Here is a 72,089-nt window from a genome sequence, read left to right as displayed (position 1 = left end):
CTGAAACTACTTTTCAAAAGTAGGCAAGTATGCTCTGCGCGTTACCTCAGTGAAGATCTGAAGTCTTCTGCCGCCTTTGAAGTCTTCTTTTCTTCTTAATACTCACCCGGCTTCTATCTTCCGGCTCTGTGAGGAGGACGGCGGCGCGGCTCCAGGATGAACGGCGAGGGTGAGACCTGCGTTCCGACCCTCTGGAGCTAATGGTGTTCAGTAGCCTAAGAAGCAGAGCCTATCATTTAAGTAGGTCTGCTTCTCTCCCCTCGGTCCCACGATGCAGGGAGCCTGTTGCCAGCAGTGCTCCCTGAAAATAAAAAACCTAACAAAAAGTCTTTTTCAGAGAAACTCAGGAGAGCTCCCCTGCAATGCACCCAGTCTCCTCTGGGCACAGGATCTAACTGAGGTCTGGAGGAGGGGCATAGAAGGAGGAGCCAGTGCACACCCATTCTAAAGTCTTTATAGTGCCCATGTCTCCTGCGGAGCCCGTCTATACCCCATGGTCCTTACGGAGTCCCCAGCATCCTCTAGGACGTAAGAGAAATGATAATAGGCCCTACACACTTGTAGATAATACTGCACGATTTGAACGATCTTGTTCATTAATGAACGAGAACTCGTTGAAATCGTGCAGTGTGTATATACCAGCGATGAACGATGCGCGGCCCCGCGCTTGTTCATCGCTGATCTATCATCGCTGATACATGCAAGTCAATTTGAACGATACCGACATATACAATGTGCGGTATCGTTCATTGTGTATGTATCAGCGATGAACGATACTCACGATACTGACGATCTTCCGCCCCGCCGCCTGCACGCCACGCTCGGCCGTCATCAGAGGAACACTCCCTGACGTCAGTGAAGAGGAGCGCAACCGCAGCACAGCCGCAGCATCGTGGAACAAGAGGAGCAGCGCGTCTTTGGTAAGTATAGCACAGTGTTCCCTCTGGCCACCAATGACACACTGTCCACCAATTAATTTACTAAAATCCACTGGCCACCAATGTATTATGTCCCCCGGCAGTGTGCATGCAGCATGTGTTCCTAGTGCACAGCATGCATATTGATATGCTGTGTACTGAGAACACATGCTGCATGCACACTGTCTCAGGACAAACCGCTGCCCACCAATGTATATAATATTCCCTGCCCACCAAAGCATTATCATACCTCCCAACTGTCCCGATTTTCGCGGGACAGTCCCGTTTTTTGGGGACTGTCCTGCTGTCCCACCCGCGGGCCGCAGTGTCCCGCGGTGAGAGGGGGGCAGTTGGGAGTCTCTGTCTCTCGTTGACGGGGGCGAATGGGGCATGATGCCCTGGCCGCCGCCGGCGCCCCCCTCTCCTGGGCCTGCCAAGGCGCCCAGGGCACGTGCCCCACTCGCCCTACCCTAGATACGCCTCTGACCACTGCCCACCAATGTATTATGTCCCCCGGCAGTGTGCATGAAGCACACCCGTGGATGCTACGTGGACAAGGGGACCGAACCTCGTGTCAACATAGGTAAGTATGTATGAATGTAAGTGTGCATGTATGTAATAAAGTTGTACTGTCACGGTGTGTGTGTACTGTTTTTATCTGGGTATTTTTTTTGTAGTAGAACTACAGGTACCAGCGCCCCCCCCCCCCCCCCGCATGCTGGTACTTGTGGTTCTCCAAGTACCAGCTTGCGGGGGAGGCTTGCTGGGACTTGTAGTTCTGCTACAAAAAACAATATTCTTTTTTCTGACACATGGCTATCAGCCCCCCCATCCGCCACCCTTGGATGGGGGGGACAGCCTCGGGCTTCACCCCTGGCCCTTGGGTGGCTGGAGGGGGGGACCCCTTGATTTAAGGGGTCCCCACTCCTCCAGGGTACCCCGGCCAGGGGTGACTAGTTAGTGATTTAATGCCAGGCCGCAGGGACCGATATAAAAGTGTCCCCCGGCTGTGGCATTATCTCTCTGACTAGTGGAGCCTGGTGCTGGTGTTAAAAATACAGGGGACCCCCACGTATTTTGTCCCCCGTATTTTTGGCACCAGGACCGGACGCAGAGCCTGGTGCTGGTTGTTAAAATACGGGGGATCCCATGTCATTTTTCCCCCCGTATTTTTACAACCAGGACCAGCTCAAAGAGCCCGAGGCTGGTTATGCTTAGGAGGGGGGACCCCACGCAATTTTTTTCAGGGGTTTTTTAACACTTTTGTGCCGCCCATGAAGTCGAATCCAGGGCGCACACTATCATCAATTGGTCCGTTTTTCGACAGCGGGACTGTCTAATCCGTTTTTTATTGAATATGGTGAATTCGGGTCCTGACCGCAATTGCATCTACCCCTTAACATTTTTAATCAAAATGTTTTTGAATTTTTGAATTTGCGTTTTTGTTTGCTGGCTTCAGATTTGTATTTGACCTTCCTCATCCAATATGTTTTTTCTTGAAGTCAATTGTACCATAATGTTGGTTTTCTACACTTCACTTGCCCCTGTAATAGAACGTTGTGAATGCTTTTATTTCATGTGCACTTTTGAAATACTGTCCTCAAATTCTTTTACTTCTTCTTCATCCCAAGTTATGTTGGCACCACTGTTTTTGCTGCACTGTATCTGGCTAATTGTTGGAATGCCTGATGCCTCTATTGGTGTAATCCCTGCTGTCATGGCACTCATTGGCTCAAAAATCGATGAATCCAGCCCAGAATGTTTCTAATTTATTATTTTTCTAAAATGTATAATTAAAAATTGTTACTAAAAATTGTGTGGAGTCTTTATTTATGGGTAGTGCTAAAAGGTTTACCAGGTATACACTGCACCAAACAAACTACAGAGCAGATATGCAGTGATTTTAAATGGATGCTGTTATTTATTGTACAAAGAAGACATGCCCACCTTCCTAAAACCATGCCCAGTATTTAAATGAAGCTGGATCTTTCAAATCTTTCATCAGACATTGGGGGTCATTCCGAGTTGTTCGCTCGCTAGCAGATTTTAGCAGCATTGCACCCGCTAGGCCGCCGCCCTCTGGGAGTGTACCTTAGCTTAGCAGAATAGCGAACGAAAGATTGGCAGAATTGCACATAGAAAATTCGGAGCAGTTTCTGAGTAGCTCCAGACCTACTCACAGATTGCGATCAGCTCAGGCCGTTTCGTTCCTGGTTTGACGTCACAAACACTCCCGCGTTTTTTCCTGGCACGCCTGCATTTTTCCGCACACTCCCAGAAAACGGTCAGTTTCCGCCCAAAAACACCCACTTCCTGTCAATCACACTCCGATCACTTCAACAATGAAAATTCTTCGTTCGGACATGAGTAAATCTACTAAGTTTTGTGCTAAAATACTTAGCGCATGCGCACTGCGTACCATGCGCATGCGCATTTTTGCCTTAATCGCTCCGTTGCGAAAATCGTCAGCGAGCGAACAACTCGGAATGACCCCCATTGTTCAGTGTGTATGCACATAATCGTTGATGGGAAATCTTTCATCTATCATATCTTTCATCTTTTAAATGTTTCGAATCTACAAGTGTGTAGGGCCCTTAGGCATGAAAATGGTGGTAAAGCGGGCACAGACACCAGATTTCATCATTTTGAATAAAGGGCCCTAAACACTGGCCGACATGACTGCACGATATGAACGATCTCGTAAATTAATGAACGAGATAACGTTCATATCGTGCAGTGTGGAGGCTCCAGCGATAAACGATGCGCGGCCCCGCGCTCGTTCATCGCTGGTCCCCCGTCGGCTGTACATGCAGGTCAATATGGATGATCTCGTCCATATTTGACTGCACTTCAATGCAGCCGGGTGACGGGGGGAGTGAAGAAACTTCACTCCCCCCGTCACTGCCCCCCTGCCGCCGGGTCGCCGGTCGGCCGTAACTGCCGTCGGGCAGCTCGGCGGCGGATCGGCCAGTGTGAAGGGCCTATAAGAATCTGTAGTTGTGCAAGGGTTAAACAGCTTTGGTCAACAGATTTGACACTTGAAACCCACACAGGGTGGTCACTTACATATCACCCACTTGCAAGTTGCCTTGACCAACAAGCATTTGGGCATGAAAATGGTGGTAAAGCGGGCACAGACACCAGATTTCATCATTTTGAATATGAAGCTGTAGTTGTGCAAGGGTTAAACAGCGTTGGTCAAAAGATTTGACACTTGAAACTCACACAGGGTGGTCACTTACATATCACCCACCTGCAATTTGCCTTGACCAACAAGCATTTGGGCATGAAAATGGTGGTAAAGCGGGCATAGACACCAGATTTCATCATTTTGAATAAGAAGCTGTAGTTCTGCAAGGGTTAAACAGCGTTGGTCAAAAGATTTGACAATTGAAACTCACAAAGGGTGGTCACTTACATATCACCCACTTGCAAGTTGCCTTGACCAACAAGCATTTGGGCATGAAAATGGTAGCAAAGCGGGCACAGACACCAGATTTCATCATTTTGAAAAAGAAGCTGCAGTTGTGCAAGGGTTAAACAGCGTTGGTCAACAGATCTGACATTTGAAACTCACACAGGGTGGTCACTTACATATCACCCACTTGCAAGTTGCCTTGACCAACAAGCATTTGGGCATGAAAATGGTCGTAAAGCGGGCACAGACACCAGATTTCATCATTTTGAATAAGAAGCTGCAGTTGTGCAAGGGTTAAACAGCGTTGGTCAAAAGATTTGACACTTGAAACTCACACAGGGTGGTCACTTACATATCACCCACCTGCAATTTGCCTTGACCAACAAGCATTTGGGCATGAAAATGGTGGTAAAGCGGGTACAGACACCAGATTTCATCATTTTGAATAAGAAGCTGTACTTCTGCAAGGGTTAAACAGCGTTGGTCAAAAGATTTGACACTTGAAACTCACACAGGGTGGTCACTTACATATCACTCACCTGCAATTTGCCTTGACCAACAAGTATTTGGGCATGAAAATGGTGGTAAAGCGGGCACAGACACCAGATTTCATCATTTTGAATAAGAAGCTGTAGTTGTGCAAGGGTTAAACAGCGTTGGTCAAAAGATTTGACACTTGAAACTCACAAAGGGTGGTCACTTACATATCACCCACTTGCAAGTTGCCTTGACCAACAAGCATTTGGGCATGAAAATGGTATCAAAGCGGGCACAGACACCAGATTTCATCATTTTGAATAAGAAGCTGTAGTTGTGCAAGGGTTAAACAGCGTTGGTCAAAAGATTTGACACTTGAAACTCACACAGGGTGGTCACTTACATATCACCCACTTGCAATTTGCCTTGACCAACAAGCATTTGGGCATGAAAATGGTGGCAAAGCGGGCACAGACACCAGATTTAATCATTTTGAATAAGAAGCTGTACTTCTGCAAGGGTTAAACAGCGTTGGTCAAAAGATTTGACACTTGAAACTCACACAGGGTGGTCACTTACATATCACCCACTTGCAATTTGCCTTGACCAACAAGCATTTGGGCATGAAAATGGTGGTAAAGCGGGCACAGACACCAGATTTCATCATTTTGAATAAGAAGCTGTAGTTGTGCAAGGGTTAAACAGCGTTGGTCAAAAGATTTGATACTTGAAACTCACACAGGGTGGTCACTTACATATCACCCACCTGCAATTTGCCTTGACCAACAAGCATTTGGGCATGAAAATGGTGGTAACGCGGGCACAGACACCAGATTTCATCATTTTGAATAAGAAGCTGTACTTCTGCAAGGGTTAAACAGCGTTGGTCAAAAGATTTGACACTTGAAACTCACACAGGGTGGTCACTTACATATCACCCACTTGCAATTTGCCTTGACCAACAAGCATTTGGGCATGAAAATGGTGGTAAAGCGGTCACAGACACCAGATTTCATCATTTTGAATAAGAAGCCGTAGTTGTGCAAGGGTTAAACAGCTTTGGTCAAAAGATTTGACACTTGAAACTCACAAAGGGTGGTCACTTACATATCACCCACTTGCAAGTTGCCTTGACCAACAAGCATTTGGGCATAAAAATGGTGGTAAAGCGGACACCAGATTTCATCATTTTGAATAAGAAGCTGTAGTTGTGCAAGGGTTAAACAGCTTTGGTCAAAAGATTTGACACTTGAAACTCACACAGGGTGGTCACTTACATATCACCCACTTGCAATTTGCCTTGACCAACAAGCATTTAGGCATGAAAATGGTGGTAAAGCGGGCACAGACACCAGATTTCATAATTTTAAATAAGAAGCTGTAGTTGTGCAAGGGTTAAACAGTGTTGGTCAAAAGATTTGACACTTGAAACTCACACAGGGTGGTCACTTACATATCACCCACTTGAAATTTGCCTTGACCAACAAGCATTTGGGCATGAAAATGGTGGTAAAGTGGGCACAGACACCAGATTTCATCATTTCTCTAACGTCCTAGTGGATGCTGGGGACTCCGTAAGGACCATGGGGAATAGACGGGCTCCTCAGGAGACTGGGCACTCTAAAGAAAGATTAGGTACTATCTGGTGTGCACTGGCTCCTCCCTCTATGCCCCTCCTCCAGACCTCAGTTAGAATCTGTGCCCGGCCAGAGCTGGGTGCTCCTAGCGGGCTCTCCTGAGCTTACTAGTAAAGAAAGTATTTATTAGGTTTTTTATTTTCAGTGAGCTTCTGCTGGCAACAGACTCACTGCTACGAGGGACTGAGGGGAGAGAAGCAAACCTACCTGTCTACAGCTAGGTTGCGCTTCTTAGGCTACTGGACACCATTAGCTCCAGAGGGTTCGAACACAGGCATCTGTCCTCGATCGTCCGTTCCCGGAGCCGCGCCGCCGTCCCCCTCGCAGAGCCAGAAGAACAGAAGCTTGAAGACGGCGAAAACGGCGGCTGAAGACTCCTGTCTTCATTTAAGGTAGCGCACAGCACCGCAGCTGTGCGCCATTGCTCCCAGCACACTTTCACACTCCGGTCACTGTAGGGTGCAGGGCGCTGGGGGGGCGCCCTGGGCAGCAATTGAAGTACCTTTTTGGCATAACATACATATATACAGTCAGGCACTGTATATATGTAAAAACCCCCGCCATTTTTATCACACAGAAGAGGGACAGAAGCCCGCCGCTGAGGGGGCGGGGCCTTCTTCCTCAGCACACCAGCGCCATTTTCTCTTCACAGCTCCGCTGGAAGGACGCTCCCCAGGCTCTCCCCTGCAGTATCCAGGTACAAGAAGGGTAAAAAAGAGAGAGAGGGCACATAAATGTAGGCGCAAAAGACATAAAATCAGCAGCTATTGGGTAATCACTTATTATAGTGAATATCCCTGGGTTATATAGCGCTGTGGTGTGTGCTGGCATACTCTCTCTCTGTCTCCCCAAAGGCCTTTGTGGGGTCCTGTCCTCAGTCAGAGCATTCCCTGTGTGTCTGCTGTGTGTCGGTACGGCTGTGTCGACATGTTTGATGAGGAGGGTTACGTGGAGGCGGAGCAAGTGCGGATAAATGTGGTGTCGCCGCCGTCGGGGCCGACACCTGATTGGATGGATATGTGGAAGGTCTTAAATGATAATGTAAGCTCCTTGCATAAAAGGTTTGATGACGCTGCAGCCTTGGGACAGCCGGGGTCTCAACCCGGGCCTGCCCAGGCGACTCAGAGGCCGTCAGGGTCTCATAAACGCCCACTATCTCAGATGGTTGACACAGATGCCGACATGGAGGCACAATTACAGCCTAAGATGACCAAGGCCATCCGCTACATGATTATTGCAATGAAAGATGTATTGCACATTTCAGAGGTTAACCCTGTCCCTGACAAGAGGGTGTATATGTTTGGGGAGAAAAAGCAGGCAGTGACTTTTCCCCCGTCACATGAATTTAATGAGTTATGTGAAGAAGCGTGGAGTTCCCCTTATAAGAAAGTGGTGATTTCCAAAAAATGACTGCTGGCGTACCCTTTCCCGCCAACGGACAGGTTACGTTGGGAATCCTCCCCTAGGGTAGACAAGGCGCTGACACGCTTATCTAAGAAGGTGGCCCTGCCGTCTCAGGATACGGCCGCCCTAAAGGATCATGCGGATAGGAAGCAGGAAGCTATCTTGAAGTCAGTGTATACACACTCTGGTACTCTACTGAGACCAGCTATTGCTTCAGCCTGGATGTGTAGCGCTGTAGCAGCATGGACAGATACTCTGTCAGAGGACATAGATGCCCTGGACAGGGATACTGTCTTGCTAACCCTGGGCCATATAAAAGACGCCGTCTTTTATATGCGGGATGCCCAGAGGGACATTTGCCTGCTGGGCTCTAGAATTAATGCAATGTCCATTTCTGCCAGGAGGGTCTTATGGACTCGGCAATGGACAGGGGATGCCGATTCTAAAAAACACATGGAGGTTTTACCTTATAAGGGTGAGGAATTGTTTGGGGACGGCCTCTCGGACCTTGTGTCCACAGCGACAGCTGGAAAGTCGACTTTCTTGCCTCAGGTTTCCTCACAGCCTAAGAAAGCACCGTATTATCAAATGCAGTCCTTTCGTTCTCAGAGAAGCAAGAAGGTCAGAGGTGCATCCTTTCTTGCCAGAGGCAGGGGTAGAGGAAAGAAGCTGCACCATGCAGCTAGTTCCCAGGAACAAAAGTCCTCCCCGGCTTCCACTAAGTCCACCGCATGACGCTGGGACTCCACAGGCGGAGCCAGGAGCGGTGGGGGCGCGTCTCCGAAAATTCAGCAACCAGTGGGTTCGCTCACAGGTGGATCCTTGGGCTATACAAATTGTATCTCAGGGATGCAAGCTGGAGTTCGAAGTGACTCCCCCTCACCGTTACCTAAAATCAGCCTTGCCAGCTTCCCCCATGGAAAGGGAGGTAGTACTGGCGGCAATTCACAAGCTGTACCTCCAGCAAGTGATAATAATGGTCCCCCTCCTTCAACAGGGAAGGGGTTACTATTCCACACTGTTTGTGGTACCGAAACCGGACGGTTCGGTAAGACCCATTCTGAATTTAAAATCCTTGAACATTTATATGAAAAAATTCAAGTTCAAAATGGAATCGCTCAGAGCGATCATTGCAAGCCTGGAAGAGGGGGATTTTATGGTATCTCTGGACATCAAGGATGCTTACTTGCATGTCCCCATTTATCCACCTCACCAGGAATACCTCAGGTTTGTGGTACAGGACTGTCATTACCAATTCCAGACGTTGCCGTTTGGTCTGTCCACGGCACCGAGAGTATTTACCAAGGTAATGGCCGAAATGATGGTACTCCTTCGGAAGCAAGGAGTTACGGTTATCCCGTACTTGGACGATCTCCTCATAAGGGCGAGGTCCAGGGAGCAGTGTCACGATCCGGGTATCTGGACGCCATTTCTTACCCATCAGATGCCTCCTAAGGCTGGCTCAGCGCTCCAGGACCGGATCCCATCTGTTATCCTAATGTTCACATTCCTGCATCCTCTCCTGTCTCTCTGAGACGCTGTCACAGTAACGCCTTATTACATCTGGCATGGCGTCTCCCGCGGCCTCCGCCGCCGTCCCTGAGTTTCTGCATGTAGAGTGTCAGAGTGGCGATTACGTCAGCCGCGGCCTCCGCTGTGTCCGCGTGGTTGGATGTGCACTTGTCAGCCTGGCGTCTCCTGTCTCCAGTGGCCGGTGCCGCCATTACTGTTTTCATTACCACATGGATTACAAACCAAACTTCCCTCCAAGTGTCTGCATGGGCGCAGCCATCTTGGATTCTGTCAGCTGATCATTTCCTCCAATCTGTTGTCAGTATTGTTAATCTGCATAATTGCCTAGCCAATCCCTTCCTTGCTGCAGGTATAAATACACTGTGCCTGAGCAAGGAAGGCGTCAGTGCTTTGGTTGTCAAACCTAGTTCCTGTTTGTCTCTCTCCTGTGATTGTCTTCCAGGTTCCAGCTCCTGTCTCAAGACTTCCACCATAGAGACCCGCACCAGCATTCCACCTGCGGTGTAGCCTGACTCTCCAATCCATTGTGGATTCATCTGTTTCCAGCTACAACATTACCTGCTTCCAGCTCAGCTTCCAGCAGAGTACAGCTTCCCTTAAAGGGCCGGTGTCCTTTCTACACTTTACCACTCTCCACCGGTATTATTATTTCTCCGCTCTCAAGTTCTACATTTCAGTTCATATTTCATCGCTCCCAAGTTCATTTATTATTTAACTGGTTCCAGCCAGTATCCACTCCGTGCTAACAACAGTCTGGTTCCAACCAGTATCCACAGCAGCTGTTTTACCTTCAGCAACCCAGCTTTTCCTGGAACACCAGCTGGCACAATCCTGGGTTATCTCCATTGCTACAGTCGGGCCTGGTAAGGACTTTCCATCTAGAAGATCATAAGAACTATCTCACACTACCAGTGCCCTGTGGCTCCTGCCATCCTGTAGTACCCAGGAACTGTATTTATTATTTGCTGACTTTTACGTTTTCTTTTACTGCTGCTGTGTTGCGGAGTTGTCATAATAAACATCATTGACTTTTATCTAAGTTGTCGTGGTCACGCCTTCGGGCAGTTATTATTCATGTTACTTACATGTCCAGGGGTCTGATACAACCTCCCAGGTTCCGGTACATCTCAGCCCCTACAACTGAGGCTGCCTCCCGTCAGCTCAGGCCCTCAGTTGTGACAGTAAGCACTGACCTAATGAATCCAGCCGGAGACCAGGATCAAGCGGCCAGGCCGATGCAAGAACTGGCAGCCCGACTAGAACATCAGGAGGCTGCACAGGGCCACATCATCCGCTGTCTCCAGGATCTCTCTACTCGGCTGGATGGGATTCAGACAACTCTCCGTGGATCAGGCGCATCTGGTGCGTCAACCACAGTGACTCCAGCTATAACCCCACCCACCTTACCCATTTCTGCTCCACGTCTTCATCTTCCAACGCCAGCAAAATTTGACGGATCTCCAAGATTCTGCAGGGGATTTCTCAACCAGTGTGAGATTCAGTTTGAGCTACAACCTGGCAATTTTCCCAGTGACCGTACAAAAATTGCCTACATCATCTCTCTTGTCAGTGGCTCCGCCCTTGACTGGGCATCACCGTTATGGGAGAGGTCCGACACCCTGCTATCTTCTTACACTGCATTCGTGTCAACATTCAGGCGCATCTTCGACGAGCCAGGCCGGGTAACCTCAGCTTCATCCGAGATTCTCCGTTTACGCCAGGGGTCACGTACTGTAGGACAATATCTGATACAGTTCCAGATCCTGGCATCCGAACTGGCATGGAACGACGAGGCCCTGTATGCTGCATTCTGGCATGGCTTATCTGAGCTTATTAAAGATGAGTTAGCTACCAGAGACTTACCTTCTAAGTTAGATGAGCTAATCTCACTCTGCACGAAAGTTGATTTACGTTTCAGAGAGAGAGCAACTGAGCGTGGAAGATCATCTGCTCCAAAATCTTCTGCTCCTCCTCCTCGTCAACTGTCACCATCTAAAGATGAGCCCATGCAAATTGGCCGTTCCCGTTTAACTCCTGCTGAGCGCCGAAGACGTCTCTCTGAGTCTCTTTGTCTTTACTGTGCAGCTCCGTCTCACACCATCAATGCCTGTCCCGAACGTCCGGGAAAACTCCAAACCCTAGCTCGCCCAGGAGAGGGCCGGCTAGGAGTAATGATCTCCTCTCCATCTCCTCATGATTGTAATCTCCCAGTCTCGCTTCAAGTTGCTCAACGTTATCGGAACGTCATTGCTCTCCTTGATTCCGGAGCAGCTGGGAACTTTATTACTGAAGCCTATGTTAAACGGTGGTCCCTACCCACCGAGAGACTTCCTTCCTCCTTTTCCTTAACTGCCGTGGATGGCAGTAACATTTTTGATACTGTTATTGCTCTAAGGACTCTACCAGTTCGTCTGAGAGTGGGAGTTCTTCATTCCGAACTTATTTCACTTTTAGTGATTCCAAGAGCCACACATCCTGTGGTCCTGGGCCTTCCATGGCTCCGTCTTCACAATCCTACAATTGATTGGACGACTACGCAAATCCTGGCATGGGGTTCCTCCTGTGCAGAGACATGTTTGTTTAAAGTATTGCCTGTCTGTTCTTCCTCCCCCAGGTCGTCTGATGTTCCACCTCCTCCATATCAAGATTTCACGGATGTGTTCAGTAAAGCTTCTGCTGATATCCTTCCTCCTCATAGAGAATGGGACTGCCCGATTGATCTCGTTCCAGGGAAGGTTCCACCTCGAGGCCGAACTTATCCGTTGTCTCTGCCTGAGACGCATTCTATGGAGGAATACATTAAAGAGAACCTAGCAAAGGGGTTCATTCGACCTTCTTCTTCCCCAGCCGGCGCAGGCTTCTTTTTTGTAAAAAAGAAAGATGGTGGTCTGCGGCCGTGCATCGACTACAGAGGTTTGAACGACATTACCATCAAGAACCGTTATCCTTTACCCCTGATTACTGAGCTCTTTGACAGAGTTAGCGGAGCTACCATCTTTACAAAGCTGGACTTGCGAGGTGCATACAATCTCATCCGGATCCGTGAGGGTGACGAGTGGAAGACCGCCTTTAACACCCGTGACGGACATTATGAGTACCTCGTCATGCCCTTCGGATTGAGCAATGCTCCAGCTGTCTTCCAGCATTTTGTCAATGAGATTTTCAGAGACATTCTATACCGTCATGTCGTGGTCTATCTAGACGATATCCTCATTTTTGCCAACGATTTAGAGGAACATCGTTTTTGGGTTAAAGAGGTTCTGTCCCGTCTCCGTGTCAATCATCTCTATTGCAAATTAGAAAAATGCGTCTTTGAAGTCAAGTCCATTCCGTTTCTATGGTACATTGTGTCCGGTTCCGGACTAGAGATGGATCCTGAGAAACTACAAGCAATTCAGAATTGGCCGGTACCCTTAACCCTCAAAGGGGTCCAGAGGTTCTTAGGGTTCGCCAATTATTACCGAAAGTTTATACGAGACTTTTCCACCATTGTGGCGCCTATTACTGCTTTCACCAAGAAGGGTGCTAACCCGTCCAAGTGGTCTGAAGAAGCCATGCAAGCTTTTCATCTTTTAAAACAGAGGTTCATCTCTGCGCCTGTCCTGAAACAGCCTGACATCGACTCTCCTTTCATCCTAGAGGTGGATGCCTCCTCCGTTGGAGTAGGAGCGGTGTTATCTCAGAGGGCTAAAGATGGCCATTTACATCCTTGCAGTTTCTTCTCCCGGAAGTTCTCCCCAGCTGAGCGCAACTATGCCATTGGCGACCAGGAGTTGCTAGCCATCAAGCTCGCTCTAGAAGAGTGGAGGTATCTGTTGGAGGGAGCTTCTCATTTAATCACCATACTTACAGACCACAAGAACCTTTTATACCTGAAGGGCGCACAATGTCTCAACCCTCGTCAGGCCAGATGGGCACTTTTCTTTTCCAGGTTCGACTTTAAACTCCAGTTCTGTCCGGGCTCTCAGAATCGCAAGGCCGATGCCCTTTCCCGCTCATGGGAGCAAGAAAATGAGTCAGAGTCTTCAGACAAGCATCCTATTATAAATCCGTTGGCATTCTCCACGGTAGGGATGGACTCTACGCCCCCATCAGGGAAAAGTTTTGTGAAGCCGATGCTAAGGAAGAAGCTCATGCATTGGGCCCATGCTTCCCGTTTTGCCGGACATACAGGTATCCAAAAAACCCTGGAGTTTATCTCTAGGTCCTATTGGTGGCCAACTCTGAAAAAGGACGTCTTGGAGTTTATTGCATCTTGCCCAAAGTGTGCCCAACATAAAGTATCCCGCCAGTCGCCTGCGGGGCAACTGGTTCCACTATCCGTTCCCCGTCGACCATGGACCCACTTGTCGATGGATTTCATTACAGACTTACCCATGTGCAACAAGTTCAATACCATCTGGGTGGTAGTTGACCGGTTCACCAAGATGGCACACTTCATTCCTCTCACCGGTCTTCCGTCAGCTTCCAAGTTGGCTCAAGTATTCATACAAGAGATCTTCCGACTCCACGGTCTTCCTGAAGAAATTATCTCAGATCGAGGAGTTCAATTCACAGCCAAATTCTGGCGAAGTTTATGTCAAGTCCTCCAAGTCAAGCTAAAGTTTTCCACGGCTTACCATCCTCAGACCAATGGTCAAACCGAGAGGGTGAATCAGGACTTGGAGGCCTTCCTCCGCATCTATGTGTCCTCCTCTCAAGATGACTGGGTTCAATTACTTCCCTGGGCTGAGTTCTGTCATAACAACCAGTATCATTCTTCATCTGCTTCAACACCATTCTTCACTAACTTTGGATTCCACCCTAAAGTTCCTGAGTTCCAACCGCTTCCAGCAACTTCTGTTCCCGCAGTGGATATCACCTTGCATCAGTTTGCCAATATCTGGAAGAGCGTACGATCAGCTCTGCTCAAGGCATCGTTCAGGTACAAGAAGTTTGCGGATAAGAAGCGTCGAGCAGTTCCTGCTCTCAAGGTGGGTGATCGGGTATGGTTATCCACGAAGAATTTGAGGTTAAGAGTTCCCAGTATGAAGTTTGCACCTCGCTATATCGGTCCTTTCAAGATTGAACAAGTCATCAATCCTGTTGCTTACAGACTCCAGTTGCCTCCCTTCTTAAAAATACCCAGGACATTCCATGTTTCCCTGTTGAAACCGCTGATCTTGAATCGGTTTCATTCCTCACTTCCTCCAACTCCGAAAGTCCAAACTCAACGAGGCGTTGAGTATGAAGTGGCCAAGATCCTGGACTCACGTCACCGTTACGGTCAACTACAATATCTTATTGACTGGAAGGGTTATGGCCCTGAGGAACGTTCATGGACCAATGCTTCTGATGTCCATGCTCCTGCCTTGGTCCGGAGATTCCATTCCAAGTTTCCTCAAAAGCCAAAGAAGTGTCCTGGGGCCACTCCTAAAGGGGGGGGTGCTGTCACGATCCGGGTATCTGGACGCCATTTCTTACCCATCAGATGCCTCCTAAGGCTGGCTCAGCGCTCCAGGACCGGATCCCATCTGTTATCCTAATGTTCACATTCCTGCATCCTCTCCTGTCTCTCTGAGACGCTGTCACAGTAACGCCTTATTACATCTGGCATGGCGTCTCCCGCGGCCTCCGCCGCCGTCCCTGAGTTTCTGCATGCAGAGTGTCAGAGTGGCGATTACGTCAGCCGCGGCCTCCGCTGTGTCCGCGTGGTTGGATGTGCACTTGTCAGCCTGGCGTCTCCTGTCTCCAGTGGCCGGCGCCGCCATTACTGTTTTCATTACCACATGGATTACAAACCAAACTTCCCTCCAAGTGTCTGCATGGGCGCAGCCATCTTGGATTCTGTCAGCTGATCATTTCCTCCAATCTGTTGTCAGTATTGTTAATCTGCATAATTGCCTAGCCAATCCCTTCCTTGCTGCAGGTATAAATACACTGTGCCTGAGCAAGGAAGGCGTCAGTGCTTTGGTTGTCAAACCTAGTTCCTGTTTGTCTCTCTCCTGTGATTGTCTTCCAGGTTCCAGCTCCTGTCTCAAGACTTCCACCATAGAGACCCGCACCAGCATTCCACCTGCGGTGTAGCCTGACTCTCCAATCCATTGTGGATTCATCTGTTTCCAGCTACAACATTACCTGCTTCCAGCTCAGCTTCCAGCAGAGTACAGCTTCCCTTAAAGGGCCGGTGTCCTTTCTACACTTTACCACTCTCCACCGGTATTATTATTTCTCCGCTCTCAAGTTCTACATTTCAGTTCATATTTCATCGCTCCCAAGTTCATTTATTATTTAACTGGTTCCAGCCAGTATCCACTCCGTGCTAACAACAGTCTGGTTCCAACCAGTATCCACAGCAGCTGTTTTACCTTCAGCAACCCAGCTTTTCCTGGAACACCAGCTGGCACAATCCTGGGTTATCTCCATTGCTACAGTCGGGCCTGGTAAGGACTTTCCATCTAGAAGATCATAAGAACTATCTCACACTACCAGTGCCCTGTGGCTCCTGCCATCCTGTAGTACCCAGGAACTGTATTTATTATTTGCTGACTTTTACGTTTTCTTTTACTGCTGCTGTGTTGCGGAGTTGTCATAATAAACATCATTGACTTTTATCTAAGTTGTCGTGGTCACGCCTTCGGGCAGTTATTATTCATGTTACTTACATGTCCAGGGGTCTGATACAACCTCCCAGGTTCCGGTACATCTCAGCCCCTACAACTGAGGCTGCCTCCCGTCAGCTCAGGCCCTCAGTTGTGACAAGCAGTTGTTGATCAGCGTAGCACACTCTCAGGAAGTGTTGCAACAGCACGGCTGGATTCTGAATATTCCAAAGTCGCAGCTGATTCCTATGACGCGTCTGCCCTTCCTGGGTATGATTCTGGACACAGAACAGAAGAAGGTGTTTCTCCCGGAGGAGAAGGCCCAGGAGTTAGTGACTCTGGTCAGGGACCTCCTAAAACCAAAACAGGTGTCGGTGCATCACTGCACGCGAGTCCTGGCAAAGATGGTGGCCTCATACGAAGCCATTCCCTTCAGCAGGTTCCATGCGAGGATCTTTCAGTGGGATCTGTTGGACAAGTGGTCCGGATCGCATCTTCAGATGCATCGGCTGATCACCCTGTCCCCGAGGGCCAGGGTGTCTCTTCTGTGGTGGCTGCAGAGTGCTCATCTTCTCGAGGGCCGCAGGTTCGGCATACAGGACTGGGTTCTGGTGACCACGGATGCAAGCCTCCGCGGATGGGGGGCAGTCACTCAGGGAAGAAACTTCCAAGGGCTGTGGTCAAGTCAGGAGACTTGTCTGCACATAAATATACTGGAACTGAGGGCCATATACAACGCCCTGAGTCAAGCGGAGCCCCTGCTTCGAGACCAACCAGTGCTGATTCAGTCAGACAACATCACGGCGGTCGCCCATGTAAACCGCCAGGGCGGCACAAGAAGCAGGGTGGCGATGGCAGAAGCCACAAAGATTCTTTGTTGGGCGGAGATTCACGTACAAGCACTGTCAGCAGTGTTCATTCCGGGAGTGGACAACTGGGAAGCGGACTTCCTCAGCAGACACGACCTCCACCCGGGAGAGTGGGGACTTCATCAAGAAGTCTTCACACAGATTGCAAATCGATGGGAACTGCCACAGGTGGACATGATGGCGTCCCGCCTCAACAAAAAGCTAAAAAGATATTGCGCCAGGTCAAGGGACCCTCAGGCGATAGCTGTGGACGCGCTAGTGACACCCTGGGTGTTCCAGTCGGTATATGTGTTCCCTCCTCTTCCTCTCATACCCAAGGTACTGAGAATAGTAAGAAAAAGAGGAGTGAGAACAATACTCATCGTTCCGGATTGGCCAAGAAGGACTTGGTACCCAGAACTACAAGAGATGATCACAGAGGACCCATGGCCTCTGCCTCTCAGACAGGACCTGTTGCAACAGGGGCCCTGTCTGTTCCAAGACTTACCGCGGTTGCGTTTGACAGCATGGCGGTTGAACGCCGGATCCCAACGGAAAAGGGCATCCCGGATGCAGTGATTCCTACGCTGATAAAGGCTAGGAAGGATGTAACAGCTAAGCATTATCACCGTATATGGCGAAGATATGTTGCTTGGTGTGAGGCCAGGATGGCCCCTACAGAGGAATTCCAGCTGCACTTCCTACAGTCAGGTGTGAATGTGGGCCTGAAATTAGGGTCCATAAAGGTCCAGATTTCGGCCCTATCCATTTTCTTTCAAAAAGAACTGGCTTCACTGCCTGAGGTTCAGACGTTTGTAAAGGGAGTGCTGCATATTCAGCCCCCTTTTGTGCCACCGGTGGCACCTTGGGATCTTAACGTTGTGTTGGATTTCCTGAAATCCCACTGGTTTGAACCACTTAAGACCGTGGAACTAAAGTATCTCACGTGGAAAGTGGTCATGCTGTTGGCCTTAGCATCGGCGAGGCGTGTATAAGAATTGGCGGCTTTGTCATGTAAAAGCCCTTATTTGATCTTCCATATGGACAGGGCAGAATTGCGGACTCGTCGACAATTTTTCCCAAAGGTGGTATCATCGTTTCATTTGAACCAACCTATTGTGGTCCCTGCGGCTACTCGGGACTTGGAGGACTCCAAGTTGCTGGACGTAGTCCGGGCTTTGAAAATATATGTTTCCAGAACGGCTGGAGTCAGGAAGACTGACTCGCTGTTTATTCTGTATGCACCCAATAAGCTGGGTGCTCCTGCTTCAAAGCAAACTATTGCTTGCTGGATCTGTAGCACGATTCAGCTGGCTCATTCTGCGGCTGGATTGCCGCATCCAAAATCAGTGAAAGCCCATTCCACAAGGAAGGTGGGCTCTTCTTGGGCGGCTGCCCGAGGGGTCTCGGCTTTACAGATTTGCCGAGCGGCTACTTGGTCGGGTTCAAACACTTTTGCAAAGTTCTACAAGTTTGATACCCTGGCTGCGGAGGACCTTGTGTTTGCTCATTCGGTGCTGCAGAGTCATCCGCACTCTCCCGCCCGTTTGGGAGCTTTGGTATAATCCCCATGGTCCTTACGGAGTCCCCAGCATCCACTAGGACGTTAGAGAAAATAAGAATTTACTCAGCGGTAATTCTATTTCTCGTAGTCCGTAGTGGATGCTGGGCGCCCGTCCCAAGTGCGGATTTTCTGCAATACGTGTATATAGTTATTGCTTAATAAAGGGTTATTGTTATGAGCCATCCGTTGAGTGATGCTCAGTTGTTGTTTATACTGTTAACTGGGTAAGGTTATCACGAGTTGTACGGTGTGATTGGTGTGGTTGGTATGAGTCTTACCCTGGATTCCAAAATCCTTTCCTTGTAATGTCAGCTCTTCCGGGCACAGTTTCCCTAACTGAGGTCTGGAGGAGGGGCATAGAGGGAGGAGCCAGTGCACACCAGATAGTACCTAATCTTTCTTTTAGAGTGCCCAGTCTCCTGAGGAGCCCGTCTATACCCCATGGTCCTTACGGAGTCCCCAGCATCCACTACGGACTACGAGAAATAGAATTACCGGTGAGAAAATTCTTATTTTTGAATATGAACCTGTAGTTGTGCAAGGGTTAAACAGCGTTGGTCAACAGATTTGACACTTGAAACCCACACAGGGTGGTCACTTACATATCACCCGCTTGCAAGTTGCCTTGACCAACAAGCATTTGGGCATGAAAATGGTGGTAAAGCGGGCACAGACACCAGATTTAATCATTTTGAATAAGAAGCTGTAGTTGTGCAAGGGTTAAACAGCGTTGGTCAAAAGATTTGACACTGGAAACTCACACAGGGTGGTCACTTACATATCACCCACTTGCAATTTGCCTTGACCAACAAGCATTTGGGCATGAAAATTGTGGTAAAGCGGGCACAGACATCAGATTTCATCATTTTGAATAAGAAGCTGTAGTTGTGCAAGGGTTAAACAGCGTTGGTCAAAAGATTTGACACTTGAAACTCACACAGGGTGGTCACTTACATATCACCCACTTGCAATTTGCCTTGACCAACAAGCATTTGGGCATGAAAATGGTGGTAAAGCGGGCACAGACACCAGATTTCATCATTTTGAATATGAACCTGTAGTTGTGCAAGGGTTAAACAGCGTTGGTCAAAAGATTTGACACTTGAAACTCACACAGGGTGGTCACTTACATATCAACCACCTGCAATTTGCCTTGACCAACAAGCATTTGGGCATGAAAATGGTGGTAAAACGGGCACAGACACCAGATTTCATCATTTTGAATAAGAAGCTGCAGTTGTGCAAGGGTTAAACAGCGTTGGTCAACAGATCTGACACTTGAAACTCACACAGGGTGGTCACTTACATATCATCCACTTGCAAGTTGCCTTGACCAACAAGCATTTGGGCATGAAAATGGTCGTAAAGAGGGCACAGACACCAGATTTCATCATTTTGAATAAGAAGCTGTACTTCTGCAAGGGTTAAACAGCGTTGGTCAAAAGATTTGACACTTGAAACTCACACAGGGTGGTCACTTACATATCACCCACTTGCAATTTGCCTTGACCAACAAGCATTTGGGCATGAAAATGGTGGTAAAGCGGGCACAGACACCAGATTTCATCATTTTGAATAAGAAGCTGTAGTTGTGCAAGGGTTAAACAAAGGGTGGTCACTTACATATCACCCACTTGCAAGTTGCCTTGACTAACAAGCATTTGGGCATGAAAATTGCATGTGGGTGATATGTAAGTGACCACCCTTTGTTTAACCCTTGCACAACTACAGCTTCTTATTCAAAATTATGAAATCTGGTGTCTGTGCCCTCTTTACCACCATTTTCATGCCCAAATGCTTGTTGGTCAAGGCAACTTGCTCATGGGTGATATGTAAGTGACCACCCTGTGTGAGTTTCAAGTGTCAAATCTTTTGACCAACGCTATTTAACCCTTGCACAACTGCAGCTTCTTATTCAAAATTATGTAATCTGGTGTCTGTGCCAGCTTTACCACCATTTTCATGCCCAAATGCTTGTTGGTCAAGGCAAATTGCAGGTGGTTGATATGTAAGTGACCACCCTGTGTGAGTTTCAAGTGTCAAATCTTTTGACCAACGCTGTTTAACCCTTGCAGAAGTACAGCTTCTTATTCAAAATTATGAAATCTGGTGTCTGTGCCCGCTTTACCACCATTTTCATGCCCAAATGCTTGTTGGTCAAGGCAACTTGCAAGTGGGTGATATGAAAGTGACCACCCTTTGTGAGTTTCAAGTGTCAAATCTTTTGACCAACGCTGTTTAACCCTTGCAGAAGTACAGCTTCTTATTCAAAATGATGAAATCTGGTGTCTGTGCCCGCTTTACCACAATTTTCATACCCAAATGCTTGTTGGTCAAGGCAAATTGCAGGTGGGTGATATGTAAGTGACCACCCTGTGTGAGTTTCAAGTGTCAAATCTTTTGACCAACGCTGTTTAACCCTTGCACAACTACAGCTTCTTATTCAAAATTATGAAATCTGGTGTCTGTGCCCGCTTTACCACCATTTTCATGCCCAAATGCTTGTTGGTCAAGGCAAATTGCAGGTGGCTGATATGTAAGTGACCACCCTGTGTGAGTTTCAAGTGTCAAATCTTTTAACCAACGCTGTTTAACCCTTGCAGAAGTACAGCTTCTTATTCAAAATGATGAAATCTGGTGTCTGTGCCCGCTTTACCACCATTTTCATGCCTAAATCATTTTTGTTTAATGCAAAATGTCATGTAAATTGGTGTAAGGGACACTAATTGAAGTTTATGCAATGTTAACTTAGTGATCTATCCTTATTTAATTTATTTTAATAATAGGATTTTGATAACCTACCGGTAAATCCTTTTCTCCTAGTCCGTAGAGGATGCTGGGGACGACATCAAGACCATGGGGTATAGACGGGATCTGCAGGAGATATGGGCACTCTAAAGACTTTTCATTGGGTGTGAACTGGCTCCTCCCTCTATGCCCCTCCTCCAGACCTCAGTTGTAGGATCTGTGCCCAGGGAGACTGACATTTCGAGGAAAGGAATTACTTAACTAGTGGTGAGATATCTACCAACTCACACCCTCAACCATGCCGCACACATGGCACTCAACATAACACACGCCAACAGGCATGAACTAATTGCAGCAACATGCTGAAACCAAGATAACACAACTTGTGTAACTGTAATAACTAAACTGCAGGTAAAGTACGCACTGGGACGGGCGCCCAGCATCCTCTACTCACTAAGAGAAAAGGATTAACCGGTAGGTTATCAAAATCCTATTTTCTCATACGTCCTAGAGGATGCTGGGGACAACATCAAGACCATGGGGTCTATACCAAAGCTCCAGTACGGGCGGAAGAGTGCGGATGACCCTGCAGCACCGATTGACCAAACTTGAGGTCCTCATCAGCCAAGGTGTCAAACTTGTAGAATTTTGCAAATGTGTTTGACCCTAACCAAGTAGCTGCTCAGCAAAGTTGTAATGCCGAGACCCCCCGGGCAGCCGCCCAGGAGGAGCCCACCTTCCTAGTAGAATGGGCCTTCACCGACATCGGTAACGGCAATCCAGCCGTAGAATGAGCTTGCTGAATCGTACCTCCGATCCAGCGCACAATAGTCTGGTTGGAAGCAGGACACCCAATCTTGTTGGGAGCATACAGGACAAACAAAACCTCTATTTTCCGTATTCGAGCTGTTCTAGCGACATAAATCTTCAAAGCTCTAACCACATCTAGAGACTTTGACTCAGCGAATGTGTCAGTAGCAACTGGCACCACAATGTGTTGGTTTATGTGGAAAGAGGAAAACCACCTTTGGAAGAAAATGTTGACGAGTTCTCAACTCTGCCCTATCTTCATGGAAGATCAAGTAAGGGCTCTTGTGGGACAAGGCCCCCAATTCAGACACCCGCCTTGCGGATGCCAACGCCAAAAGCATCTCCAAGTGAGAAACTTCAACTCTATTTCTTGTAGAGGCTCAAACCAACCCGGTTGAAGGAACTGCAACACCACATTAAGGTCCCATGGTGCCACTGGAGGCACAAATGGAGGCTGGATGTGCAGAACCCCTATCATGAACGTCTGAACTTCTGGAAAGGAGGCCAATTGTTTTTGAAAGAAAACTTATAAGGCCGAAATCTGGACCTTGATTGACCCCAATCTAAGGCCCGCATCCAGACCAGCCGGCAGAAAATGGAGAAAACGTCCTAACTGAAACTCTTCCGTAGGAGCCTTCTTGGATTCACACCAAGACACATATTTTCTCCAAATACGGTGGTAATGTTTAGACGTTACGCCTTTCCTGGCCTGAATAAAAGTGGGGATGACTTCCTTGGGAATACCCTTTCGGGCCAGGATCCTACGCTCAACAGCCATGCCGTCAAACGTAGCCGCGGTAAGTCTTGAGACACACGGCCCCTGCTGTAGTAGGTCCTCTCGAGGAGGAAGAGGCCCTGGATCTTCTATGAGCAACTCGTGAAGATCTGGATACCAAGCCCTCCTTGGCCAGTCTAGGGCAATGAAGATTGCTCAAACTCTTGTTCTTATTATTATTTTGAGAACTTTTGGAATCAGTGGAAGTGGAAGGAAAACATATACCGACCGAAACACCCACTGGGTCACCAGTGTATCCACTGCCATTGCTTGAGGGTCTCTCGACCTGGAACAATATCTCTGAAGCTTCTTGTTTAGACGAGATGCCATCATGTCTACTTGAGGAACTCCCCAAAGACTCGTCACCTCTGCGAAGACTTCTTGGTGGAGGCCCCACTCTCCTGGATGGAGATCGTGTCTGCTGAGGGAGTCTTCTTCCCAGTTGTCCACTCCCGGAATGAAAATTGCTGACAGAGCTCTAACATGCCTTTCTGCCCAGAGGAGAATCCTTGTCACCTCTGCCATTGCCGCTCTGCTTTTCGTTCCGCCTTGCCTGTTTATGTACGCGACTGCTGTTACATTGTCCGACTGGATCTGCACGGGATGATCTTGAAGAAGATCTTGTAGAAGGCAGTTGTAAATGGCTCTCAATTCCAGAACGTTTATGTGAAGGCAGGCTTCCTGACTTGACCATTTTCCTTGGAAGCTTTCCCCCTGTGTGACAGCTCTCCAGCCTCGGAGACTTGCATCCGTGGTTATTAGGACCCAGTCGTGAATCCCAAACCTGCGTCCCTCTAGTAGGTGAGAACTGTGTAGCCACCACAGGAGCGAAATTCTGGCTTTGGGGGACAGGATTATTTTCCGGTGTATGTGTAGGTGGCATCCGGACCACTTGTCCAACAGGTCCCACTGGAATACTCTGGCGTGAAATCGGCCAAACTGTGTGGCCTCGTAGGCCGCTACCATTTTCCCCAACAACCGAATGCATTGATGGATCAACACGCTTGTTGGTTTCAATATTTGTTTGACCATTTTCTGGATTTCCAGAGCCTTTTCCACTGGAAGAAATACTCTCCGTACTTCTGTGTCCAGAATCATCCCTAAAAAGGACAATTTTGTCATCGGTTCCAACTGCGACTTTGGAAAATTCCTGATCCAACCCTGTTGTTGGAGTATTGACAGGGAGAGTGCGATGTTCTGCACCAACTGTTCCCTGGATCTCGCTTTTATCAGGAGATCATCCAGATAAGGAATTATATTGACTCCTTTTTAACGAAGGAGGACCATTATCTCTGCCATCACCTTGGTGAATACCCTCGGTGCCGTGGAGAGTCTGAACGGCAATGTCTGAAACTGGTAATGGCAATCCTGTACTGCGAATCTCAGATAAGCTTGGTGAGGAGGATAAATGGGAACATGCAAGTAAGCATCTTTTATGTCTACTAACACCATGAAGTCCCCCTCTTCCAGACTGGAAATCACTACCCTCAGGGATTCCATCTTGAACTTGAACCTTTTCAGGTAGAGATTCAGATTTTCAGGTTTACAGTCGGTCTGACTGAGCCGTCCGGCTACGGAACTACGAAGAGGCTAGAATAAAAAAACCTTCTCCTTACTGTGCCAAGGGTATCAGGACAATGACCTGATCCTGACATAATTTTTGAATTGCCGTTGTTACTGCCTGTCTTCCCGGAAGAGAAGCTGGCAAGGTCGATTTGAAAAATCGGCATGGGGGGACATCTTGAAACTCTAATTTGTACCCATGGGACACTATTTGTAAGACCCATTGGTCCAGGCCAGATTGAATCCAGATTTGGCTGAAAAGTTTCAGACGTGCTCCCACCCGAGCGGACTCCCGCAAGGGAGCCCCAGCGTTATGCTGCAGATTTGGCAGAAGCAGGGGTGGACTTCTGCTCCTGCGATCCGGGAGACGCTGCGGATTTCTTTCCTTTTCCCCTTCCCCTAATGCAAAAAAAAAAGGGGAGACCTTTGGCCTTTTTGTATTTGTTGGGCCGAAAGGACTGTATGTGAGAGTGATGTGTCTTTTTCATCGGTGTAGGAGCATAAGGCAAGAATGTCAACTTACCTGCGGTAGCCGCAGAGACTAACGCATCCAGCCCATCACCAAACAAGGCCTCACCTTTATATGGGAGAGCCTCCATATTTTATTTTGGAATCTACATCAGCATTCCACTGGCGAATCCACAACGCTCTCCGAGCCGATACTGCCATGGTAGCGGTTCTTGTTCCCAAGAAACCAATATATTTCATGGATTCTAGTACGTACGCAGCAGACCTGAGGTGGAGAGAAAATTACATTACTTATTTACTAAAGTAAACCCTCTCCTTGTGGTAAAAGAGGGGGCTTCGTAACTTCTAACACCTCCTTTATAGCTAAAACATGTTTTGAATGCTTTTTTGCTAACTTAGGACCTATTCCCCTGGAATCACTAGTGTCGACACAGGAAACAGAGTCCGTGTCGGTATCAGTTTTTACTACTTGTGCAAATTTGTATGTGACCCAGAAAGGTCCCTGTGAATGAAAGGCAGAACTATTAAAAATCACATCTTCAACAGATTATTTTCATTTTCTGTATGAGATTCAGTCCAACCTCTTACTGATATGATTCACTCTATCATGTAACCTTTCACCTAGTCAGGCTCTTGGTGTCATATTACACCTCTGTGTCCCTAACATGTCTCCACTGAGTACCCTGCCACAGACATGTCACACACGTGCAGAACCACACCACAGACACTCCGGGATTTATTGGGGACAGACCCACAGTAAAATCTGTCAGAGGGACACATGATGGGATTTGCTAGCTCACAACCCAGCGCCAGTAACACAATGTCTGTGAACACAAAATGCCCACTGACATTCAGCGCTTTTATAATGTTAATCACACAATTATATAGCACCAAATTCACTGTGCCCCCCCCCCCCCTGTTTTGAACCCTGATATTTGTTCAGTAGTGGAGGAGGACCAGCTTTGTCTCTGCAGCCTGAGGAAAGAGAGAAAATGGCGCTGAGCAGTGTGCTGGCTGACTGAGGAGGAAGCTCCACTCTTCAATGGTGTGTTTCGACTCAGCTTTTATGAGGTCATTTTTTATACTGGTGGGGGTAGGACTGTGCCTCAGCAACTTATGCCCTTTATTTATGCCAGTTTCCATAGGTTTCATGCTGTCCAAGGCGCCCCCGCGCCCTGCAGTGCCTGTGTATGTGTGGGCAACATAGCGCGCTACGCTTCTGCCAGCCGCGCGGTACCTTTAGCCGTCACTTTCTTGATTGAAGATCTGTCTTCTAACACTCACCTGTTTTTTGACTTCTGGCTCTGTGAGGGGGGTGACGGCGTGCTGTGGGAGTGAGCATCTAGGCACAGCTAGCGTTCAGTTCCCTTCAGGAGCTAATGGTGTCCTGTCAGTCAGAAGCAGAGCCATGAAACTCTTTAGGAAGTTGGTTCCTACTTCTGCCCCCTCAGTCCCACGAAGCAGGGAGTCTGATGCCAGCAGATCTCCCTGAAAATAAAAAACCTAACATAAGCCTATTTCAGAGAAACTCAGTAGAGCTCCTCAGAGTGCATCCAGTCGACCTGGGCACATTTCTAAAACTGAGGTCTGGAGGAGGGGTATAGAGGGAGGAGCCAGTTCACACCTAATGAAAAGTCTTTAGAGTGCCCATGTCTCCTGCGGATCCCGTCTATACCCCATGGTCTAGATGTCGTCCCCAGCATCCTCTAGGACGTATGAGAAATAATAATTTCTGAATAAGAAGCTGGAGCCGAATAAGAAGTGAATAAGAAGCTAACTTCAGCCTCGTTTCTGCATCCACCTCTGAATGAGGCCCACTTAACATTTGTGGCGCTTTAAATGTCTCGGTCGTCAAACACGCAGGGACGTGGATTGAACCCTGCTAAAGCCAACGCTTCTCATCAGTTCAACTAAAGGATCTGTGCTTTCAGCCTTTAGAGAACTATCAGAGACAGCCAGTGCCTACTGAATGAGTAGACACAGTGGAGTACTACTTGCACAGTACCCATACCTCCCAACAGAATACTCTGCTTCAGGACTTCCCTCTTAATTTATGATTGCCATCACCTGTGGTGAAACACCTTTCTTATCCATTAACCTGATCAAAACAGGTGCCGGCAATTATACAGTAAGAGGAAAGTCCAGAAGCAGAGCATTCTGTCCCTCCTGGAGAGGGTCATGTTGCGTGTTCGGAGGTATGAGTACCGGAAATCAGCCGTCAGCCATGTTGGTACACCCTAGTTGCGGTCAGCGGAAATACTCGGAGCCGAAGCTGGACCCGGATAGATACAGACAGTTGAGTGAGCAGGGAGTAGACACGTCAGCCGCACCTCCCGGGTGCTTACCGCTGTATGGGAGGCCTGGGAGGTAAGTCTTGGATGGCTCATGCGGTACAAGGCAGCCTTGTACGTTGTACTGTGGGGATCGCGCCTGATTGCTCATTAGGGCGTCTGTGTGCGCTGGTGGCCGGCCCGGGAGCTCCCTCTGTGTAGCCACAGGAGTGTGAGGAGGGAATGCAGCGGGAATATGCCTGGCTGTCACACGCCTGCTGGCCCATGGACAGGTTACCTGGCTGGGGGAGTGAGGAATACCTGTCACTGCTGTCCTGGTGTACCTGCTGCTGAGATGTTACCTAAGCGTACACATGCATCTTCTGACGCTATGTTTTTCCCCAGTAAGCAACACTTTACAGCAAATGTTTGGTTTGTTTCCCATAATTATATTTTTAGTAGCCCCATTTGTCTCTTCTTATATCAAAAGTCTATATCTGCAATAACTTTTTCTTTATTTCTGAGCAGCTTTTTTGTGTAATTTTCTATTATGTTTTTCACTTGTTTACTCTGGTGACATTTTTTATTTTTTGCCTTGTGCTGTTGAATTTTTATTTACTCCTGTGGTCTGACTGCTATTTACTTTTGCTGCTCTATTGCCTATGTTGTGTATCTCACTTTTATCAGTTTTTGTTTTGTGTACATATAGGGTGATGAGCTGACGCTGCTATGGAGAAGCTGGGTATGAATTTTGGCGGTGGCCCTAGTAAAAAAGAACTGCAAGATTTAGTGGAAACTCAGCGGAAGCAGCTGCTGCAATATCAGGCTCGGTTGAAGGATGTTGTGCGGGCATACAAAAGTCTGCTGAAAGAAAAGGAGGCCTTGGAGGCTAGTCTTTGTGTCCTGTCCACTTCTCAGGAGCCCAGAGCCCTTTCCTCCGATGTTGAGGAACCGCATGATGATCAGCATTCCACACACAGTGAAGACAGTGTAGATACTGTGGGAAGTCTGCCCAGTGCCCGGGGTGGAGAGACCAGTGAGGATGAAAGACCAGAACCTCTGCAGAATCTTGGTGGAACAGGAGCGGAAGAGGCTAGTGGTTCAGAAAGTGGGGTCAGCACGGCCAGCGGGGATGGTGGCCCTGCTACACTAGCCGATACTGACAGAAGAATGGTGCAGCTAAAAAACCAGCTTGCTACTCTAACCAGGTGACTTCCTGAGGTGCCCAATATCTGCTTTCGCTATTTCTTGAGGAACACAAGCACATGCAAGTATTTTTAAAAATACCCCCCCCCCCAAAAAAATAAAAAAAATAATAATAAATATATATATATATATATATATATATATATATATATATATATATATATATATATATATATATATATATACACACACACACATACACACCCACACACACACACGCACGCACGTCTGCCTCTCCCATTATTAGCCATACTGCGCCGGGTGCCCTCACGGGCAAATCACATAAACCTACAGATGGTGCAGCACTCCAGGCGACCAGAAAATTCAGAGGCAGTGAAGCATATATTGTAAGGGCAACGTTTCGGTGCCTTTAATTAGGCATTTTCATCAGGACCTGAATAAAATGCCTAATTGGATGCATTGAAACGTTGTCGTTACAATATATGCTTCACTGCCTCTGAATTTTCTGGCCGGCTAATAATGGGAGAGACAGACCTCCAGGTGTGTGTGTGTGTGTCTATCTATCTATCTATCTATCTATCTATCTATCTATCTATCTATCTATCTATCTATCTTTCTCCTTCATCCACTAGGGGCCACTGGAGTGTAGTTACAATGGGGAAATAGTAGGTAGTAATTGGGAGCTGGCACTTTAAAAATTCTCACACTGTGGCTAGCTCCTCCCCTACTATCTCCCCTCCAAGCCAGTCTTAGTTTAGTGCCCGAGGTAGCTGGTTCACTTGGGTTTAGCTGAAGAAATTTTTATTTTTTCTTTATTATTTTATTTTTTCTAACTTACACTCACAGACTGGCAGCTCTGCCACTGCCAGTCTGCACCGCGGGAGCTGCCGGCGGGGTCCCACCGCAGCTGCGTGCGGCTCGGGATGGGCCCCGGCTGAGGGAGACACTGAGCTCTCCTGAGTTGGCGGACACCGCTGCGTGCGGCGCGTGTCGGGACCACTCCATCCAGCAGAAGATTCCGGCAGCATGGCAGCGGTAAGTCTCAAAAGTGACCGGACACCGCTGCGTGCGGCGCGTGTCGGGGCCACTCCATCACAGAAGATTCCGTCCGGACACCGCTGCGTGCGGCGCGTGTCGGGGTCGCTCTGTCGAGCAAAGTATAAGTCAACATGCTGAGTGCGGCGCGTGTCGAGACATCTGGACAGCGGTGAGTACAATCTCCCCCCCTCCAGACTGATATATGATTGTACAAGGTGGTGGTTGGACCCCCCCCCCCATACTCCCCAGTCAGAGACAGGATGGCGGGTTTCAGATCTCCGCTGCTCCAGAAAGTTTATTTGAATCGTGTCGGTCACTACACGTTATAGTGCAGACCTTACATAGGGCGGTGTCTATTTAACCCACCTTTATCTCTTTTCGTTTGTCTCACCTGGGATAGTCAAGGAATTCCCTCTTAGGTGTGAAGTACGAGGTGAAGCCATCTGCTTAGCCCTCCACGCACCTGCAGGATGCATCTGTTTGAACAGTTCAGATTATGCAGGTAATGTCACTGTTAACAGAGACCTTGTAAGTCATTTCCCTTCTCCAGGTTTCAAAAAGAACCTTGCTAACCTTCCATGGTACACGGATTGGCGGTGGAAAGGCCTCTCTGGAAGGAGGCGAGAGATGTCCAGGATACTGATGTCTGTTTTCGGTGGAGTCTGAACCAGTGTATCAGAATATCCAGGTATATTATACAGCAGTTCGTCTGTTACAGCAGGTAAAGGAACTGCCAGGGACAATGTTAAAGTTGTGGCCGATGTGTTGACCATAAATATTTTTTCTCTGACATCCTAGTGGATGCTGGGGACTCCGTCAGGACCATGGGGATTAGCGGCTCCGCAGGAGACAGGGCACAAAAATAAAGCTTAAGGATCAGGTGGTGTGCACTGGCTCCTCCCCCTATGACCCTCCTCCAAGCCTCAGTTAGGTTTTTGTGCCCGTCCGAGCAGGGTGCAATCTAGGTGGCTCTCCTAAAGAGCTGCTTAGAAAAAGTTTTTAGGTTTTTTATTTTACAGTGAGTCCTGCTGGCAACAGGCTCACTGCAACGAGGGACTTAGGGGAGAAGAAGTGAACTCACCTGCGTGCAGGATGGATTGGCTTCTTAGGCTACTGGACACCATTAGCTCCAGAGGGATCGAACACAGGCCCAGCCATGGAGTCCGGTCCCGGAGCCGCGCCGCCGACCCCCTTGCAGATGCCGAAAAGTGAAGAGGTCCAGAAACCGGCGGCAGAAGACTTTTCAGTCTTCATGAGGTAGCGCACAGCACTGCAGCTGTGCGCCATTGTTGTCACACACTTCACACCAGCGGTCACGGAGGGTGCAGGGCGCTGCAGGGGGCGCCCTGGGCAGCAATGAGAATACCTTGTTCTGGCTAAAAAATACATCACATATAACCCCTGGGGCTATATGGATGTATTTAACCCCTGCCAGGTCTCAGAAAAACGGGAGAAGAAGCCCGCCGAAAAGGGGGCGGGGCCTATTCTCCTCAGCACACAGCGCCATTTTCCCTCACAGAAATGCTGGTGGGAAGGCTCCCAGGCTCTCCCCTGCACTGCACTACAGAAACAGGGTTAAAACAGAGAGGGGGGGCACTTATTTGGCGATATGATTATATATATTAAGATGCTATAAGGGAAAAACACTTATATAAAGGTTGTCCCTGTATAATTATAGCGTTTTGGTGTGTGCTGGCAAACTCTCCCTCTGTCTCTCCAAAGGGCTAGTGGGGTCCTGTCCTCTATCAGAGCATTCCCTGTGTGTGTGCTGTGTGTCGGTACGTGTGTGTCGACATGTATGAGGACGATGTTGGTGAGGAGGCGGAGCAATTGCCTGTAATGGTGATGTCACTCTCTAGGGAGTCGACACCGGAATGGATGGCTTATTTAAGGAATTACGTGATAATGTCAACACGCTGCAAGGTCGGTTGACGACATGAGACGGCCGGCAAACCAATTAGTACCTGTCCAGGCGTCTCAAACACCGTCAGGGGCGTTAAAATGTCTTTTTACCTCAGTCGGTCGACACAGACACGGACACTGACTCCAGTGTCGACGGTGAAGAAACAAACGTATTTTCCTTTAGGGCCACACGTTACTTGTTAAGGGCAATGAAGGAGGTGTTACATATTTCTGATACTACAAGTACCACAAAAAAGGGTATTATGTGGAGTGTGAAAAAACTACCTGTAGTTTTTCCTGAATCAGATAAATTAAATGAAGTGTGTGATGATGCGTGGGTTTCCCCCCGATAGAAAATTATTGGCGGTATACCCTTTCCCGCCAGAAGTTAGGGCGCGTTGGGAAACACCCCTTAGGGTGGATAAGGCGCTCACACGCTTATCAAAACAAGTGGCGGTACCGTCTCCAGATAGGGCCGCCCTCAAGGAGCCAGCTGATAGGAGGCTGGAAAATATCCTAAAAAGTATATACACACATACTGGTGTTATACTGCGACCAGCGATCGCCTCAGCCTGGATGTGCAGCGCTGGGGTGGCTTGGTCGGATTCCCTGACTGAAAATATTGATACCCTTGACAGGGACAGTATTTTATTGACTATAGTGCATTTAAAGGATGCATTTCTATATATGCGAGATGCACAGAGGGATATTTGCACTCTGGCATCAAGAGTAAGTGCGATGTCCATATCTGCCAGAAGTTGTTTATGGACACGACAGTGGTCAGGTGATGCAGATTCCAAATGGCACATGGAAGTATTGCCGTATAAAGGAGAAAAAGACAACGTCTTTTCAGCCTCAGTCCTTTCGTCCCCATAAGGGCAAGCGGGCAAAAGGCCAGTCATATCTGCCATGGGATAGAGGAAAGGGAAGAAGACTGCAGCAGGCAGCCCATTCCCAGGAACAGAAGCCCTCCACCGCTTCTGCCAAGTCCTCAGCATGACGCTGGGGCCGTACAAGCGGACTCAGGTGCGGTGGGGGGGTCGTCTCAAGAGTTTCAGCACGCAGTGGGCTCACTCGCAAGTGGACCCCTGGATCCTACAAGTAGTATCCCAGGGGTACAGATTGGAAATTCGAGACGTCTCCCCCTCGCAGGTTCCTGAAGTCTGCTTTACCAACGTCTCTCTCCGACAGGGAGGCAGTAGTGGAAACAATTCACAAGCTGTATTCCCAGCAGGTGATAATCAAAGTACCCCTCCTACAACAAGGAAAGGGGTATTATTCCACACTATATTGTGGTACTGAAGCCAGACGGCTCGGTGAAACCTATTCTAAATCTGAACTATTTGAACACTTACATACAAAGGTTCAAATCAAGATGGAGTCACTCAGAGCAGTGATAGCGAACCAGGAAGAAGGGGACTATATGGTGTCCCGGGACATCAGGGATGCTTACCTCCATGTCCCAATTTGCCCTTCTCACCAAGGGTACCTCAGGTTCGTGGTACAGAACTGTCACTATCAGTTTCAGACGCTGCCGGTTGGATTGTCCACGGCACCCCGGGTCCTTACCAAGGTAATGGCCGAAATGATGATTCTTCTTCAAAGAAAATGGACGATCTCCTGATAAGGGCAAGGTCCAGAGAACAGTTGGAGGTCGGAGTAGCACTATCTCAAGTAGTTCTACGACAGCACGGGTGGATTCTAAATATTCCAAAACCGCAGCTGTTTCCGACGACACGTCTGCTGTTCCTAGGGATGATTCTGGACACAGTCCAGAAAAAGGTGTTTCTCCCGGAGAAGAAAGCCAGGGAGTTATCCGAGCTAGTCAGGAACCTCCTAAAACCAGGAAAAGTGTCAGTGCATCATTGCACAAGGGTCCTGGGAAAAATGGTGGCTTCTTACGAAGCGATTCCATTCGGCAGATTTCACGCAAGAACTTTTCAGTGGGATCTGCTGGAAAAATGGTCCGGATCGCATCTTCAGATGCATCAGCGGATAACCCTGTCTCCAAGGACAAGGGTGTTTCTTCTGCGGTGGCTGCAGAGTGCTCATCTACTAAAGGGCCGCAGATTCGGCATTCAGGACTGGGTCCTGGTGACCACGGATGCCAGCCTGAGAGGCTGGGGAGCAGTCACACAGGGGAAAAAATTTCCAGGGAGTGTGATCAAGTCTGGAGACTTCTCTCCACATAAATATACTGGAGCTAAGGGCAATTTACAATGTTCTAAGCTTAGCAAGACCTCTGCTTCAAGGTCAGCCGGTATTGATCCAGTGGGACAACATCACGGCAGTCGCCCACGTAAACAGACTGGGCGGCACAAGAAGCAGGAGGGCAATGGCAGAAACTGCAAGGATTCTTCGCTGGGCGAAAAATCATGTGATAGCACTGTCAGCAGTGTTCATTCCGGGAGTGGACAACTGGGAAGCAGACTTCCTCAGCAGGCACGACCTCCACCCGGGAGAGTGGGGACTTCATCGGGAAGTATTCCACATGATTGTGAACCGTTGGGAAAGACCAAAGGTGGACATGATGGCGTCCCGCCTGAACAAAAAACTGGACAGGTATTGCGCCAGGTCAAGAGACCCTCAAGCAATAGCTGTGGACGTTCTGGTAACACCGTGGGTGTACCAGTCGGTGTATGTGTTCCCTCCTCTGCTTCTCATACCCAAGGTACTGAGAATTATAAGACGTAGAGGAGTAAGAACTATACTCGTGGCTCCGGATTGGCCAAGAAGGACGTGGCACCCAGAACTTCAAGAAATGCTCACAGAGGACTCATGGCCTCTGCCGCTAAGAAGGGACTTGCTTCAGCAAGTACCAGGTCTGTTCCAAGACTTACCGCGGCTGCGTTTGACGGCATGGCGGTGGAACGCCGGATCCTAAGGGAAAAAGGCATTCCGGAAGAGGTCATTCCTACCCTGGTCAAAGCCAGGAAGGAGGTGACCGCACAACATTATCACCACATGTGGCGAAAATATGTTGCGTGGTGTGAGGCCAGGAAGGCCCCACGAAGAAATTTCAACTCGGTCGATTCCTGCATTTCCTGCAAACAGGAGTGTCTATGGGCCTCAAATTGGGGTCCATTAAGGTTCAAATTTCGGCCCTGTCAATTTTCTTCCAGAAAGAATTGGCTTCAGTTCCTGAAGTCCAGAAGTTTGTCAAGGGAGTATTGCATATACAACCCCCTTTTTGTGCCTCCAGTGGCACTGTGGGATCTCAACGTAGTTCTGGGATTCCTCAAATCACATTTTAAACCGCTCAAATCTGTGGATTTGAAATATCTCACATGAAAAGTGATCATGCTGTTGGCCCTGGCCTCGGCCAGGCGAGTGTCAGAATTGGCGGCTTTGTCTCACAAAAGCCATATCTGATTGTCCATTCGGACAGGGCAGAGCTGCGGACTCGTCCCCAGTTTCTTCCTAAGGTGGTGTCAGCGTTTCACCTGAACCAGCTTATTGTGGTACCTGCGGCTACTAGGGACTTGGAGGACTCCAAGTTGCTAGATGTTGTCAGGGCCCTGAAAATATAGGTTTCCAGGACGGCTGGAGTCAGGAAAACTGACTTGCTGTTATCCTGTATGCACCCAACAAACTGGGTGCTCTTGCTTCTAAGCAGACGATTGCTCGTTGGATTTGTAGCACATTTCAACTTGCACATTCTGTGGCAGGCCTGCCACAGCCTAAATCTGTCAAGGCCCATTCCACAAGGAAGGTGGGCTCACCCTGGGCGGCTGCCCGAGGGGTCTCGGCATTACAACTCTGCCGAGCAGCTACGTGGTCGGGGGAGAACACGTTTGTAAAATTCTACAAATTTGATACCCTGGCTAAAGAGGACCTGGAGTTCTCTCATTCGGTGCTGCAGAGTCATCCGCACTCTCCCGCCCGTTTGGGAGCTTTGGTATAATCCCCATGGTCCTGACGGAGTCCCAGCATCCACTAGGACGTCAGAGAAAATAAGATTTTACTTACCGATAAATCTATTTCTCGTAGTCCGTAGTGGATGCTGGGCGCCCATCCCAAGTGCGGATTGTCTGCAATACTTGTACATAGTTATTGTTACAAAAAAATCGGGTTGTTATTGTTGTGAGCCGTCTGTTCAGAGGCTCCTACGTTTGTCATACTGTTAACTGGGTTCAGATCACAAGTTGTACGGTGTGATTGGTGTGGCTGGTATGAGTCTTACCCGGGATTCAAAATCCTTCCTTATTGTGTACGCTCGTCCGGGCACAGTATCCTAACTGAGGCTTGGAGGAGGGTCATAGGGGGAGGAGCCAGTGCACACCACCTGATCCTAAAGCTTTATTTTTGTGCCCTGTCTCCTGCGGAGCCGCTAATCCCCATGGTCCTGACGGAGTCCCCAGCATCCACTACGGACTACGAGAAATAGATTTATCGGTAAGTAAAATCTTATTTTAAGGCGGGCACGTCAGGTCCATCAGGGTTCCACGCCAATGACGAAATGACAGCGACTGGTCCAGTTTCGGATGAGCTGGGCAGGCTCCGGTAGGCGGCCGACAGACACCCGAATACACAATATCAGGTATCAAACAATGTTTGTTTTCCTATCCTTTCCCCGCAGACGGCAGGAGATGGTATCAAAACCTCTCTAGGGTATACACCACAGTGTATCGCCGGTCCATCAAGCCGCCGTTTTCCTGAGGCAACCTTGCTCAGGGATCCATCGACATATACGGCAGCGCGGTTCTACCGTGTCCGGACAGGTAGGTTGGGAAACAATTGTCCTCTAGGTTACAGGATGTTTCGCATCAGGATCAATTGATACTTTGGTACAGGTCAGAATCACGATTCTGCTTTATGTTCTTTGGAGGTCTCCACGTCTGCAGACTCGGACCCTGCATCTTCGCTTGGGCTGTCTTAACCCGACGACCTCTGGGGCTGCGACAGTGACAGGTGAACATGAAATCCTACGGGGAGATGGTTCTGGGGAAGGAACTTTCTGCAGGATTTCTTGAACCATTGGAGGTAAGTCCACTTTGCTTTCTCCTACTACTGCCCCAGCTCCAAGACAGACCTTTACTGGTCTTTCCTTTAGATTCTTCCGTACCCTTTCAGGCTTTCGTCTCCACACGGGCGATATCTCCGTCGCCAGGGGTTCTCAGGGTAAAAAGCTGAAGCAGAGGTTCAACATCCTCGGTCCAGTCTGATTTTATGTCATCCTATACACCCATTACACAGACTTTCCTACCACCTGGAGGGTCCCAGGGTAGGCGCAGGTCGATGGGAGAAGGCTTGGGCGGTTACAACCGTCTCAGGAGTCCCTTGGCATGGGTCGGCCGATTTAAGATGACAAGAGAGTCATACTGCAGGCTGCGCTCCATAGGCTTCTAACCGCAAAGGGTGTTGATCCCTGTTTTTCACATATCATTTGAATCAGGACAGTTCTCAGGACTTTGTTTTCTTTTCACGTTCCGAAGCCAGGTGGCTCGGACAGGCCTATTCTGGCCTTAGAATCCTTTTAGTCTGTGATTGCTAGTTTGAATAAGAAAGGGAGTTTTACGTGTCCCTTGTCTTCAGAGATGCCTGTTTACTGATTTCCGTTGGACGGGCTTTTCTCAGATTCGCATTACAGGATTCTCATTTTCACTGTCAGTCCTTTCCTCTCGGTCTCTCTTCCGCTCCCACAGTGTTTAGGAAGATCACAGAATAACTCTTTTTCAAGGGCAGTGGGTGACGTTGGTTCCCTAATGGGCCAATTTACTGCTACTATCCCACTCTGTACATTAGGTGGCTTCTGAATATCCGAAGGATCCAGGAGCTTCTGATTCAACTCAGATCCAATTTATGCTCCGCATAGACGTTTCTCAACACGGTCCGTCAGAGGATTTTTCCTTCCTCGGCACCAGGTACTCTATTCCTTCAGTCAAGTGGAGACGCAATGAGTGGTCACCTCCATTCCTCTCTGAGCGGGGGGACAACAATCTTCTTTCCAGGTCAAGCCACCAGATCAGACTCCCGGGTGAGGGAACATTCCCCGGAGTTTTGTCAGCTGGTCCGCTGTGGGCGGAGATTTCGGATCGACCTCAGGGCGTTCTGACTGACTCTTTAACCCTTTATTACTCTCGGACGTGAGCTCTGGCGGCAGTAGCCGAGGAGGCCCTCAGGGCTCCGGGGAGTTTTCTGGTTATTCTATCCTGCCTCCTTTTCTATTTCTACCTCATGTTCGGTAACACAGGAGGGAATTATGTGTGCTAGTCCTCTCGGTGGCGCTGGTTGGGCCACGCATGACTTGAAGATACAGATACGCCTGTTGTCAGTAGAGGAGCCTTGGCTCCTACATCGACTGGACTGTCTACTTCAACAGGCTCCTTCTTTTTTCTCTTTGTTCAATCTTACACTGGTTTCGTTTAACCGTGTGACTGTTCACGAGACCTCAGAAGGGAGGAATTCCCTAGTTCGGTTAGGCCTACTGGGCCCCGATTTCAGAAGTCTGTTACCTCTTCTCGCTTTTGCCACTTTTGGAAAACTTTATGGGACATAATAAGGATAAGAGGGGTTTTTCCCCTTCTTTCAGTTGGATAAGAGGGGTTTTTCCCCTTCTTTCAGTTACCATTCATCTTTGGTTTCTCTGGGAGGTTTTGATCCGCTGCGCTTCAAACCACACTGACCGGAATTTTAGGTCTCTGCCTTTTTCGGTTTTTCTTCCAAATGAGATTAGCCTAGCGGCCGTAAGTTCGGCCTCTTTTTCAGGGAGTACTCTATTGGCAACTCCCCTGGCTGAGCTTCGGCCTCAGCGGTCGTTTCTTCCAGAGGGCATGTCAATTTTTTCATATAAATCTGACACTAGTGTTTTTCAATCCTCTCTGAATGTTGTCAGGGCTCGCCGACTCTCTCTACAGAGGTCTCAGGCTATTCGATGAAGTGTTTTTCTTCTTTGTTCTGTACGATGCTCCCGTACTAAATAGCCGGGGTCCCAGCATACGCTGGGCCGTTGGATACATCTGACCATCAGACAGTCTTATTGGCGGTTACTAGGGAGCCTCCGTTTTCCATTTCAACGCACTTTACACGCATTGTAAGACCTTCGTGGGCGGCTGCCCGTGGGGTCTCCATGAATATTTTGTCGGGCGGCTTCTTGGTCGAACCAACATTCGTTTTGTCAAATTCTACAAGTTTGACACTTTTGCGGCCTCTCCATCACCGTTTGGACGAGCAGTTTGTACAGGACTCTCAGCGCTTTCCCACCCGTTTTTGGGAGCTCTGGGATGTCCCCATTGTAACTACACTCCAGTGGCCCCTAGTGGATGAAGGAGAAATCAGGATTTTGGTACTTACCGATAAATCCCTTTCTCCGATTCCACAGGGGCCACTGGACGCCCGCCCAGCGCTGTTCCTCCTGGGTTTTTGCTTAACGGTTTGCAGATCACCATATGACTGCTTGTTGAGTTCAGGCTAGCCTGGTTTTTGTCAGGTTCTGTTCCAGGTTTAGTTTGTGTTCTCCTGGTTTACAGGGAGTCATTAACCTCCTCTACCTTAAGGTTTGTTTATTACAGCTCTCCTCGGGCACAGTTTTACGTAGACTGGCTTGGAGGGGAGATAGTAGGGGAGGAGCTAGCCACAGTGTGAGAATTTTTGAAGTGCCAGCTCCCAATTACTACCTACTATTTCCCCATTGTAACTACACTCCAGTGGCTCCTGTGGAATCGGAGAAAGGGATTTATCGGTAAGTACCAAAATCCTGATATCTCTGTGTATTTAATTGTGTGTGTGTGTGTGTGTGTGTGTGTGTGTGTGTGTGTGTCAATTTTGCCATAATGTACAGAATGTAAATTATTTCAAATTACATTTCTGGCCTGCTTTGTCCTGGATGGACTTGGCAGAAGTAGGGTGAGTACACTTCAGATATCCATATGCTGTACTGCATTTTAATAGAAAACTATACTAATTCAATATAAAATTTTAGAATAGAGATATGAATACATTTTTAGTGAATCTATTTTTTTATCATAAATTGTCCTTCTTGTTTTTATGGGTGTTCTGCCTTCCAATAATGTTACATATTGTTAAGCACTTATACATCATTTTATGTTGCTGTATGCAACAGGGCAAAACTCTGGAGAAAAGTTCAGTTCTCTTCAGAAAATGGTTATCATAGGACCTCAAGCAATATATTAAAGGCTTATCGGATACTTCTACAGCCTTACCCTATTTACTGGCGGGATCAGTACTAAATGCCGCCAGCCGGAATCCCGGCGGTCGAAATACCGACGCCGGAATCCCGACCACACAATCCCGACAGGGGTGGCGAGCGGAACGCAGCCCCTTGCGGGCTCGCCGCGCTGCGGGCACGGTGCCTCGCTACGCTCGGCACACTATTATATTCTCCCTCTATGGGTGTTGTGGACACCCACGGAGGGAGAATATGTCGGGATTGTGGCGGTCGGGATTCCGGCGTCTGTATTTCGACCGCCGGGATTCCGGCCGGCGGCATCTTGACCGCATCCCTTACTGGCACCTTCTATTGTTCCCGTAGACATCTGTGGGGCAGCGGATTTAGGTAATGCATTGAGGATGTCAGGGTTGCGTTACTTGTCTTTAACAGGAGATCCAGTGCTGCTTAGGAGGCTTTGATGGATTCCTTGGCAGGACGCACCGCTATACGCGTGTGCCTCAGCAGTGCATAGCACTTTCTTCTTTCGCTGGCAGTATTAGCCTGCCAGGGCCGAAGAAAAAAATCCTTGTCAAGTGTGGTTAATTCTGAGGCTTATAGAGCAGTCCCGCTTTGGTAAATAGCAGCAGTAATTTATTATGTATCGTTGCATATAGCAGCAATGCATAATAGTAGTTATAATTTTATCTATTTAGATTTTTATTTATATGATCACTTCACAATAACATATTGGACAGTTTCCAAAAAAAAGCAAATGGTGTGGTGTAGGTGGGAATGATGCTTATAATGTGAACTGTATGTTGTGTCTTCTTTCCCCAGTGCTTTGGCCACAGTTACACAAGAGAAGTCACGCATGGAAGCCTCCTACCAAGCAGACAAGAGAAAGGCCAAGCAGGAGATGGAGGAAATGGTGCAGGGAATGGAGGAAGAACGTAATTGCTTAAGGGAGGATATACGGGGACTACAAGCTCAGCTGGCTGAGACCAAGGCCAAACTGGTTAACCAGCAGCATGACCGTGCGCAAGAGCAGACTGACCATGCAGTAATGCTGAGGGAGCTGCAGCGTCTTGTACAAGGAGAGCGAGACCAAAGGCAAGAGGCAGAGCTTCACTTGGAAGAGGTCAGGCAAGAGTTTGCAGGGAGGTCTAATCTTACAGTTAGGGCAGAAGCAGCAGAAGAACAAAGCAAAAGGTTACGTAAGGAGATTGAGGAGTTGAGAAAGGAGCTTGAGGAGTCAAAGCGACAAAGAACAGAACCTAACCTTGCAGTTCTGGAGCTGCAAGAAGAGCTTTGTGGTGTAAAGAGAGATCTGGAAACCCTGCTACAGGAGGAGAGGAGAAAGGTAATGTTTTAGGGAAAAATATAATGTAGCCAAGTTGGTCACTTTCAGGTGACTAATGGTGCCCAGGTATGCTGCAATTTTGACAGCTAATTATAGCATACTTGACTTAATTGTCCACAAATCTCAGTATTTGTGTTGCCAAAAGGTAGCTGATCACAAATAAACAAGTCTGAGAAGGTCCTAACAGTTGTTTGTAAATGTGATCTATCTACAGGTTGAGTATCCCTTATCCAAAATGTATGAAGTAACCAGACTTGTGCATTCAGTTATCAAATCTGGCCGATTGGTGCTTAGAATGGGGCACTAGATCAGCGTAATTTTGAGGTTTTGGTCATTGTATAGATTTTCTTTCAAACTGCATCCAACTGTGAAGAGTTTTGGTGGCTAGATAATGTGGGTATGTGTTTTTCTGGCATGGTTTAGTTGAAATCATGCCTTTGAATTGAAGGTCAGTGCTTACAGCTACTTAATCTTATCATTATCCAATGTTGCAGGATATCTTTCCTTACGGGAGTGATGTCTTGCTGAATTTCTGTAATACAGTATTCCAAGCACTGATATTACCCATGGCCTTTATATCTGAATCCAATCAAGCATTTTTGGGACATTCTAGTGCAATGTGAGTATAGTGTTTCTCTTACATCCTAGGGGATGCTGGGAATCCATTTATTACCATAGGGTATAGACAGGTCCACTAGGAGCCATGGGCACTTTAAGAAATTGATAGTGTGCGCTGGGTCCTCCCTCTATGCCCCTCCTAACAGACTCAGTTTAGAAAATGTGCTAGGAGGAGCCGGTCACGTCTCTGGAAACTCCTGAAGTGTCTTCTACATTTATTTTCTCTGTTATTTTCAGGAAGGACTGGATGGCACCAGCCTGCCTGCCTCGTGGGACTTAGGGGGGGAAGAGGGGAGAGACGGCACAACCTCTCTCTCGGTTAATGGTCCCGTTCCCCGCTGACAGGATGCTAGCTCCTGAGGGAACTATTCACAAGCCCCACCACCACGTACATTCCCGAAGCACGCCACCACCCCTAACAGAGCCAGAAGAATGAAGAGTGGTGAGTGCTTAGCCGGCGTCCCGGTTAACGGGTCGTCGGCCATTATGGCGGCATGAGGGTACGGAGACGCATGGCTTCTAAATGGGGCGAACTGCGTCTCCCGCTGTGTACGGACACAGACGCTGAACAGCGGACACAGTACCCAGACTGGCAACATAGCCATAAAAGGAGTCTGTCTCCATTTTATGCACAAGACACATACAGCCAGTGTAAAAAAAGTGTGGGAAGACCGCGTGCCATTGAAGGGGCGGGGCTTCACTATGAGCGGATCCAGCAGCTCACCAGCGCCATTTTCCCTCTGCAGCTGACTGACAGGGATGCACAGCTCATCCGGAGAGACTCCAGGTTACCTCAGTGGTACCAAGGGGTCATAGCAGGGGGGAGCAATTATTAGTGTACTAAGTCCCTAATCTAGGTACTTAGTCTGCGACCCAGCTAAGCTTGGCATTAGCGACAGGGGCGCCGTGTGCTGGCTCCATACCCTCTCTGTGTCTCCCTCGAAGGGCTCTTTGTGGGTTAATTGTGCATTTAACCTTTCCCTTTTGTGTGTGTGCTGTCATTATTACAATATGTCAGGCAAAGAGTGTGTTTCATGTAAGGCACAGTGTTCCTCTTCTCCAGGGGTTCACTAGTGTGTACTCGATGTAGTGTCCCTTCCCAGGCTAGTGGGGCAGAATCAGCATGGCTGGACTCAATTAGGGGAATGATTTCCTCCATTTCTACTAAGTTATCTTGAAATGAGAAAGAGACACAATACTTAAGGCAGTCTATGGATGAGTTGATGAAAAAAGACTCAGTACTCAATCCAGCGTCTCAGTCACTTGCCATTTGTCCAAAAAAACCTACTTTGGCCCATATCCTGCAATCTGACTCTGATAATGAGGGGTCAGACATGGAGGAGGGTGAGGTGGACTCGGAGATGGGGGAGGGTACTCTGTCACAAGAAATAGAAGCTCTCATAGAGGCTATCAGAGAGGTTCTGCATCTCCCTGATAGTGACAGAGGAGAGTGAGGAATCTTATTTTAATATAAAGAAGAAATCCTCAGCTGCTTTTCCTGTGTCAAAGGTACTAAGAGGGTCATTTCGACCCGATCACACGCTGCACTTTTTCGCAGCCGTGCGATCGGGTCGGACCTGCTCATGCGTGGCGGCTGCATTGCGCAGGCGCGTCGTTGCCCAGCGACGCTGCGTACGAAGAAAGCAAGACGATTGACCGGAGGAAGGCGTTCCAGGGCGTCAACTGACCATTTTCCGGGAGTGGTTTGGCGAACACAGGCATGTCCAGGCGTTTGGAGGGCAGATGTCTGACGTCTATTCCGGGACCTGCATCGCTGAAATCATTGCACCAGGTAAGTCTAGGGCTAGTCTTGTTTTACACACAACTTTTTTTTTTAGCATAGCAGGGCTGCACAAGCGTTCGCAGCCCTGCTATACAGAAATACACTCCCCCATAGGCGGCGTCTAGTTGATCGCACGGGCAGCAAAAAGTTGCTACGTGCGATCAACTCGGAAAGTCCCCCCAAATACCCTGTTTGAAGAACCATGGGTTAATCCTGATAAATTTCAAATCCATAAACGGTTGTTATCATCTTTTCGTTTTCCTCCTGAGGATAGGAAAAAATGGGAAAATCCACTGATAGTGGATGCATCAGTATCCAGGCTCTCACGAAAAATTGTATTGCCTGTCCCGGGTGTAGCCTCCCTAAAAGACACAGCGGACTGTAAAATTGAGACTACGCTCAAATCTTTGTATGCAGCTGCTGGGGTGGCCCAGAGACCCACTATAGCATGTGGGTGGATTACAAAAGCCATTGCTAAATGGTCGGGTAACCTTATTGAGGGCTTAGACACCTTACCTCAAGAGGAGGTTATCTTGTTCCTGCAACATAAACAGAACTTTGCGAACTTTATGGTGGAAGCCATAAAAGAAATATGCTTGCTTAATGCACGCAGTACGGCTATGGCAGTGTCGGCACGCAGGGGCTTGTGGCTACGCCAGTGGACAGCGGACTACAGGAAAGGCATGGAAGGCCTACCCTTCACAGGTAGGCCTTATTTAGATATGAACTAGACAAATGGATCTCCATAGCTACTGTGGGTAAGTCCACTTACCTACCTTGAGCAGCTCCCCCAACTAGGAAAGCCTTCTCGGGACCCAATTTACAGTTCTTTCGAACTGCCAAGTTTAGGGGCAAGGCCAGAGGTTCTTCTACCGCCACCAGAGGCACTAGAGGAAAACCACGCAAACCAGCGTCTGCTGGTTCACAGGAACAGAGCTCAGGCTCTGCTTCCTCAAAACCTTCAGCATGACAGTGGACCACGATGCCTGGAAGACTGGCGGGTGGGAGCCCGGCTAAAATTCTTCAGTCACAGCTGGACAAGATCGTGCCAGGAACCCTGGGTAATGGATCTTATATCCCAAGGCTACAGACTGGAGTTCCAGGAGCTCACACCTCAAAGATTCTTCAAATCATGCTTAGCAGTTTCGCAAGAGGCAAGTATAACTTTACAGAATGCCATTCAAAAACTAGTACTAGTACAGGTCATTGTTCCAGTTCCACCTTATCTACAAAACAAGGGTTACTATTCCAGCTTGTTTGTGGTACCGAAACCGGACGGTTTGGTAAGACCGATTCTGAACCTCAAGTCGCTGAACCCGTACTTACTTACGAGTGTTCAAATTCAATATGGAATCTCTGAGAGCGGTGATCTCAGGTCTGGCGGAGGTGGAATTCCTAGTGTCTCTGGATATCAGGGATGCGTATCTTAACATTCCGATCTGGCTGCCTCATCAGGCTTATCTACGGTTTGCTTTGCAGGAGTCACTACAAGTTTCAGGCCCTGCCATTTGGTCTCTACACGGCACCAAGAGTGTTCACCAAGGTGATGGCCGAGATGATGCCACTTCTCCGCAAACGAGGGGTGAACATAATTCCATACCTTGATGATCTACTGATAAAGGCACCGTCCAGGGAGCGGTTGTTGGACAGCATTGGCCTCTCAACCAGAGTACTTTTGGATCACGGGTGGATTCTGAATCTACCAAAATCTCACCTAGAACCGACACAGAGGCTTCCTTTCCTGGGAATGATACTGGACACAGAGTCTCAGAGTGTTCCTTCCCTTGGAAAAGGCTATTGTAATCCAGTCGATAGTTTGGGCTGTCCTGAAGCCAACCCGGATCTCGGTGCATCTGTGCATTCGTCTTCTGGGGAAAATGGTGGACTCTTACGAGGCGCTTCAGTACGGAAGGTTTCATGTGAGGCCCTTCCAACTAGATCTATAGGACAAATGGTCCGGACTGCATCTTCACATGCACCATAGGATCCGTCTGTCGCCAAGAGCCAGGATCTCCCTTCTGTGGTGGCTACAGACTTCTCTCCTCGTCGAGGGTCGGAGGTTTGGGATTCAGAATTGGATTCTGCTAACCACAGACGCAAGCTTCAGTAAAGTACCTTACGTGGAAGATTGTCACACTGTTGGCCTTGGCTTCAGCAAGACATGTGTCGGAGCTGGGGGAGTTGTCTCACAGGAGCCCCTATCTAATTTTCCATGAAGACAGAGCTGAACTCGGAACTCGTCAGCAATTTCTTCCTAAAGTGGTGTCTGCGTTTCACATCAACCAACCTATTGTGGTTCCAGTTGTTACTGACACCTCTGCTACTTCAAAGTCTTTGGATCTTGTGAGGGCTTTGAAGGTGTATGTAAAGCGAACAGCTTGTCACAGGAAATCGGACTCGCTATTCGTTCTCTATGATCCCAATAAAATTGGGTGTCCTGCTTCAAAGGAGTCGATTGCACGCTGGATCAGGCTCACTATCCAGCATGCTTGTTCCACGACGGGCTTGCCGGTTCCAAAATTTGTACAGGCCCACTCTACTAGGTAGGTGGGTTCTTCTTGGGCAGCTGCCTGGGGTGTCTCTGCTTAACAGCTCTGCCGAGCAGCTACTTGGTCAGCTTCGTTTGCTAATTTTTACAGGTTCGATACTTTGGCCTCTGAGGACCTTCAGTTTGGTCAGTCAGTTCTGCAGGAACCTCGCCCTCTCCCACCCGGTTTGGGAGCTTTGGTACTTCCCCATGGTACTAAATGGATTCCCAGTATCCCCTAGGACGCAAGAGAAAATAGGATTTTAATTACTTACCGGTAAATCCTTTTCTCGTAGTCCGTACGGGATATTGGGCGCCTGGCCGGTGCTTTGTTCTTCCTCCACTGTTACTTTGGTTAAGTAATGTTGTTTGGTTCAGCTGTTGCTGTTCCGGTTTCAAATTTGGTTAGCATGGCATTCATTTTGTTTTGTGTGTGCTGGTTCGTAATCTCACCACTTTCCTTATTAATCCTTCTCTCTAAGTATCTCCGTCTCCTCGGGCACAGTTTCCTAGACTGAGTCTGGTAGGAGGGGCATAGAGGGTGGAGCCAGCGCACACTATCAATTTCTTAAAGTGCCCATGGCTCCTAGTGGACCCGACTATACCCCGTGGTACTAAATGGATTCCGAGTATCCCCTACGGACTACGAGAAAAGGATTTATCGGTAGGTAATTAAAATCCTGTTTTTTTTATTACCCTCAAACAGGCACTGATTGGTTGAGTGACATATGGAAAATGCTCCTACATCTTTCCTGCACATTTCCAGATCGGTAGACTCAAAGCAACAGTGCATGCAGATTATGGGCCCTATTCAGACTTGATTGCAGCCGCTGCGATAGCACAAATGGCCACACATGCTGCAGCGCGCATGCACAAACAATCATGATGCAATCGCTTTCGATTGACTGGACGTGTGTTCGGGAGCAGGGACATGGTGTTGGGGGGAAGTGGACCAGGAAACGTAGGCGTGTCATAGCCGTTTTGGGGGCCTGCTGATGTCACCTATGTTTCCTGAGATCGGAAACATGGCAGGCCACGTTGTGCAGACAGGGGTCAACCTCTATTTGAGGTTTATGCGATCGTAATTAAATTGTGGGGCGGCACCACGCATGTTGGACGGCCTTGCTCTGTGCTGGGCGACCCCCAGCATGTGATTTTAGAGGTCGCAGATTTTGCTAAAATAGCAAAATCTGCGACCATCTCTGAATAACCCCTTGCACGGGATGGCCCAACCAGAGCTGGATTAAGGCTTCGGGGGGGCCCGGGGGTACTTAAGACAGTGGGGCCCTAAAATCTAAAATGAAAATCATAACATCTTTAATTACTACAAAGAAAATTACAATTCGGTGGTAAATTTGAAAGAATCTTTCATATACGTGTATGTATATGTATATATATATATATATATATATATATATATATATATGTATGTATGTATGTGTATATATATATATATATATATATATATATATATATATATATATATATATATAATTATATATTATATAATATATCTCTCTCTGACGTCCTAAGTGGATGCTGGGGACTCCGTCAGGACCATGGGGATTAGCGGCTCCGCAGGAGACAGGGCACAAAAGTAAAAGCTTTAGGATCAGGTGGTGTGCACTGGCTCCTCCCCCTATGACCCTCCTCCAAGCCTCAGTTAGATTTTTGTGCCCGGCCGAGAAGGGTGCAATCTAGGTGGCTCTCCTAAAGAGCTGCTTAGAGTAAAAGTTTTGTTAGGTTTTTTATTTTCAGTGAGTCCTGCTGGCAACAGGCTCACTGCTACGAGGGACTTAGGGGAGAAGAAGTGAACTCACCTGCGTGCAGGATGGATTGGCTTCTTAGGCTACTGGACACCATTAGCTCCAGAGGGATCGAACACAGGCCCAGCCATGGAGTCCGGTCCCAGAGCCGCGCCGCCGACCCCCTTGCAGATGCCGAAGAGTGAAGAGGTCCAAAAACCGGCGGCAGAAGACTTTTCAGTCTTCATGAGGTAGCGCACAGCACTGCAGCTGTGCGCCATTGTTGTCAGCACACTTCACACCAGCGGTCACTGAGGTTGCAGGGCGCTGGGGGGGGCGCCCTGGGCAGCAATGAAATACCTATACTGGCTAAAAGATACATCACATATAGCCCCTGGGGCTATATGGATGTATTTAACCCCTGCCAGGTCTCAGAAAAACGGGAGAAGAAGCCCGCCGAAAAGGGGGCGGAGCCTATTCTCCTCAGCACACAGCGCCATTTTCCCCTCACAGAAATGCTGGTGGGAAGGCTCCCAGGCTCTCCCCTGCACTGCACTACAGAAACAGGGTTAAAACAGAGAGGGGGGGCACTTATTTGGCGATATGATTATATATATTAAGATGCTATAAGGGAAACACACTTATATAAAGGTTGTCCCTGTATAATTATAGCGTTTTGGTGTGTGCTGGCAAACTCTCCCTCTGTCTCCCCAAAGGGCTAGTGGGGTCCTGTCCTCTATCAGAGCATTCCCTGTGTGTGTGCTGTGTGTCGGTACGTGTGTGTCGACATGTATGAGGACGATGTTGGTGAGGAGGCGGAGCAATTGCCTGTAATGGTGATGTCACTCTCTAGGGAGTCGACACCGGAATGGATGGCTTATTTAGGGAATTACGTGATAATGTCAACACGCTGCACGGTTGACGACATGAGACGGCCGGCAAACCAATTAGTACCTGTCCAGGCGTCTCAAACACCGTCAGGGGCTTTAAAACGCCCATTTACCTCAGTCGGTCGACACAGACACTGACTCCAGTGTCGACGGTGAAGAAACAAACGTATTTTCCATTGGGCCACACGTTACATGTTAAGGGCAATGAAGGAGGTGTTACATATTTCTGATACTACAAGTACCACAAAAGAGGGTATTATGTGGGGTGTGAAAAAACTACCTGTAGTTTTTCCTGAATCAGATAAAAATAAAATGAAGTGTGTGATGATGCGTGGGTTTTCCCCGATAGAAAATTATTGGCGTTATACCCTTTCCCGCCAGAAGTTAGGGCGCGTTGGGAAACACCCCTTAGGGTGGATAAGGCGCTCACACGCTTATCAAAAAAAGTGGCGTTATCGTCTCCAGATACGGCCGCCCTCAAGGAGCCAGCTGATAGGAGGCTGAAAAATATCCTAAAAAGTATATACACACATACTGGTGTTATACTGCGACAAGCGATCGCCTCAGCCTGGATGTGCAGCGCTGGGGTGGCTTGGTCGGATTCCCTGACTGAAAATATTGATACCCTTGACAGGGACAATATTTTATTGACTATAGAGCATTTAAAGGATGCATTTCTATATATGCGAGATGCACAGAGGGATATTTGCACTCTGGCATCAAGAGTAAGTGCGATGTCCATATCTGCCAGAAGATGTTTATGGACACGACAGTGGTCAGGTGATGCAGATTCCAAACGGCACATGGAAGTATTGCCGTATAAAGGGGAGGAGTTATTTGGGGTCGGTCCATCGGACCTGGTGGCCACTGCAACAGCTGGAAAATCCATCTTTTTTACCCCAAGTCACATCTCAGCAGAAAAAGACACCGTCTTTTCAGCCTCAGTCCTTTCGTCCCCATAAGGGCAAGCAGGCAAAAGGCCAGTCATATCTGCCCAGGGATAGAGGAAAGGGAAGAAGACTGCAGCAGGCAGCCCATTCCCAGGAACAGAAGCCCTCCACCGCTTTTGCCAAGTCCTCAGCATGACGCTGGGGCCGTACAAGCGGACTCGGCTGCGGTGGGGGGTCGTCTCAAGAGTTTCAGCGCGCAGTGGGCTCACTCGCAAGTGGACCCCTGGATCCTACAAGTAGTATCCCAGGGGTACAGATTGGAGATTCAAGACGTCTCCCCCTCGCAGGTTCCTGAAGTCTGCTTTACCAACGTCTCCCTCCGACAGGGAGGCAGTATTGGAAACAATTCACAAGCTGTATTCCCAGCAGGTGATAATCAAAGTACCCCTCCTACAACAAGGAAAGGGGTATTATTCCACACTATATTGTGGTACTGAAGCCAGACGGCTCGGTGAGACCTATTCTAAATCTGAAATATTTGAACACTTACATACAAAGGTTCAAATCAAGATGGAGTCACTCAGAGCAGTGATAGCGAACTAGGAAGAAGGGGACTATATGGTGTCCCTGGACATCAAGGTTGCTTACCTCCATGTCCCAATTTGCCCTTCTCACCAAGGGTACCTCAGGTTCGTGGTACAAAACTGTCACTATCAGTTTCAGACGCTGCCGTTTGGATTGTCCACGGCACCCCGGGTCTTTACCAAGGTAATGGCCGAAATGATGATTCTTCTTCAAAGAAAAGGCGTCTTAATTATCCCTTACTTGGACGATCTCCTGATAAGGGCAAGGTCCAGAGAACAGTTGGAGGTCGGAGTAGCACTATCTCAAGTAGTTCTACGACAGCACGGGTGGATTCTAAATATTCCAAAATCGCAGCTGTCTCCGACGACACGTCTGCTGTTCCTAGGGATGATTCTGGACACAGTCCAGAAAAAGGTGTTTCTCCCGGAGGAGAAAGCCAGGGAGTTATCCGAGCTAGTCAGGAACCTCCTAAAACCAGGAAAAGTGTCAGTGCATCATTGCACAAGGGTCCTGGGAAAAATGGTGGCTTCTTACGAAGCGATTCCATTCGGCAGATTTCACGCAAGAACTTTTCAGTGGGATCTGCTAGAAAAATGGTCCGGATCGCATCTTCAGATGCATCAGCGGATAACCCTGTCTCCAAGGACAAGGGTGTCTCTTCTGTGGTGGCTGCAGAGTGCTCATCTACTAAAGGGCCACAGATTCGGCATTCAGAACTGGGTCCTGGTGACCACGGATGCCAGCCTGAAAGGCTGGGGAGCAGTCACACAAGGAAAAAATTTCCAGGGAGTGTGATCAAGTCTGGAGACTTCTCTCCACATAAATATACTGGAGCTAAGAGCAATTTACAATGCTCTAAGCTTAGCAAGACCTCTGCTTCAAGGTCAGCCGGTATTGATCCAGTGGGACAACATCACGGCAGTCGCCCACGTAAACAGACTGGGTGGCACAAGAAGCAGGAGGGCAATGGCAGAAACTGCAAGGATTCTTCGCTGGGCGGAAAATCATGTGTTAGCACTGTCAGCAGTGTTCTTTCCGGGAGTGGACAACTGGGAAGCAGACTTCCTCAGCACGACCTCCACCCGGGAGAGTCTTCCACATGATTGTGAACCGTTGGAAAAGACCAAAGGTGGACATGATGGCGTCCCGCCTGAACAAAAAACTGGACAGGTATTGCGCCAGGTCAAGAGACCCTCAGGCAATAGCTGTGGACGTTCTGGTAACACCGTGGGTGTACCAGTCGGTGTATGTGTTCCCTCCTCTGCTTCTCATACCTAAGGTACTGAGAATTATAAGACGTAGAGGAGTAAGAACTATACTCGTGGCTCCGGATTGGCCAAGAAGGACTTGGTACCCGGAACTTCAAGAGATGCTCACAGAGGACTCATGGCCTCTGCCGCTAAGAAGGGACTTGCTTCAGCAAGTACCATGTCTGTTCCAAGACTTACCGCGGCTGCGTTTGACGGCATGGCGGTTGAACGCCGGATCCTAAGGAAAAAAAGGCATTCCGGAAAATGTCATTCCTACCCTGGTCAAAGCCAGGAAGGAGGTGACCGCACAACATTATCACCACATGTGGCGAAAATATGTTGCGTGGTGTGAGGCCAGGAAGGCCCCACGAAGAAATTTCAACTCGGTCGATTCCTGCATTTCCTGCAAACAGGAGTGTCTATGGGCCTCAAATTGGGGTCCATTAAGGTTCAAATTTCGGCCCTGTCGATTTTCTTCCAGAAAGAATTGGCTTCAGTTCCTGAAGTCCAGAAGTTTGTCAAGGGAGTACTGCATATACAACCCCCTTTTGTGCCTCCAGTGGCACTGTGGGATCTCAACGTAGTTCTGGGATTCCTCAAATCACATTGGTTTAAACCGCTCAAATCTGTGGATTTTGAAATATTTCACATGGAAAGTGACCATGATGTTGGCCCTGGCCTCGGCCAGGCGAGTGTCATAATTGGCGGCTTTGTCTCACAAAAGCCCATATCTGATTGTCCATTCGGACAGGGCAGAGCTGCGGACTCGTCCCCAGTTTCTCCCTAAGGTGGTGTCAGCGTTTCACCTGAACCAGCTTATTGTGGTACCTGCGGCTACTAGGGACTTGGAGGACTCCAAGTTGCTAGATGTTGTTAGGGGACGTGAAAATATAGGTTTCCAGGACGGCTGGAGTCAGGAAAACTGACTTGCTGTTATCCTGTATGCACCCAACAAACTGGGTGCTCTTGCTTCTAAGCAGACGATTGCTAGTTGGATGTATAGTACAATTCAGCTTGCACATTCTGTGGCAGGCCTGCCACAGCCAAAATATGTAAATGCCCATTCCACAAGGAAGGTGGGCTCATCTTGGGCGGCTGCCCGAGGGGTCTCGGCTTTACAACTTTGCCGAGCTGCTACTTGGTCAGGGGCACACCCTGGCTGAGGAGGACCTGGAGTTCTCTCACTCGGTGCTGCAGAGTCATCCGCACTCTCCCGCCCGTTTGGGAGCTTTGGTATAATCCCCATGGTCCTGACGGAGTCCCCAGCATCCACTTAGGACGTCAGAGAAAATAAGAATTTACTTACCGATAATTCTATTTCTCGTAGTCCGTAGTGGATGCTGGGCGCCCATCCCAAGTGCGGATTGTCTGCAATACTTGTACATAGTTATTGTTACAAAAATCGGGTTATTGCTGTAGTGAGCCATCTTTTCAGAGGCTCCGCTGTTATCATGCTGTTAACTGGGTTCAGATCACAGGTTGTACAGTGTGATTGGTGTGGCTGGTATGAGTCTTACCCGGGATTCAAAATCCTTCCTTATTGTGTACGCTCGTCCGGGCACAGTATCCTAACTGAAGCTTGGAGGAGGGTCATAGGGGGAGGAGCCAGTGCACACCACCTGATCCTAAAGCTTTTACTTTTGTGCCCTGTCTCCTGCGGAGCCGCTAATCCCCATGGTCCTGACGGAGTCCCCAGCATCCACTACGGACTACGAGAAATAGAATTATCGGTAAGTAAATTCTTAATATGTGTGTGTGTGTGTGTATATATATATATATATATATATATATATATATATATATATATATATATATATATATATACACACACACACACACACACACACACACACACACACACACACACACACACACACACACACACACACACACACACACACACACACACACACACACACACACCTATGTACAGTGGTCGAAGCGGAAATTTTTAAGTTGTGGTATAGAAAAGTAAAGGTTGCAATTATGAAAGTGCCTCCAGGGAAGGGGGCATGGCGACTCAAAAGGAAGCGTGTCCTTCAGTGTAGTTTACAACACCATATACCCCTTATACACATTATGCACCACAATAGTAGGACCCCTTATACTACCTAGTACTGATGCCCTTTTCACATTATACCACACAGTGTGAGCGGAAATTCATATTATACCACACAGTATGAGCTGAAATTCACATTATAGCACACAGAATGAGCCGAAATTCACATTATAGCACACAGAATGAGACGAAATTCACATTCTAGCACACGGTATGAGCCGAAATTCACATTATAGCACACGGTATGAGCCGAAGTTCACATTATAGCACACGGTATGAGTCGAAATTCACATTATAGCACACAGAATGAACCGAAATTCCCATTATAGCACACGGAATGAACCGAAATTCCCATTATAGCACACGGAATGAACCGAAATTCACATTATAGCACACTGAATGAGCTGAAATTCACATTATGCCACATGGAATGATGAAAAATTCAAGGAGAGTGACAGCAGGGACATAGGGACAGGGAGAGTGACAGGGAATGTGACAGCAGGGACATAGGGACAGGGAGAGTGACAGGGAAAGTGACAGCAGGGACAGGGAGAGTGACGGAGAGAGGGACAGCAAGGGCGTATAGTAGGGACTAGGGAGATGGAAAGGCAGCAGGGTAAGATTACCTACAGTATTTAGCAGCGGCGGTGCTGAGGAGGCTGTGGTGTGGTGGATGAGGAGGCTGTGGTGTGGTGGATGAGGAGGCTGTGGCCGGCATGGTGCGGAGGAGGCGGAGATGCAGAGAAGGACTGAGGGTGGCGGCGGGGCAGCACGGGAAGGCCGGAAATGGTGTATAAGATGAGTGTTTTCAAAGACTCTGAGTACCGCCTTGTCTCTTTTTGCTACCAATTTGGAGGGCACACACACACACACACACACACACACACACACACACACACACACACACACACACACACACACGCACACACGTATATATCTCTATATATAATATATATATATCCATATTGCCCGGCTCTCCCAATAAACAGTGAAATGCACTGGGGGCCCTCACAATATATTACATACAGCATCCGGAGGTGCGGCACTCCTGGTGGCTTGGAGAAAAAAGTCCGTATAGCAGCATGTGAAGACAACGTTTCAAACACTTTTATTCCATCATTTTCATACCTGATGAAAATGACGGAATAAAAGTCATTTTCCAAGCTGCCAGGAGTGCCGCACCTCCGGATACTATGTGTGTATGTATATGTATGTGTACATACATACATACATACATACATACATACCCAGAACCTGATACAGCTCTCACTATTGCTCTGATGAAGGTGGGTCGCATCTAACGTATAGGGGTGCAGGCAGGCTCCACACGCTGTCCTCCCTGCAGCCTGCGCGCCCAGCCAATGGCTGAGCCACAGGCTGCTGCTCCACAGATGATTGGACAGCTGAGCCGTCGCTCAGCTGTCCTTCCTGTACACACTCCCTACGTGCGACGCCGCTGCCAGCATCTTAATGTAGTACTATTGAGCCTCGCAGTATTGAGCCGCCGGGGCAGTGGGGACAGAGATTGCACAGGTGCCCTGCATGTGGAGCCGCCGCGCCGGCTCCCGGGAGCGCAGCACCGCAGGTCGGACTAGAGATCCGATCTGTGGCGGCAGCGGGGGGCCCTTTTAAAAAGGGGGGCCTGGGGTACTTATACCCGGGGCCCCCCTCTTAATCCGGCTCTGGGCACAACACCAAGTTAAGTGACTTGTAACATTAATTATACATACTAACAAAGTATCCTAAAGCTATAAATGTTATGTAATAATTTTCTTGACTGGTTTGATCACAAGTAGGATTATATATAGTGCTACTTTCTCTAACGTCCTAGTGGATGTTGGGGACTCCGAAAGGACCATGGGGAATAGCGGCTCCGCAGGAGACTGGGCACAAAGTAAAAGCTTTAGGACTAGCTGGTGTGCACTGGCTCCTCCCCCTATGACCCTCCTCCAAGCCTCAGTTAAGATTTTGTGCCCGAACGAGAAGGGTGCAATCTAGGTGGCTCTCCTGAGCTGCTTAGAGTAAAAGTTTAAATAGGTTTTTTATTTTCAGTGAGACCTGCTGGCAACAGGCTCACTGCATCGAGGGACTAAGGGGAGAAGAAGCGAACTCACCTGCGTGCAGAGTGGATTGGGCTTCTTAGGCTACTGGACATTAGCTCCAGAGGGACGATCACAGGCCCAGCCATGGATGGGTCCCGGAGCCGCGCCGCCGGCCCCCTTACAGATGCTGAAGCAAGAAGAGGTCCATAAATCGGCGGCAGAAGACTTTCCTGTCTTCATAAGGTAGCGCACAGCACTGCAGCTGTGCGCCATTGCTCTCAGCACACTTCACACTTCGGTCACTGAGGGTGCAGGGCGCTGGGGGGGGGCGCCCTGGGAAGCAATGAATTTACCTTATTTGGCAAAAAATACATCACATATAGCTCCTGGGCTATATGGATGTATTTAACCCCTGCCAGTTTTCCAGAAAAAAGCGGGAGAAGAGCCCGCCGTGAAGGGGGCGGGGCCTATCTCCTCAGCACACAGCGCCATTTTTCCCACACAGCTCCGCTGGTAGGAAGGCTCCCAGAATCTCCCCTGCATCCTGCAACTACAGAAACAGGGTAAAAAAGAGAGGGGGGCACTTATTTGGCAAAATAACAGATATAAGCAGCTATAAGGGATAGACACTTATTGTAAGGTTGTCCCTATACATATATAGCGCTCTGGTGTGTGCTGGCAAACTCTCCCTCTGTCTCCCCAAGGGGCTAAGTGGGTCCTGTCCTCTATCAGAGCATTCCCTGTGTGTGTGCTGGGTGTCGGTACGTGTGTGTCGACATGTATGAGGAGGAAAATGATGTGGAGGCGGAGCAATTGCCTATAATGGTGATGTCACCCCCTAGGGAGTCGACACCTGAATGGATGGCCGTAATTAAGGAATTACGTGACAGTGTCGGCACGTTACAGAAAACTGTTGACGACATGAGACAGCCGGCAGCTCAGTTAGTGCCTGTCCAGGCGTCTCAAACACCGTCAGGGGCTATTAAACGCCCGTTACCTCAGTGGGTCGACACGGACCCAGACACAGACACTGACTCCAGTGTCGACGGTGAAGAAACAAACGTATTTTCCAGTAGGGCCACACGTTACATGATCACGGCAATGAAGGAGGTTTTGCACATCTCTGATACTGCAAGTACCACAAAAAGGGGTATTATGTGGGGTGTGAAAAAACTACCCGTAGTTTTTCCTGAATCAGATGAATTGAATGAAGTGTGTGATGAAGCGTGGGTTACCCCCGACAAAAAACTGCTAATTTCTTCTAAAAAATTATTGGCACTATATCCCTTCCCACCAGAGGTTAGGGCTCGTTGGGAAACACCCCCTAGGGTGGATAAGGCGCTCACACGCTTATCAAAACAAGTGGCGTTACCGTCTCCAGAAACGGCCGCCCTTAAGGAGCCAGCAGATAGGAGGCTGGAAAATATCCTTAAAAGTATATACACTCATACTGGTGTTATACTGCGACCAGCAATCGCCTCAGCCTGGATGTGCAGTGCTGGGGTGGCTTGGTCGGATTCCCTGACTGAAAATATTGATACCCTGGACAGGGACAATATATTATTGACTATAGAGCATTTAAAGGATGCATTCCTATATATGCGAGATGCACAGAGAGACATTTGCACTCTGGCATCAAGAATAAGTGCGATGTCCATTTCTGCCAGAAGAGGATTATGGACGCGACAGTGGTCAGGGGATGCGGATTCCAAACGGCATATGGAAGTATTGCCGTATAAAGGGGAGGAGTTATTTGGGGGCGGTCTATCGGACCTGGTGGCCACGGCAACGGCTGGGAAATCCACCTTTTTACCCCAAGTCACCTCGCAGCAGAAAAAGATACCGTCTTTTCAGGCTCAGTCCTTTCGTCCCCATAAGGGCAAGCGGGCAAAAGGCCACTCATATCTGCCCCGGGGCAGAGGAAGGGGAAAAAGACTGCAACAGACAGCTTCTTCCCACGAACAGAAGCCCTCCACCGCTTCTGCCAAGTCCTCAGCATGACGCTGGGGCCTTACAAGCGGACTCAGGCACGGTGGGGGCCCGTCTCAAGAATTTCAGCGCGCAGTGGGCTCACTCGCAAGTGGACCCCTGGATCCTGCAGGTAGTATCTCAGGGGTACAAATTGGAATTCGAGACGTCTCCCCCTCGCCGGTTCCTGAAGTCTGCTTTACCAACGTCTACCCCCGACAGGGAGGCGGTATTGGAAGCCATTCACAAGCTGTATTCCCAGCAAGTGATAATCAAGGTACCCCTCCTACAACAGGGAAAGGGGTATTACTCCACGCTGTTTGTGGTACCGAAGCCGGACGGCTCGGTGAGACCCATTTTAAATCTGAAAGCCTTGAACACTTACATAAAAAGGTTCAAGTTCAAGATGGAGTCACTCAGAGCAGTGATAGCGAACCTGGAAGAAGGGGACTACATGGTGTCTCTGGACATCAAGGATGCTTACCTCCATGTCCCAATTTGCCCTTCTCACCAAGGGTACCTCAGGTTTGTGGTACAGAACTGTCACTATCAGTTTCAGACGCTGCCGTTTGGATTGTCCACGGCACCCCGGGTCTTTACCAAGGTAATGGCCGAAATGATGATTCTTCTTCGAAGAAAAGGCGTCTTAATTATCCCTTACTTGGACGATCTCCTGATAAGGGCACGGTCCAGAGAACAGTTAGAGGTCGGAGTAGCACTATCTCAAATAGTACTACGACTGCACGGATGGATTCTAAATATTCCAAAATCGCAGCTGATTCCGACGACACGTCTGCTGTTCCTAGGGATGATTCTGGACACAGTACAGAAAAAGGTGTTTCTCCCGGAAGAGAAAGCCAGGGAGTTATCCGACCTAGTCAGGAAACTCCTAAGACCAGGCCAGGTGTCAGTGCATCAGTGCACAAAGGTCCTGGGAAAGATGGTGGCTTCTTACGAAGCGATTCCATTCGGCAGATTCCACGCAAGAACTTTTCAGTTGGATCTGCTAGACAAATGGTCCGGATCGCATCTTCAAATGCATCAGCGGATAACCCTGTCTCCAAGGACAAGGGTGTCTCTCCTGTGGTGGTTACAGAGTGCTTATCTCCTAGAGGGCCGCAGATTCGGCATTCAGGATTGGGTCCTGGTGACCACGGATGCCAGCCTGAGAGGCTGGGGAGCAGTCACACAGGGAAAAAATTTCCAGGGCTTGTGGTCAAGCATGGAAACGTCACTTCACATAAATATCCTGGAACTAAGGGCCATTTACAATGCCCTAAGTCAGGCAAGGCCTCTGCTTCAGGGTCAGCCAGTATTGATCCAGTCGGACAACATCACGGCAGTCGCCCACGTAAACAGACAGGGCGGCACAAGAAGCAGGAGGGCAATGACGGAAGTGGCAAGGATTCTTCGCTGGGCGGAAAATCATGTGATGGCACTGTCAGCAGTGTTCATTCCGGGAGTGGACAACTGGGAAGCAGACTTCCTCAGCAGACACGATCTTCACCCGGGGGAGTGGGGACTTCACCCAGAAGTCTTCCACATGATTGTAAACCGTTGGGAAAAACCAAAGGTGGACATGATGGCGTCTCGCCTCAACAAAAAACTGGACAGATATTGCTCCAGGTCAAGGGACCCTCAGGCAATAGCTGTGGACGCTCTGGTAACACCGTGGGTGTACCGGTCAGTGTATGTGTTCCCTCCTCTTCCTCTCATACCAAAAGTACTGAGAATCATAAGAAGGAGAGGAGTAAAGACTATACTCGTGGCTCCGGATTGGCCAAGAAGGACTTGGTACCCGGAAATTCAAGAGATGCTCACGGAAGACCCGTGGCCTCTACCTCTAAGACAGGGCCTGCTCCAGCAGGGACCATGTCTGTTCCAAGACTTACCGCGGCTGCGTTTGACGGCATGGCGGTTGAACGCCGGATCCTGAAGGAAAAAGGCATTACGGATGAAGTCATCCCTACCCTGATCAAAGCCAGGAAGGATGTAACCGTACAACATTATCACCGTATTTGGCGTAAATATGTTGCGTGGTGCGAGGCCAGGAAGGCCCCTACGGAGGAATTTCAACTGGGTCGATTCCTGCATTTCCTGCAAACAGGACTGTCTATGGGCCTCAAATTAGGGTCCATTAAGGTTCAAATTTCGGCCCTGTCGATATTCTTCCAAAAAGAACTAGCTTCTGTTCCTGAAGTTCAGACGTTTGTCAAGGGAGTACTGCATATACAGCCTCCTTTTGTGCCTCCAGTGGCACCTTGGGATCTCAATGTAGTGTTGGGATTCCTAAAATCACATTGGTTTGAACCACTCACCACTGTGGACTTGAAATATCTCACATGGAAAGTGGTAATGCTGTTAGCCCTGGCTTCAGCCAGGCGTGTATCAGAATTGGCGGCTTTATCCTATAAAAGCCCTTACCTAATTTTTCATACGGACAGGGCAGAATTGAGGACTCGTCCTCAATTTCTCCCTAAGGTGGTTTCAGCATTTCACTTAAACCAACCTATTGTGGTGCCTGCGGCTACTAGGGACTTGGAGGATTCCAAGTTGCTGGACGTAGTCAGGGCCCTGAAAATATGTTTCCAGGACGGCTGGAGTCAGAAAATCTGACTCGCTGTTTATCCTGTATGCACCCAACAAGCTGGGTGCTCCTGCTTCTAAGCAGACGATTGCTCGTTGGATTTGTAGTACAATTCAGCTTGCACATTCTGTGGCAGGCCTGCCACAGCCAAAATCTGTAAAAGCCCATTCCACATGGAAAGTGGGCTCATCTTGGGCGGCTGCCCGAGGGGTCTCGGCTTTACAACTTTGCCGAGCAGCTACTTGGTCAGGGGCAAACACGTTTGCTAAATTCTACAAATTTGATACCCTGGCTGAGGAGGACCTGGAGTTCTCTCATTCGGTGCTGCAGAGTCATCCGCACTCTCCCGCCCGTTTGGGAGCTTTGGTATAATCCCCATGGTCCTTTCGGAGTCCCCAGCATCCACTAGGACGTTAGAGAAAATAAGAATTTACTTACCGATAATTCTATTTCTCATAGTCCGTAGTGGATGCTGGGCGCCCATCCCAAGTGCGGATTGTCTGCATTACTTGTACATAGTTATTGTTACAAAAATCGGGTTATTGTTGTTGTGAGCCATCTTTTCAGAGGCTCCTTCTGTTATCATGCTGTTAACTGGGTTCAGATCACAAGTTGTACGGTGTGATTGGTGTGGCTGGTATGAGTCTTACCCGGGATTCAAAATCCTTCCTTATTGTGTACGCTCGTCCGGGCACAGTATCCTAACTGAGGCTTGGAGGAGGGTCATAGGGGGAGGAGCCAGTGCACACCAGCTAGTCCTAAAGCTTTTACTTTGTGCCCAGTCTCCTGCGGAGCCGCTATTCCCCATGGTCCTTTCGGAGTCCCCAGCATCCACTACGGACTATGAGAAATAGAATTATCGGTAAGTAAATTCTTATTTTATTCTTACAACATTAAGATATATATGTCCATTCTGTTACCATTCTTTCTTTGCAGTGTACAAGTATGTTATTGTCTTTTGCAATATTTTCTTAAACTATTTTCTTTCTTTTTTTAAAAACACTTATTTCTATATTTTGCCGGTTTCTGTTTACATTTCAGTTTTATGTTTTTCTTTTGCCTGTTTCAGAGGCTGGAGGAAGAGCAGCATAATATACAGAGGTTGCTGCAAGAGGAGGAAAGAATCCGCTCTCTGGAATCTCAGGTGTCTGAGATGTCTGAACTTTTGGGAGCAGCGGAAACATCCAAACAGAGGGACCATATTACTATTCGGAAAATGCGAGAGCGCCTAATGCAGCTGGAAACTGAGAACAAAACAATTGCTATGGCAACCTCTATGAATCCCCCTCCTGAAACCCTTCTCAGTAAGTCGCCTATGGGTGAGGACATTGAAGATGGACCAGAACGTGGATCAGTTCTCTTTTATCAGCAGGAGCTCCAGCAGTTAAGAGAGGAGTTTGAGCGTTACAAATCACGAGCACAGGGAGTTTTAAGGGTAAAAGGGGCCAGGGAAGGAGAGCTTGAGGCCGGAAAGCAGAAGATAGCAGAGCTGAAAGAGAAGTACATCTCCCTGAGATTATCAGCCGAGGAGGCAGAAAACAAGCACAGAGCAGAGATGGAGACAGCCCGCAAGGAGCTTGCACTGGTGGCACAGGCCCATAGACAGGAGCTTGAACAAGTGCGGAAAGAAAGCAGAGAAAATATGGCACGAATGGAGGAAGAATTGAGAAATCACAGGGAGCGTGTGTTAGCTGTGCTGACGGAGAGAGAGCAAGAGCTGGAGAGGTTGAGAGAAATCAAGATTCCAACTAGCATTCCACCCCCATTACCAGATCCATTAGACAATGGTTTAGAGCTTCCACAGAACAACGCTTCTGCTTTCCTTGTATATATAGAACAGCTGTCTCGCAAAGAAGCAGAGATTGGCAGCCTACGGCGCAGAAAGCATGAACTGGAGGCAGAAGTGCAAAGTATGCAGGAACGATTAACAGAGAAAAGTGAGGAAATGCATAGTTTGCATGAGCAAGTTCAGAAAGCACTACGGGACAGAAGCAGGGAGGGGGCTAACATGGAATATCTGAAAAATGTTTTGCTGGGCTTCTTGACCATGCCAGATCCCTGTGGAAGGCAACACACATTAAGTGCACTTCTGGCAGTCTTGCACTTCTCACCTGAGGAAAGAAATGCAGCTTTGAGAGCACAGGATGGGAATAGGTGGTGGGTAGGAGGGAAGAGGTGATGAGTAGTTCAGACTTTAAGATAGGCAGATGTATTAAAACAATAAATGGACAAGATTCCTGGAAGCATACACATTTTAACAAGTTATGTAGTGTTTTATTTGAACTGTGGATCAGAAATACAGATCCCCAGATGGCAGAAATGGTTGTTGGTGTATATTTTGGGAACAGATGACATGGGCATGAACTGTATGTAAGTGGACATATTTTGCCCCTCTGTGCCATGCCTACAAAACACAGAGGCTATGCGATGTAATATTGGTTTACACAAGTTGCATTACAAGACTCTGCCTGCTACATCTAGGTCTGACAACAATACTGTGTTTTTTTTGTGGTTAGTAGAATATTAACATTTAGGTTGTGTGCAAATGTCTAGAATACTATGACATGGTGAGAGGTTGGGCAGTTCTAACAAACCTGCTAGAACACGATTAAGGGCATGATGGCAGAAAGGCAGTGTTATGTAATATTTGCTCTGTGATAGTGGATGAGTTCTGTGATCCTTTTTATATAAAAAAAAAATAATAATTCTTTTTCATCCACTAGGGGTCACTGGAGTACTCTTGGGATATAGACTGTTAGCAAGGACAGGCACTGAATATTTAAATTTCAGTAACTCTCCTCCCTTCCATACTCCCAGAATACCTCAGTGTTTTTTCGGTGCTCACATGGATAGGAAGCACAAGTGTGGACCTCCAGAGGGGGACATACATATTTTACTTTTAGATATTTTGGTTTTTATTTTTTTATACTTTTTTCTGTTTAGAATCCCTTCCCGGCTTACACGAAAGCTATGGGTCCGGGATTACAGAAGCTGCTGCGTGCAGCTCTTGGCGTGTCGGGCCTCACAATAGGAGTCCCCTCACAGCCACAAGCAGCTCAGCTAACTTCAGCTGAGGCTGCAGAAAGGACTGGACACGGAGCTTGCTGCAGAAGCCCCGTCAGAGCCCAAGAGCACAGGTCAGCTACCTTCAACTGAGACTACAGAACGGAGCTTGCTAAAGAAGCCCCGTCTGAGCACAGGATCACAGGTATTTATGACTGGGGCGGTCAGCTCTCGCTGCCGCCCCGCCGGGTGGGGGGATTGCTATGCGCGTTGCCTCACTCTCAGGTCCCGCTGCTCCGCTCCCCGCCACCGCTGATAAAGCTCCCCGCGCCGCTCCCCTACTCCCGGCCGCCGCTCAGAGGGACGCGCTGAACGGCCGCTACAAGCGCCGTTGTCAGCGCTCCCTGCCTGTTGTACACAATCAGACCGCGGACAGCATTCAGTGCTGCCGCGGTCTGTCCCTGTAACGGCCGGAGGCTCAGTCACTTAGGGGAAAGAAGCTGCCGGCGTCTCTGCTCACTCAGACCGCGGACAGCGTTCACTGCTGCCGCAGTCTGTCTCTGTAACGGCCGGCAGCTCAGTGTAACAGTCGCTGCCAGCGCTCCCTGCACACGATAAGGGGGGAAGCAGGGGGGGGGGGGAAGATGCCGCCGCCTCTGATCACTCAGACCGCGGACAGTGCACACTGCTGCCTCGGTCTGTCCCTATAAAACAGCCCTCTAGTAGCTAGTGGGCTCATGCTGGGCAGCCAGGAGTTTTCCCTGTCCCTATTACATGCAGCGCAGCTGCAGGGGGGGGGGGAGCGATTATGCCAAAGCAGCAGCAATAGACAGCCTCTGCTAAACAAAAGGATGCATTGTGTTATATATGCACAAGCACTTATTATACCATAGAAAATGTATATAAAATGGTCACGTAATGAAATATGCTCTATGTTCTTTGACTATAAGCACATGGCTGGAGGCCATTTTAATCATACTTTCTGTTTCTTTTCCAGAACGCTCCTGTCCTACAACACTGCTCCACCGGATGGCGCAGGGGTGTTGGTAGGAATTTTTGGATCAGGTTTCTTATAGTCTGCCCATGTGCACAGCACTTTGTCCATATATATTTTAGTAATTTTACTGAGGTGGAATTTGTCTGGTTACATGATGAGTAAGTCACCAGCAAAAAACGAAACAGTAGTTTCACTGCAATGTCTGTAAGGGTGGGTTCCCGGAGAGTTCTACCACATGCACCGTATATTTTATACTCCCATTTCATCTCCGATTTTGCAAAGATTGTTATCATTTGCCTTTATAAATTCCCAGTTTCTGCTATGTTGCAGTCCTGACGATTCTATGCCAGGCCTACCTGCGCAAGATGAATATGAGAAGGGTGCATAGACCAGCAGTCACATAGTGTGGGTGCGTCAGTCTCTGACGTTTACAGAGACTGAGGAAACTCTGACAAATTATAAGGGGTCTTTCCTAGAACATCTCCAGTGTGTCTTATTTTTTTCTCGGAATCTCTAAATAAGATGTTAATATAGAATCCTGATACACAGGTTTCTAAACCTCGCCGATTTAAGTCTAGTTACCCGTTTCCAGAGTCAGTGACATCTCTCCATGGGAGCTATGCTAAAGTCGATGTATTCAGCAGCAGCGGTGTTGCTTCGACCGCGTTTGGTTGGCATTTGGGTAACTACGGCACTGCTTGTATGGATAACAGGACTCCGGTCCGCCCTACAAGACGACCACCTTATACTTCTGATTATCTACGTACAGCTTCTACGGACGTCTGACTAGTCAGTTCTCGCCTTTCAGCGTCACTAGTTGCGGCACGACAAGCGCTCTGACTGCGTCCTTGGCAGGCGGAGGCAAAGGTCGAGAGAAGAATAGAAGCATTACCTTACGCGGAAGTTGTTTGGTCCTGAATTGGACAAATGGATTTTCAGATATACTCTGGACCAGCGTTCAAATCCTTTAGACCTCCGCCTTTTCGAGGCCGTGGTAGACGACCAACCCCACCTGGTGGACGAGGCAGAGGATGTGGTTTTAAACAAACCACCACCCGTCGTCAAAACGCTAAGGTCACCGACAAGCCAGTGGCATGATGGCCTTCCAGTCCATCTCGGATCTCCAGTTGTGGGGGCACGCCTTCATACGTTCCATTTGGTGTGGTTCCAGACGTCCACGGATGGGTGGATCCGCAATTTAGTGTTAAAAGGTTACACAATAGAGTTCGACTGTCTCCCATCACTGTGGTTTTTCAAGACAGGACTGCCTGTGTCGGAAGATAAGAAGGCGATTCTCCACATTGCCATTCAGTCTCTGCTGGATTCAGCAGTTTTGATTTAGGTCCCTGTTCACCAACAAAGTCAGGGTTATTGTTCCAGTCTTTTTGTAGGACCAAAGCCCGATGGCTCGGTCAGACCAATATTGAACTTCAAGGGTCTCAATCAGTACGTCACTTACTACAGATTCAAGATGGAATCCCTGCGGTCCATAATTGCAGGTTTAGAGCCACAGGAATTCATGATAGCGCTGGATCTCAAGAATGCGTACTTACACATTCCAATTTGGCCACCGCATCAGAGGTTCTTAAGGTTTGCGGTACGGCAAACCCATTACCAATTTCAGGCGCTACCGTTTGGCTTCTCGTCAGCGCCTCGGTTATTCACAAAAGTGATGTCTGTGATGATAGCTCATCTCAGATCCCTGGGAGTGATAATAGTTCCGTACTTGGACGATCTGCTCATCAAAGCTCCGTCTCAACAGAGGCTCCTCCAACATGCGTTGCTAACGTACAATGTACTAGTTCAGCAGGGTTAGATTGTCAACTTCAAGAGATCACATCTACTTCCGTCTCAATACGGTAAATCAAAGCGTACAGATTATTCGTCATCTGGTACACTTAGTGCTCAAGCCACGCACAGAAAAAGGTACATTTGTGCATTCGCCTATTAGGCACAATGGTGGCGGCTTTCGAAGCGCTTCAGTTCGGAAGATTTCACTCACGCCCTTTTCAACTGGATGTGCTCGCACAGTGGTCGGGCTCGCATCTGCAGATTCACCACAGGGTGAGGTTGTCGCCACGGCCCAGAGTATCTCTACTTTGGGGTTCAAAGTACACAATCTAACCGCAGGAAAACGGTTCGGCGCCTGGAATTGGATGATTCTAACGACGGATGCGAGTCTCAGAGGTTGGGGAGCTATAGTTCAAAATTGTCAGCTCCAGGGTCTCTGGGCGGATCACGAAAGTTTGCTGTCTATAAATGTCCTGGAACTCCGGGCAATTTACAATGCGCTACAATAAGCAGTGCACATGCTTCGGTCTCATACTGTCCAGGTGCAGTCAGACAATGCGACGGCGCTCGCGTACACAAGGAGGAACGAGAAGCCGAATGGCCATGCGGGAAGTAGCTCGAATCCTCAATTGGGCCGAGCATCACCAAGTGATATTGTCGCCAGTGTTTATTCCGGGAGTGGACAACTGGGAGGCGGATTATCTCAGCCGTCTGGATTTTTATCCAGGAGAATGGGTGTTAAATCCAGAAGTGTTTCACATGTTGGTCCGAAGGTGGGGTTACCCTCAAGGGGACCTGCTGGCATCTCGCCACAATCATCAAACGCCCCAGTATGTGTCCAGAACGAGAGATCCAAAGGCAGTGGCGGTGGATGCTCTCACAATCGCGTGGCCGTACAGCCTCGTGTACCTGTTTCCACCGTTTCCGCTGCTCCCGCTGTTGCTAAAATGGATCAAAAGAGAGTCCGCCACAGTCATACTAGTGGCGCCTCATTGGCCTCGGAGAGCTTGGTTCTCGGATCTCCGCGGTCTACTCGCAGACGATCCTTGGCCGCTCCCACTACGTCCGGACCTGTTACAACAGGGTCCGTTCCTTTACCCCGATTTAGTGCGGCTGCGTTTGATGGGGTGGCTGTTGAGACCGCCCTCTTAAGAAGAGAGGGCATTCCAGAATCTGTTATACCAACCATGATTACGTGCTAGGAAGCCAGTTACGGCAGCTCATTATTACAGAATTTGATGTGCCTATATAGGTTGGTGTGAAGCTCGGAAGTTTCCGACATCATCTTTCAAGTTATCCCGTCTTTTGTTATTTCTACAGACGGGGTTAGATGGAGGACTGCGTTTATCTACACTAAAGGTGCAGGTATCTGCTTTGTCAATTTACTTTCAAAGACGATTGGCTCTGTTGCCGTCTGTTCACACCTTTCTGCAAGGTGTCCTCACAGTACAGCCTCCATTCATTCCACCTACAGCGCCATGGGACTTGAATCTGGTTTTAGATTTCTTACAGTCTTCATATTTTGAACCCTTACAACAAGTGGATATTAAGTTTCTCACTTAGAAAACAATGTTTCTACTAGCCTTTGCTTCGGCAAGGCGTGTTTCAGATTTGGGTGCTTTGTCATGCAAGCCACCGTATTTGGTGTTTCATGATGACAGAGCGGAACTTCGGACGAATCCCGATATCTTACCAAAGGTAGTGTCATCTTTTCACATCAATTAACCAATAGTAGTTCCTGTGTTAACAGGAAATTCTAGAACTTTGGATGTGGTACGCGCATTACGCGTTTATGTATCCCGAACGTCTACAGTTCGTAAGACGGATACGTTGTTTGTTCTCTATGATGCTGCCAAGATGGGTTGGCCAGCTTCTAAGCAGACCTTATCCAGATGGATAAAACTGACCATACGTCAGGCTTACCTTCATGCTAGGTTACAGCCGCCTATATCAGTAACAGCTCATTCCATACGTTCTGTGGGAACTTCATGGGCAGCTGGTTGTGGGGCTTCTACGACGCAGCTTTGCCGTGCAGCTACATGGTCATCAGTGCACCCGTTTGTGTGCTTTTACAAGTTTGATACGGTTGCGGCATCAGCATGTAGCTTTGGCCGTTTAGTGTTACAGGTGCCAAATAGCTCTCCCGCCCACGGGGGAAACTTTGGTACGTCCCAAGAGTACTCCAGTGACCCCTAGTGGATGAAAAAGAAAATAGGATTTTGGTACTTACCAGGTAAATCCTTTTCTTTTAATCCATAGGGGGTACTGGACGCCCACCCAGAGCAGTTTTACCTGGTTTGTGGTAAGTTCAGGGGATCTTATGGTAACACACTCTCACCGACTGGTTCAAATTATCAAGTTCTATCGGTTATGGTGTCAACTGTTTAGTTGTCAGTTACGTTATGTGTCAACTTTATTGTTGTCTGTTATGTTATAGGTAATTCTCCATTGTTCATCCTCTCTATCGCTCCTGTTCGCCGCAGGAAAAAACACTGAGGTATTCTGGGAGTATGGAAGGGAGGAGAGTTACTGAAATTTAAATATTCAGTGCCTGTCCTTGCTAACACCGTCCATATCCCAAGAGTACTCCAGTGCCCCCTATGGATTCAAAGAAAAGGATTTACCTGGTAAGTACCAAAATCCTATTTTCTGCATTCGCAAAGAAACTAATGTATGGAAAGAGACGAAAATTAATATAATTTGCTTTCTAAAAAAAAATAAACATGCTAAGGAAAGCTGGTTTGCACCACACACATTCACAACTCTTGAAACACAGTATTAGGGAGAGCCCAACATGTCTGCAATGTATGTAAATATAATAAAATATTATCTGATTTTTACAATTACATTTTGTTTTTAGTTCTTATATAGATCAGGACTGTCGGAGGTTTGAAGACCTGTGTTATTTGCTTTATAATAGGAAGCAGCATCTTTTAATAAGCTCATTTATCAAAAGTATAAGCCCTATAACCTAAATATGGAACTGCTTATTTATTGTAAATATGTACACCTGTTTTAAAGCTGCTACTTACATAGGCTTACCTTACTATCCCTTTAAACTGGGACACATGAATTACACAGATTCTGTGGCTGGCTTAATTCAAGTCAGCATTTCACCTGGTTTTAATCAGCCCTAGAACCTGTATAATTCATGAGTGTCCCATTTAAAGGGATAGTATTGTGAGCCTATACATACATAGAAGCCTGCTCTTCACCTCAGTCATAATGCCAGGATGGCATGTTATGTTTTGGCAGGTTTCAAGGGTATGGATGTTCATCTAGAAACCTACAAACTAGCAAGATGTAGACCTCCAAAGTTATATGGTGGCACCTACCCTTCTTGACCAGCTCAAAAGCCCATTGAATTAAATACTTTAAAGTATTTATTTTTAACTATTTAGCCAACAAGCACATGGGTATAACAGAAAATGCGTCACTATTCATGGATGGACTTGTACAGCATTGTTTTAAGAGAAAATTAAAGTGTGTGCCAGTAACATATTTGAGATGGGTTAGGCCAGTGGTTCTCTATCTCAGGACCCCAAACTGTTAATGTTTTTCAGGTCAACTAGCAGGTGTCTTCATTACTCACTGACAGGTGAAGCAAATTATTTCACTTGTGATTCTGTGAGACATGGAAATCTTGAACTGTGTAAGACCATTCTAAAAGTGTGTACACACGGTGAGATTTTTTCTTACGATTCCCGATTCGATGCCGATGCGCCGTCCCGTGCGGTAGGCATCTTAAGAATAGATAGACTCTGCAGGCAAGTCAATTTTGACTATCTCTATAGACGAGAGAGTCAAAATTGACACTTAGCCAAAATCGCACATAGTCAGTATCGCAAGCACAGTCATTATGTGTTTGCGATACTGACTATGTGCCCACCTGGCCCCTGTCGCATACTGAGAATCGGGCATAGCCTGAATCTCACCGTGTGTATGGGCCATAAAACAGATTCTGCCCCCTACCCCCCATCTTCACAGGACATAATGGATTTTCCAAGCGCAAATTATGCACCCGTACTTGCTTAAAACTCTAAATCAGCCACTTGGGGATATATTTACTAAGCAACAGGTTTTCAATACCACCTATTTTCAGCAACTCTACCAACAGGCTTTAAATGGCAATAGTGGGCCTCATTCCGAGTTGTTCGCTCGCTAGCTGCTTTTAGCAGCATTGCACACGCTAGGCCGCCGCCCTCTGGGAGTGTATCTTAGCATAGTAGAATTGCGAACGAAAGATTAGCAGAATTGCAAATAGAAATTTCTTAGCAGTTTCTGAGTAGCTCCAGACTTACTCCTACATTGCGATCAGTTCAGTCAGTTTAGTTCCTGGTTTGACGTCACAAACACACCCAGCGTTCGCCCAGACACTCCCCCGTTTCTTCAGACACTCCCGCATTTTTCCCAGAAACGCCAGCGTTTTTCGCACGCTCCCAGAAAACGGACAGTTTCCGCCCAGAAACACCCACTTCCTGTCAATCACACTACGATCACCAGAACGATGAAAAATCCTCGTTATGCCGTGAGTAAAATACCTAACTTTTGTGTAAAATAACTAAGCGCATGCGCTCTGCGAACCATGCGCAGTAAGCGACTAATCGCAGTATAGCGAAAATCTGCAACGAGCGAACAACTCTGAATGACCCCCAATGTGTACAAACTATGCCTGGTTTTGCATTGACGGGCATATTCAGTTGTGGCCAAAATTTTCAAGAATCTTGCGGCTCAGGGTTTTTCTCTGCAGCAGCAATATTTTGGGTTTTTTCCATTAAACTGCCTGTGAGAAAAACTTGGGTGGTAATTTCTATAGAAATTACCGCCGACAGGAGCTAGAAATTACTGCATTTTTTTTCTTGCAGCTTCAGAGCAAGTCCAATTTTTCCTAAAATCGTTATTTTAAGGAAAATTGCTGGTACTTGCTTCATAACTCCTTTGACACCGCCCTAATGAATGATTAAGCAACGTGAAGTTTTCAATTAACTTTATTAGTCCAATAATTACATTCCCTTCTGGCACCCTTGTCCTCTTCCTTTGCCACCCTGACATGCTGATGTCTGTCTCTTCTTCCACCGCAATCTCCTACACCTGGTCCAGCAGTACAGCGCCCAATTACTGGATCAATGGCGGGCCAGGAGTCCGAACTGGGATGGTAAGGCGAGGGCATTCCTCATGCAGTGTATAAATAGCCCTTTGCAGCAATACTCCCCTCGCCTGCACACGCTGGCGCACAGCTACTGCAGGTACACTGCTTCTTCCAGCTCTCCCATCCCATTACTCAGTGGTGTGGATGTGATCCTCTTGCAGGGAAAACAGAGCACAGCTCTCCAGAACTCAAGAATGTATGGAATACATATGATATGCCAGCAGACGGGAATCCGGCTGTCACTATACCGACAACGGCATCCCGCCTGCCAGAATTCCGTCATCAAGGCAGCGAGTCCCCTCACAGGCTCGCTGTGCTTGCCACACATCGGGCTGTTAGTGGCGTAGACCAACCAAGCGAGTGGGAATATCCAGCGTGTGTTGGTATTTCACTGGCTGTCGGGATTACGATGTTGGTCTTCTGAATGCTGGAATCCCGACAGCCGGCAAATTGACTACATCCCAGATGTATATAGGCGTCCTGTGGGATAACGAATAAGGGGCACAGATGTCACTGGAGATCGTGGACAACAAGCGAAGGGTGGGTCTTAGCTGCTGCTGTCCAGGAGCAGACATGCTATTATTTTATTATTTCTCTAGCATCCATAAGGGATATTGGGGAGACTTAGTACGATGAGGTACAGACGGGGTCCAAATGAGCCGGTGCACTTTAAATTTCTTCACTGGGTGTGCTGGCTCCTCCCCTCTATGCCCCCTCCCACAGGTATTTTGGTATGCATACCTGCATCGGAGTTGGGGGGGGGGGGGGAGGTCCACTGGCCTTGCAAGGTGTCAGAGCCACTTCCCCACTGCAAGACCACTGTCCTGAGATGTTGTTTGAACAGCGGGGTACTGTGCCTTAGCTGTCGCAATCGCAGCAAGCCACACACCCCTAACAATAGCCTGAAGGTGATGACAGTGGTGAGTACAAACCGGGGGCCCCACTAGGGGAGTCCCCCAGTTCAAAGTGTGGCTGACATGCAGGGCAGGCATACGGGACCCTCCTGGAGGGGACCCACTATAGCCCCCGTGTACACTGGCTAGCGGTGGCTTAAACTAGCACTTGTGTGACGTTTTTAAGCTAATTGGGAGTCTTTGCCAGTATAAAGAACGCTGTAGCTCCGGCGCCATGGGGGGGAGGGGCGGAGCTACCTCAGCGGGACCAGCGGTATTTTGGCACCTTACAGCAGCAGCAGCAGCAGGCACAGCTCCTCCTGACAATCAGAAAACTGGTACAGGGTGTATCAAAGGGGAAGAGCCGCTATTGTACACAATCTGTGTCTTATAAAGGACAGTAATCATAGGTGTTTCACTGTGATATAACACCTTACAGCCTCACTGGGGCTGTGTAGCTGGGGTGTGCTGGTCCTCTCTATCTCCCTCTCACATACAGTAAGGGGCAGGCTTGCTAGTTATTACTTGTCTGTGATTGTGCTTTACTGTGAACACAAACTATGCAGTGCATGCCACACCAGATTTTCTCCCTTATCATCTGATTCTGTTTCATGTAAACAATGCAGCCAATCTTCACAACTCAGTGAGGGGGTTGGGGGAGAGGGTCAAGAGCTTTCCTGGCTAGGGGCTGACAATGCTAAATTCCTTTGTCGTATAAATAA

At 48.2% G+C, this 72,089-nt stretch overlaps 1 protein-coding gene across 2 annotated transcripts; it reads left to right on the top strand.

Annotated features, from left to right (window-relative positions):
* The first annotated feature begins 26,973 nt into the window (after window positions 1-26,973).
* On the top strand, window positions 26,974-68,171 carry GCC1 (GRIP and coiled-coil domain containing 1). 2 transcript variants are annotated; one of them, XM_063926674.1, is made up of 4 exons: window positions 26,974-27,110; window positions 27,723-28,221; window positions 40,068-40,590; window positions 60,604-68,171. In XM_063926674.1, the coding sequence occupies exons 2-4, from the start codon at window positions 27,743-27,745 to the stop codon at window positions 61,711-61,713; spliced, it is 2,112 nt and encodes a 703-aa protein (XP_063782744.1). In that variant the 5' UTR covers window positions 26,974-27,110; window positions 27,723-27,742; the 3' UTR covers window positions 61,714-68,171. The 2 variants fall into 2 exon arrangements, with proteins under 2 accessions (XP_063782744.1, XP_063782745.1); XM_063926675.1 differs by lacking the exon at window positions 26,974-27,110 and adding an exon at window positions 27,130-27,417.
* Window positions 68,172-72,089: the final 3,918 nt, after the last annotated feature.

Source organism: Pseudophryne corroboree, chromosome 6 (genome assembly GCF_028390025.1).
Source record: "Pseudophryne corroboree isolate aPseCor3 chromosome 6, aPseCor3.hap2, whole genome shotgun sequence".
Lineage (NCBI taxonomy): Eukaryota > Metazoa > Chordata > Amphibia > Anura > Myobatrachidae > Pseudophryne > Pseudophryne corroboree.
This window is presented reverse-complemented; position numbering and strand designations above follow the sequence as displayed.

What these genes read in the sequence shown, in the direction of transcription:
- GCC1 (XM_063926674.1), top strand. Translation starts at nt 27,743, where the DNA reads ATGGAGAAGCTGGGTATGAATTTTGGCGGTGGCCCTAGTAAAAAAGAA. An exon ending in CAGCTTGCTACTCTAACCAG is followed by an intron (nt 28,222 to 40,067) that starts GTGACTTCCTGA and finishes TTCTTTCCCCAG; the next exon opens with TGCTTTGGCCACAGTTACAC. An exon ending in TACAGGAGGAGAGGAGAAAG is followed by an intron (nt 40,591 to 60,603) that starts GTAATGTTTTAG and finishes TGCCTGTTTCAG; the next exon opens with AGGCTGGAGGAAGAGCAGCA.